Source organism: Hesperophylax consimilis, chromosome 17 (genome assembly GCF_061612785.1).
Source record: "Hesperophylax consimilis isolate HC1 chromosome 17, BYU_Hcon_1.0, whole genome shotgun sequence".
Taxonomy (NCBI): domain Eukaryota; kingdom Metazoa; phylum Arthropoda; class Insecta; order Trichoptera; family Limnephilidae; genus Hesperophylax; species Hesperophylax consimilis.
The window spans coordinates 29,633,777-29,705,865 of record NC_142852.1 but is presented as its reverse complement, the minus strand read 5'-3'; the positions used below and the strand labels follow the sequence as shown (position 1 = coordinate 29,705,865).

General features: G+C 35.9%; 1 protein-coding gene across 1 annotated transcript; it reads right to left on the bottom strand.

Moving 5' to 3' along the window:
* Positions 1-35,565: 35,565 nt before the first annotated feature.
* Positions 35,566-47,844, bottom strand: LOC149416393 (uncharacterized). Its single transcript, XM_089641985.1, is given in 6 exon segments — positions 35,566-35,656; positions 35,658-35,842; positions 36,466-36,593; positions 46,236-46,556; positions 46,718-46,867; positions 47,737-47,844. Coding segments are annotated over 6 exon segments (942 nt in total). The 5' UTR covers positions 47,804-47,844.
* Positions 47,845-72,089: the final 24,245 nt, after the last annotated feature.

The window sequence follows — 72,089 nt, the reverse complement described above, 5'->3', positions numbered from 1 at the left end:
AGCTTCTGAGAAGCCAACTTTACTCTGGCTTCGATGGAGCCCCCGTACCTGAGCTGGTCACTTATAGTTACACCAAGCATATCAATAGAAGGCCTTTTCGGAAGATTGCTTTCGTTGAAGGAGACTAGATTATCATTTGGATCCCTTTTAGACGTAATCAGACAGGATTCGGTCTTTGAAAGATTAAATTTGACGAGATTATTTTTACCCCAGGAGGAAAGACTCTCGAGATAACCGTCCATTCTCTGCTTCAAAGCCCTCCGAGCCGTTGGAGTTTGTGTGCCCTTTGGGGGCTGTCAAACAAAAAGCTATCATGAACTGTACTGTCATCCGCGTAGCAATGAATCAGTGCACATGTCAAAAGGTCATTGATGTGCAACAGAAACAAAGTCGGAGACGGAACCGATCCCTGTGGGACGCCAGCATTTATAGAGTGCGAGGAAGAGGTGAAACCGTCAGCAACCGCCTGAATCGACCTAACCCTTAAAAAGTCAGCAATCCACGTACACAGGGGTGCGGGAAGTCCGTAAGAAGGCAATTTGTTGACAAGTCCTCGGTGCCAGACCCGGTCAAAGGCCTTGGATATGTCTAGTGCGACCGTTTGGGTCTCACCGCCACGTTCCAGGCACCGCCCCCAAACACGCGTCACATACGCGAGAAGATCACTGCACGAGTGGTTCCGCTGGAATCCGTATTGACGGTCGTTGATAATTTTGTTCTTGTCGAGATATGTGAGCAGTTTGTCGTTGATCACACGTTCCATCACTTTGGACAGAACTGATGTGATCGCTATGGGGCGGCAGTTGGCCGGGTTGGAGCGGTCACCTTTCTTGGGAATAGGGTGAATGACCGTTTTTTTCCAACCAGATGGCACAGTGCCGCACTTCAGGGACATTTTGAAGAGCTTTGTCAAAACTGGAACTATTTCCGCAGCACACCTCTGCAATACCAGGGCAGGTATTCCATCAGGTCCACTAGCTTTGTTAACATCGAGCCCCCGTATTACGTGAGGTACATCCCGATGCCGGATCCTCAGCTTTTTCATAAAGAAGCCGCAGTGAGGAACCGACGGCGGAACAGCACCTCCGTCATCGAGGGTCGAGTTTTACGCAAACATTTTACCTAATAGGTTTGCCTTTTCGGTGGCGGTGTTTGCTAGTGAGCCGTCAGGTCTGGTAAGAGCTGGCAAACTTGGTTTGCAAAAATTCCGACCTATTGAGCCCGCAAGCGACCAGAATGCTCTGCTGCCATGCGGGCATGCAGCAAGCTTTTTGCTGATCTGCAGGTCGTGTTCGAATTTTGACTTTTTAATGATTCTCTTGCATTCCTTTGCCGATTTGTTGTATGCTGATCTGCTTTCGGGCGTTCGCGATGTGTTGCAGGCTCGGTAAGCCGCGTTATTTCGTTGAACTGCTTCGGAGCATTGTCGACTGAACCACGGCTTTGAGCTCACACCAGTTTCTTTAGTAGTCGATTGTATGAAGCCATCCATCGCCGATTTGATGACTTCACCAATCTCCTGGGCACATCTCGAAGGGTCCGATGTCCGAAAACAAACAGCTGACCTCGGAAAAGCGTTGAAATGTGCCCGCATACCGAACCAATCTGCTGACCTATAGTACCACACTTTTCTTCTCAGCCTCTCATTGGTTGGTCTGAGGTTAACGGGGATTGATGTCGTCACTAGGCAGTGGTCGGATGATCCCAGAGGCGCTGTGATGTCAATCTTATAACCGTGTGGCACAGTAGTTAAGAATAGGTCTAACAGATTGGAGCGGTGAGTCTGGACATCAGGAACCCTTGTAGGCTCCTGAACCAGTTGCTCTAATCCGTAGCAAATGGCAAAGGATTCCGCCTGTCGGCCAGCCGAGTCCGTTGGGCCTGAGAACTTCAACCATGGTTCGTTATGAACATTGAAGTCCCCCAGAACAATAAACTCGGCTGAAGGGTAGCGGGGCAAGAGATCATCAATAGTATCGCTCAAATGTTTGAAGAGTTCGGAAGTGTCTGATTCGCTATGGAAAGAAAATTATAAAGATTTCGAGTAGTTTATCACATTTTATTTTAAATTCTTCCCGATATCATCGATAATACCTTAATAATTTAAATACATTTATCTTAATTTATCGGTTCATGTATATTGGAAATTGGCCTCTGCTTTTTTATTATTTATTTATTTATTAACGCCCTTTTTCGGTGCTTTTACATGAGAATACTAAGAAATATACAATATTTACTTTACATAACTGAATTGCTTCATTAACAACATTTTATATTTGTTTAAAGATAAATTGAAGATGTCCACTGACTTGGTATAATTGTTTCCCTCCATTGGTATTCTGGACAAAGAGGAATACACATGGTAACTGAATTAAATCCTGACTTCTAGTATTACGTTGTGGAATCCGAAAGCTAATCAATTCTAGCAATACCGGACTATCAACTAAATCACTTAGAATTTTATATAGAAATACCAAGTCAGTAAAAATTGTTCTGTCTGACAATTTGAGCATATTCATATAATTTTACCGTGTGTGTTAGTTCAACATAATTGCTAGAATACCCATTTTAAAATTTATAAAACGTAAGAATTTGTTTTGTATTCTTTCAACAGCTTGTACATTTATATTATAATGTGGGTTCCAGAATTGTACTCAAGTTGACTTCTTACGTAGGCAAAATATAACAGTTTAATACACTTTACATTGTTTGAATTTTTGGTTAGCCTAGTCATAAATCCCAACATTTTAAGCCCTTATGGAGTAAATCTCTGTTTTTAAAATAAATCTCACAACACTGTATTTTAGTTCTTCAGAAATGTGGCTTGAATCAATGTTTAGTTTATGAAGTGTGCAAATACAGGGCTAAATAGTTTGGCATGATTTCAAAAATCAGTTACATGAATTCGATTCACGCCTGGTCACTTAGAATTTTTCATACCTCCGCTAAAATATTATTATTGATTATAATTTGCTCTTGGTTGTACATTTAATGTGGTAAACCTTCCTGCGAGTATTCAGATACTCGAACCTCACATTCGTCTAAGCATATCAACGTATATCATACTTGCATATTGTTTTTCTGTTTCTCCAGGTAACATTTATGTGGAAACTGTACCCATCAACGCAGAACCAGGATCCCTAGAAGAAGACGGAGGGATAATTTATTATACGGAAATTGACATTGACCTTCCGGATGTCAAAAAAGAATGCTTAGATCGCTTCCAAAGAAGTACCCAGACAACAGGTAAAATTAATGTTGTCCGTTGAAATAAGAAATTCATATTTCTTTATTTCATAATCAAATAGTTCTATGAATCAGTTGCACTTATTAAGTTTGATTCGTATTTTTTTTCAGACTTATCGACAGATCTCAAGACGCATCATGTGGAAAAACGATTATCTTGTACCTATTGTAACTACTCCTGCTTTTACACGTCAAAGTTAGAACATCACTTGCGTATCCATACTGGAGAAAAATCTTTTTCATGTTCCGACTGCAGTTATTCATGTTCTCGCAAGAGAGATTTGACGAAACACATTCTGACTCACAGTGAAGAAAAACCTTTTTCATGTTCTCATTGCAAATATTCAAGTTCTCTAAAACGATATTTAAAAAGACACATGGTGACTCACAGTGGACATAAACCCTTTTCATGTTCCGACTGCAGTTATTCATGTTCTCGAAAGGGAAGTTTGTCGAGACACATGCTGACTCACAGTGGAGAAAAACCTTTTTCATGTTCCAACTTAATTTCCTTTTTTGTGGATTGGAATTACTTTGCCCGTTTTCAAAATAGTTGGGAGAACTCCTTCTTTAATGGACCGATTTAGAAGTATGGTAAGTGGGATAAGAAGTGCTGACTTTATTATTTTTAGTGTCATCGGTGATATTTTGTCGCTACCCTGAGAGTTTGTATTTTTTAGTTCGTTTATAAGTTTTAGTGTTTGTATTTGGGTAATGTATGGAATTTTAAAGGAAGAAACACTAGTGTGTGTATAGTGGGTTGAGAATTCTGGGATATCGTCATTTGTAGTGATTCTGTTTGCTAATACCTTGCCGACGTTAGCGAAATAGTTATTCACAAAATTACATACTTTTAGTGGTTGTTCTGATGTCTAAATAATCTCGTTATCTATTTTGATCTCGGTTATGGAATCGCTTTTCTTTGAAGATGTGTGGGATATTTCTTTTAGAATTTGCCAAATTTTTTTGGGGTCCTTGTTGCATTTATCTAATTTATTTTTATAATATATTTCTTTCGATATACGTGCAAGTCGTGTGCATAAGTTTCGATATCGTTTATAGAAATTTATGAGATAGATGTCATATGTGTTAGATTTGCATTGTTTGTGGAGTTTGTCTCTTTTACTGAAACTTGTTATGAATCCTTTTGATATCCACGGTTTTAGAAGTTGATGTTTAGTTGGAGAACTTTTTTCGGACGGGACGTATTTTTTTAAAATTAGTCTTGAATACATTCTATAAAAAGTGACCATGCTTCATAAATTTTATTATTTTCTACGAGTTCTTCCCATTTTTTATTAAGTAGTATGTCATTTAGTTTTAAAATATCAGTTGTATTGTGGGTTTTTGTGGTTTTGGAGTGTATTTCTTGTGAATTGTTTGTAGTGTTTATTTTCAGGATAAGTGTATAGTGGTCTGTAATTGTCAAGTGATGGATTGTGGATTTGGATGATCTTTTTGTTTTTAACATAATGTGGTCAATACAAGTTTGGGTGGGTAATGGGTTATTTTGTTTAAAGTTGACTCTTGTGTGTTCATTTATGGTGCTAAAGAGTCCATGGAACAACAAAAGGTTTAAGTAATCTTCACTTTGTGGGTGTTTTTTATTTTCTAAAATGTTTATATTCATATCTCCTACTAAGCAGATATATTTTTGTTTTTTCATTTTGATAAGTTGACTGTCTAGGTACCACAGAAAGGGAAATATGTTTTTTATAGAAGGTGATCGATACATAGCTAAAATATATATGTCATTATTTATGATTATTTCAAAGCCGTTTGCGTCTGTGATATCAGATCTAGCTCCGTTATAGTTGAATGTAGATGTTTTTTGCAGTAAATTACAATACCGTCATTTTGATTTTTAATATTTTTTGAGTGAGTGACCGTGTAATTAGGTAATTGTATTGGTGTGAAGATTTTATCTAGCCAACATTCTGTGAGGATTATCACGTCAAATTCTGTCTCCAATTGTTGAAGTATGACAGTGAAATTGTCAAAATTTTTTGAGATACTGAGTATGTTTTGGTGTAATATTTTTAATTGTTTAGCCATGGTAAGATTAAAAATTATCGGATGGGTGTGTACGATTTTGGGATAGTAATACAGATCATCTTTATTATATCGTCGGAGTGTTTAATATAAATTATTTTATCTTTTTCGGCTTTCCGCGCCATAACCTTTCCATCTTTGGTCCATACAAATGCCTTTGTGATAGCTTGTTGTTTTGTTTTCCATAGTAGTTCCTTTAGATATGGTGACAGGATTTCACTGATGTAGATTTTTGAGTTAAGCCCTGGGGATGTTTTGTATTTGACTTCTCTTTTCTTAGAGAGCAGAAGCTCACGTAATTTAGGATTATTGAATCTAATTTTGATTTTCGGATGGTCCCTTTGTTTTGTTGACGTTGACGCTGCAGACGGTCCCCCTGGCTGAACCTTGGCAGTAGTTGGATGTTGTCTGACTGCCTGTAGAATGTCTTCCGGAAGGATCAGAATGTCCGCTGTTTCGGCTATTGACCTCACTATTTCAAATATAGATTCATCCGCTTTAAGAGGTACTCCGGATATTTCTAACGACTCTGCCAGCATTCTATGGTCGCTTTTTGCAGCCCGTAATTCCAGATTCTTTAGTAGAATACTTTTTCGTTTAATGTTTTTTTAATGTTTCGATATCTGTCATCATTGTTTTTTCCGAGAGAATGGATTGGTCTATTTTTCCTATTCATTCATCATATTTATTACAAAGAAAGTCTATGGCTTTTTGTCTTTCTGCTGCTTCAAGGTTCATTTTTTTGAAGAGTTCTTTTTTTAATTCATCTATTTTTGTGTCTATGTGCGACATTAGTCGATGTGTTAGGTCTTCGAGTAATTCGGCTGAATGAGCAGTAGGAGATGCACTGGTGTTTTTACATGATTTCGACATTTTTAAATTTGTGCTTATGATTTGGTCGATAGATGTCACTTTAATTAAATTAAATTTAGTTCTATTGCCTTCAGTTCCAATTATTTAAGTAGTCACTGTAATCTATTTACAAGTAGTTTTGGTTATTAAGCTCATTTATTATTTGTGTATAGAAAGTAACAGAAAAAAAAACTTTTGGAAACAGTAGGATTCGAACTCACTTAGTTCGAATATCTCTCCTGTCTAGACTGCCGCTTTCGTGACTGTTCACGCCACTGCGCTATTGGCCGCTTATGACGTGTTGTGAAATAGGTGCAATATGAAATTTCTTGGCAGAGAACTTTTATGAAATAAGCTGATGGATTTTTCGACAGTAAGTCCAAAAACTACAATTTGTAATAATGCACCTTCTCGAACAATAAAATTGTTTCAGCAGAATAGGCAGATTTTAACGAGCGAAAGAAATCGACTGGTCAATCGTGAGCAGCGGATGTTAATGCAGCGTTAAAATCGGTTTTTTTTTTATAATTGAACTTATCTAGGAGTAAAACTATTTAAATTAAAAATTTAAAAACAAAGTTATTTCTTCAAAACCATAAGAATGACCGCAGTAAAAAAAGACTTAAAAAAAATCTACATAGCCCTTTGCCAATCGCTCTTAAAATACGGAATTTTCAGATGGGGCAGTGCAAATGACAATATCTTAAAGACAACTTATTAAAACGAAAAAGCCACTATAAAAATTATTCTGGAAGTTCCCGTAAGAACTAGCATTAGATGGTATGTAGAAGATGGTAGATGGTATGTATTTAGTACTAAATTGTATAAAATAATAACACTCTCATTCAATAGAAAGAAATCATAATGTAAATAGACGAGATACAAGATTAACGGTTGCACTCAGAACACGAAAAAGGTTTTTTACCGCTTTGTTTTAGCATGTGTCTCATCAGGTGCCACATTCATTTTCGCATTTTTCTTTCGTTATTTTCAACATGAATAATTGCACTCTGAACATAAAAAAAGGTTTTTCTCCAGAGTGAGTCAGCATGTGTCTCATCAGGTGCCACATTCAATAACATGAATAGTTGTACTCGGAACAAGAAAAAGTTTTTTCTCTTGTGAGTCAGCATGTGGCTCGTGAGACGGTCCTTTGGAGAAAATAAATTTTTGAAAAAAGAACACGAAAAAGGTTTTTGTCCACTGTGAATCAGCTTGTGTTTCTTGAAATATAATTTTTGGGAAAATGAATAGTTCCACTCGGAAAATTAAAAAAGGTTTCTATCCTGTGTGAGTCAGCATGTGGCTCGTCAGACTGTCCTTCCGAGAAAATGATTTGTTGCACAAACAACATGTAAAAGGTTTTTCTCCACTACGATTAAGTATGTGTCTCTTCAGACTGTCTCTTCGAGAATATGAATAGTTGCACTCAGAACATGAAAAAGGTTTTTTTCCACTATGAGTGCGCATATGTTTAGTCAGGTTTCCTTTTAGAGAACATGAATAGTTGCACTCGGAACATGATAAAGGTTTTTCTCCAGTGTGAGTCAGCATATGACTCGTCAAATTGCTCTTTTGAGAAAATGAAATGTTGCACCAAGAACATGAAAAAGGTTTTTCTCCACTATGAGTGCGCATATGTTTAGTCAGGTTTACTTTTACAGAACATGAATAAATGCACTCGGAACATGAAAAAGGTTTTTTTCCAGTGTGAGTCAGCATATGGCTCGTCATACTGCTCTTTTGAGAAAATGATTCATTGCACCAAGAACATGAAAAAGGTTTTCCTCCACTATGAGTGCGCATATGTTTAGTCAGCTGGCCTTTTTGAGAACATAAATAGTTGCACTCAGAACACGAATAAGGTTTTTCTCCAGTGTGAGTCAGCATATGACTCGTCAAATTGCTCTTTCGAGAAAATGAATTGTTGCACCAAGAACATGAAAAAGGTTTTTCTCCAGTATGAGTCAGCATATGTCTCGTCAAATTGGACTTTTGAGAAAATGAATTGGTGCAGAAAGAACATGAAGAAGGTTTTTTTTTACTGTGAATCAGCGTGTGTTTCTTCAAATGTTCTTTTTGAGAACTTGAATAGTTGCACTCGGAACACGAATAAGGATTTTCTCCAGTGTGAGTCAGCATATGACTCGTCATACTGCTCTTTCGAGAACATGAATAGTTGCACTTGGAACATGAAAAAGGTTTTTCTCCACCATGAGTGCGCATATGTTTAGTCAGGTTTACTTTTACAGAACATGAATAGTTGCACTCGGAACATGAAAAAGGTTTTTCTCCACTATGAGTGTGCAAATGTGTAGTCAGGTTTCCTTTTTCAGAACATGAATAATTGCACTCGGAACATGAAAAAGGTTTTTCTCCACTATGATTGCGCATATGTTTAGTCAGGCTTCCTTTTTCAGAACATGAATAAATGCACTCGGAACATGAAAAAGGTTTTTTTCCAGTGTGAGCATATGGCTCGTCATACTGCTCTTTTGAGAAAATGATTTATTGCACCAAGACCATGAAAAAGGTGTTTCTCCACTATGAGTGCGCTTATGTTTAGTCAGCTGGCCTTTTTGAGAACATAAATAGTTGCACTCAGAACACGAATAAGGTTTTTCTCCAGAGTGAGTCAGCATATGACTCGTCAAATTGCTCTTTTGAGAAAATGAATTATTGCACCAAGAACATGAAAAAGGTTTTTCTTCACTATGAGTGCGCATATGTCTTGTTAGGTTTCCTTTTTGAGAAAATGAATTGGTGCAGAAAGAACATGTAAAAGGTTTTTCTTTACTGTGAATCAGAGTGTGTTTCTTCAAATGTCCTTTTTGCGAACTTGAATAGTTGCACTCGGAACACCTAAAAGGTTTTTCTGGAGTATGAGTAGGGATGTGGTTCGTCAGACTACTTTTTTGAGAAAATGAATAGTTGCACTTGGAACGTGAAAATGGATTTTCCCCAGTATGAGTGCATATGTGACGTTCCAAATTTGACATACCACGATAGGAGTGGTTACAATGGGTACAAGAAAATGGTTTTTTCACAGGATGCGTCATCAGATCTGTAGAAAAATAATACGGATAATGATGGTTTAGAAAGTTTTAAGTCTTAGTTTGGGTTAATTTTCATTATCTTCACAAAGAAGCCATTGGCTTTGAAACAATTATTAGATTATTATTAATTAAAAGTGGTGTATACAAAGTGTTTCATGTAAGGCCTTACAAGTTAAATTACCCGCGGTTAGTAAGATAAGCACATTAAATTTAAAAAACATATAACACGACTGATAGTTAAATCATACACGGAAAACCGGTTTTACCTGATGTCTGGTTAAATATTTCGATGCGTGGTAAGCATTCCTTTTGTATATTCGACTGATCAATGTTAATTACCATACAAGGAAATCCCCCTTCGTCTTCTTTTCGGGGTCCAAGTTCCGCCTTGATAGTAACTGTCTCCATATTCATGCTACCTTGAAAAATAAAACGACAATATGTACGTTGAACAGTGATATAAAACAAAACCCTACCCAATTCAAACACGAGAGATAATATCACAATTGAGTTGAAGTTTCGTTAAAAAAATATTATTTCTTCGCAAACAGTATCGAAATATTTTAATATGCGATTTATTGTTATGTGTTTTTTTATCGATTAATTTTTTTTTCAAATAAGTAAATTTTTTTATTAAATAACTGTAATCTAAAATATTTACGAAAGATATCATTGATTTAACATGTATAAGCGGAAATTTGGATAAGATTGGATCCAAGATGTCCGCTTCGGGGACCGATCCTTAAACGAAAAACCCATCTCCCGAGCACTTTTAGTATGGGGTTTGGTTATTTTTAGTCTATGGAATGATGTTTTCTTCAATCCGCATTATTCATGTTTTTTAAATCAATACGTGTGACTTATATCATATCCGTATAACATGACATGAAAACTTGAGAAATCAAGAACTTATAGTAAGCAATTAATATAAATAAAAAGTTCGGTAATATGGTAGTTTTAGGCAGACGCTACAACAGACAACAACCAAATATATTTATGTACGGCAAGAGAGGATGTAATGAATATGCATATGTCGTGTTTCCACGACATTTAAAAACGGACATGAATTCCGAACATCCGAATTCAACATCCAACCAGTTTTACAGATTTAATATTCCCTCCCTAAAGACGAGTTATTCTCATTTGGTTACATTACGGAACATTAATTCTCATTAATTTACATTACGGAATATCTATTTACCACTATGCGGATAGTTTCAAATAACAAATTGTTATACACCGTTATTGGAAAGTTGGTATTTTGGTATTATTTTGCTATGACCTTGTTATTACTTTGTAATTTCTTATTTTTACCTTCTGTCTAGTTAACACTGAGATTATCTAATAAACCAAAAAAGTATAAATACAACTAACTAGCTGTACGAGTACTATCCGCATATTCCAAACATTCTTTCTTCACATCTTGGAGGTCGAAATCTATATCCATATACGGCATTTCACCTCCACCTTCCTCCTGGGGCCCTGGTTTCGTCTTGATGGAAACAGTTTCTAGATTAAGTAGATCCATGGCACTGCTTTGTGGTAGCGATTGGTGATTTTTTCAAGCTCAAACAAATATACCTTAAACATCACAAAGTTGATACGGAACTCTTATTCGAATGAGCTTTGAATATTTGTTGTCGCTTGGAATAACATTGAATTCTTATACATAACTTATAATTATTGGGAATAAGTATATTATTGTGGCAGTATCTCGACATTTTCAAACGGTCGTGAAAATCGTCATAAATCGCAGATAACTCAATTCATACAATATCTATCTTCAAAGATAATATCCGGTAATACATTTTATTGGATCCGTCATTCCGCTTTTAACAGAAAATCGGAAATCCATATTTTTATAATGTTTGTACTGTAATGAATGCAATTTAAAAATCGTAACCCACCAATATTATTCTGCGACGTATTTACAAATACTGAATGCGGCAATGTTATTTGTCTTCCGTACACGAAAACTGATTTATTCAATACGCGATATGACAATGGTTTAAGTCAACTATAAATATACCACTCTCAAGATTGATATCTTCGGGCTTTTTGTATGTAACGGAATTATACAGTACTTAACCACAGATATACAAGCAGTAACTACCGTGCGGAGCAGAGCAGTAGACAAGGTAGAAGATACTCAAGGCCATTTAAAAAAGTTGCGACCATAGACAACATGATTGCTCTCAGCCTACTCTATTCATTCACTAGCCTAAAAAAACTATTATAAAAATAAAAATGTCCTTGAAGCAGAAAAATGTCGAAATTTTTTCCGAGGGCAAGGTTCATCTGACTAAGAAAATGAACTTAAACAGTTTATTATAGATTTTACAACAGTGCAAATTTAATACAAATATATAATTTAACAGTTATAAATTATGAATATCAAAATCAAACCATCTTTAAAAATAGTCCCTTAAAAGTAATATGGTTCATAAATTTGAAAGCTTCAATGAACAATTATTACAAAAAATGACTGATAGAATTGATCTCCAACTGCAATATTTAAAAAAAGGCATAAACTATTTTAAGATATTTAAAACGATATACAAGACCTATTAAAGAGCGTAGAATTCTGCTCGAACAAAATTGACGATTTAAAAATAAATTAAAAAAACAAACGACCACCCAAAAAAAACGAGGCGAAACATCAAAATTAACATAATCATATCCAACAAAGCGCACTTGAAAATTCTACCGAAAAACAAGAAATCCAAGTGAAGCAAAATGATAACGTACGAAAATTCATTTTAATACTGAAGTCGGCCCTAGACTGCAACGACCTACTAAATAATAATTCTTTCATAACTTTCTACAACAATCCGGCCGAGCAAATTATTTCAATCCAATTCAATTCAAAAGAAGCACAGGAAAAGAATAGTACACAAAAAAAATTAAGGAATTCTCACCCCTAAGGAAATAAAGATACTCGGAGTCAACTCAGAAAACCTTCATCAATGACAAACTAACCCCACAAAATAAGCAGCTCCTGTGGTTGGCAAAGACGACAAAAGCTTTGGGATACAAATATGTATGGACGAAGGACGGACAAATTTTACTAAGAAAGGGCGACGACTCCCCTATAATACGAATTAAGGATGCAAACGACATACCATTACAGTAAACAGTACTTGGACACGAGGAAGAAATCTTATTACCTTGGCTATAATTATTGGTTATATTAAAAAACCAAAAAAGGAAGACAAAGCAGACTTAATAGATAACAAAATACCAATCCCATGGACATCTACTAATGATTCCGTAATAGTACGTCAACTGTTACTTCCGAATTCTACCCTTAAGATATTCCCTATAAACATAAGAAGTTTTGATGAACTCTTAATTCTTCTCACTGACCGAGCCGCAGATTTCAATGTAATTGTTTTGAGCGAATGGTGTATTTAAAAAAATGTCATCCCTAAATATATAAGAAATTACAATCACTACAATACACTACATAACTAAACTAAAAGCGATGGCGTTAATGTCAACATTAAAATGTGTCACAGATCAATATGTTATCATAACTTCCCTCACCCAAACAATCTACAAATCGCCACAAAATACCCTCACCCAAAAAAAGATCTCCTACAACGCTCTCCTAAACAATGTCTCTAAAGAAAACTGGGAACTTACTTATTCTTATACCGATGCGACCTCTGCATGTGATGCTTTTATTAATATTTTACATGACCACTTGGCCGATGCCAAATCCTACATCAAAACTAATAAAAACGATCAAACGCTAAACTGAAAACAAGGGTCACTGCTGATATTCTTGAAGCGTGATTAGATTCAAAGCGTCTGTAGAAAAAATCCCAACGATTATGCATCTCTATTATTCTACAAACGCCATAGAAACAACTATAAAAAAAATAATTGACAGCGTTAAAATGGAATGCAACCAAAAACAAATCAGTGAAGCTTCCAATTACAAAAACATTGGAATATCATTAAAGATTTTGCCAATATTTATAAAAAACAACTCACCCATTGTTAAGATTAATATCAAAGGTCAAACAATACACGACAACTCTGACCCTGAAAAAATATCGGACCATTTCAATAAATTATTCTCCAATCTCTAACTTCTAACTATCGGAACTCACATAAAAAAAGAATATTGTCTATAGTTACATCCAGTATCAATCTGACGTTTCACTTGCTTACGGCCACATAAAAGTTTTTGTTTCGCTTCTTTTATATAGTAATGTCGTATAAAGGGTGGTTATTTCATTAAACCTAATGTCTTTATTGCGACGTTTTTATTAAGATGTTTAATTGGAGCTGGTTCTTCTACTTTTCTACATTCTACAGATGTTTTTTCAACGCGACGGACGATAGAACATTTTTGTTTCTTGATTGTAGACTTTCAGCCCATGTCACTTATTAATAAAGGGAGTAGAAAGTTCATTTGTAAATATACAGAACATAAGGACACGCATAATATATAATAAACTTGGTTTTAGTTAGATTATTTCTGTGGACCCTGCGGCACTTTTTGAACGCGAGAACGGTTTTCTTTCACGCTGTTTCAGATAAATTTTTACTACAAGTATGCACCTAGGTTACTAAAAAGCAGTTTAAACGTGAATAAAAAGGCGATACAATATCCCTCATCAATTAAATTTTAATTTTGTGAGTATCTTTCTACTAAGCAATTAAATGTATAATTATAAATTGTGAGTGTAATTATAATTAATCTTTTTAACCAATCACAAATAATACTAATTATTTACTTGCTACAGTATATTGAACTGGGTTATCCTAATAAAGTAACGAGGTAAAAAAAACGTCAAGACTTTAAATATTATGTTACAAATAAAAGGTTCCCTCAAAACGAAGTCAACTGATAAATTTTTCAAATGTTTCAGTACATATGTATATTGAACTAGGTTCAATATCTGTTATATAACAGAACGTTATTACAGAAGACCATGGATCTTCCCGACTTAGAGAGCGCTTCCATCAAAGTGGAACCAGGGACCCAGGAAGAGGATGGAAGTGAAATGCCGTATACGGTTATAGATTTCGACCACCAGGATGTAAAGAGGGAATGCTTGCAGTATACTTCGATAGCCAGTAAGTTGTAGAAGCAAGAAAATGTTGAATGTTAATTTCAAATATTTTAGCATGTTTCGCGGACAGGACGCTTACTTGTTCATGGCGTCACCCAATGACTAAATAAAATACGTAAACAAGGACTTTGCATACCAATAAAATATTCTGTAAAAACATTTGTTCAAAAATTGCTGCCGAGACGGCGACAGCGATTACGTGGTGAGGTGATAATGGGGTCTTGACCCGACAAAATATTAGTGTCTTACATTTATCGACGTTGAGGGATAAGTTGTTAGCGATACAATAATTTGGTAAATTGTCCATATTTTTACTGTAAAATTAACGACTAACTGTTAGGTAGTCGCTAATATTGGATGTTTATTAGTTTAATTTGATATCACCAGCAAATATCAGAACTTCTATATCGTCGAAACAACTTATAATATAATTTATGATTATTTACCTCCAAAATTTTATAATATTTTGTCTGTAAACTGGAGGTTTAAATGAATTATTTCAGTAAGCATTCAGAGATTAAAGATGACCTATTAAATCGCCTACGAAGCACGTAGGTTGTTTACATATATGGGAATTGGTAGTGAGACAGTAAAATATTATGTTGTTGTTGTCACAGCGTTTATTGTGCGTCAGTATAACAAATCAGTTGAGTTACGCAGTTGGGAGATGGCTCTGGATCGATGATAATCATGACACCAGGCAGAGACGGCGATGACTGTGGTAGAATGGTCGAGATGCGGGTCAGTGGGTCGACACCGCGTTGATAGAGATCGGACTCGTGGGCTTATTCAGCACTGGTGAAGGCGAGGGAGGGCACCACCGGGTGGTCGGCTAAGGGGTGTGGAAGTCCTGACCTGCACCAGTTACCCCAACCACCACCAATTTCTCAACAGGACTGCCAGTCGTGGTTCGGCGAAACTCCCCCGTCACTCTATTGTTTTACTTTACTTCTATGTGTTTACAGGTACTGGAGTGTTGGCCCCCTCCACCAACTATCTGCCTGACACTTGAACTTGATTGTTTTGTTGCTTATTTTTCTGTGTTGTCCTTGGTTTAGTACTTGTAAGCGCTTGCATACCGCTTCATAACACCGTATGCGGGGACATTGAAGGCCTAGCTTCATTTATATAAATTTTTTATTAAAACACAAATAACATTGTTTACATCACTTTATTTCGATACAAAATCTCAACATGTTTCATGAACCAAGTTCACTTCATCAGGAGCACAAATATACATTGTAGAGCCTATATATAAATTGTAGAGCCGTTTATACAAAAAAATTAGATTTTTTTATTTTTATTTTTATTTTTTTTTTTATTATTATTTATTAAATTTAATATAATTACATTTAATACAATATAAGATATGGGTAGTCCCACAAAGCTGTGACAATCAGCTTGTCTGTAGGTTCTATCATTTAATGTTATTACATAATACACATTAGCTTAAGTTTAAATATTAATACCAAATATAATGTTTAGGATAGATAAACGTTTTGTTCATTTATTAACCACTTTTTTGTCAGTTTAGGGCAGGGTTCCTCATTATTTTTCAAGTTAAAGTTTTCGTTAAATTTGTTATAAATCACAGGTATCAAATAGTCAAGTGTTCTGCTACCATACTTATTTGATATTAGTGGAATTTTTAGGCCTTTTTTTCAGTAAATCTTGTTTTGTGACTATGCACCAATGGCTTTTTGTACGCATTTTCTCCCGCATTATCCATAATTATAATAAACCAGAGAAGCCCTTTAATTGGGAGTAGGTCCTCAGAGCCATACAGTAATTTTAAGTTGTTTCTTTGTTTGTAAATGCTAGGTTTAACAATTTTTTTAATTATAGCAGTTTGTAGATTTTGAATGAATTTAATATTAATATTACTCGAGTGTCCCCAAGTTCGAATTCCATATCTAAGTATTGATTCGACCATAGAATGATATATAAGTTTGAGAGTACATCGAGGCAATACAAATTTTAATTTATAAAAATTACTCGCCAAACATCGGAGCTGGTTACAAATTTTGATCACACTTTTGTCCCATTTAAAGTTATTGTCTACGATTATGCCAAGGTAAGTATATTCGTTTGCAAAATCAATTTTTTCACAGCAGCAGATATTATCCATTTTTTTATGTATACAATCAAAATTATGTGCAGTTATTTTAGGTAAGTTCCACATTTTCAAGCTCGGTGATCTTATATACATGCATTTAGTTTTTTTGACATTAATAATTAATCCTACATCATGAGACCATTTAAGTAGTTCGTTAAAGTCAATTTGTAATTCTTGAATAGCTATTTCAGGGTTTTCATTAGAGACAACTAGTGCAGTATCATCAGCAAAAATAAATCTACGGGCTATTTTAAAAAGTTTAGACATGGCAATTACATATATAATGTATAATTTTGGTCCTAAAATTGACCCTTGTGGCACCCCTGATTTAATAAATCTAAAATTACTCATTACATTCAAAATCTTTACATACATTTTTCTATTTGTTAAATAGTTTTTGAAAAATGATAGGAGTTTACCACGGATTCCTATGATTTCGAGTACCTTGATTAATTGTGTATGGCTGAGTGTATCGAAAGCTTTTGAGAAATCAATAAATAATACTAGTACATGTGTTTTTGAGTTAAGCTCTGAATTTATATAATTGGAAAATTTTTCGAGCAGTTTATCACAGCTTTTTTGTTTTTGGAAGCCATACTGACATTCATCAATAATGCCCAAATTATTTAAATATTTATCCAAATTTATAGATATATATTTTTCTAATATTTTTTCTAATGCGGGTAATAAGGAAATAGGCCTATAATTATTTATTATGGTGTGATCTCCATTTTTAAAAATGGGCCTTATGATGCTGCATTTTAGTTCAGCTGGAATGTGAATTGTGTCAATAATTCTGTTAATTAGGTGAGTAATTATAGGACTAAATAATTTAACATGTTTTTTAAGATCATACATGCGAATTAGATCCACGCCCGGTGTCTTTGAATTTTTCATTCTTCCGATAATGCATTCAGTTTGTTCTGTATTAGCTCTTGGTAGGTACATTGAATGTTGCAAATGTTCTTGCTTTAACTCAGACGCTCGAACATTGCATTCGTGCAATAACTGATTTACACCGTCGTCAAAGAATTTTGCAAAGTTTTCTGCCACCACATCCGCAGTTTGGGAATTTAAGAAATATTTAGATATGACTTCATCACAATCTGATTTATTTTTCCTACCCAATACTTGATTTACTTCATTCCATGTTTTTTTAATGTCCTTGAAACAATGTTTAAATTTGTTATTATAGTATATTTTTTTTGTGTTTAATATTTTTTTATTTAGTTTATTTCTGTATTTCTTGAATTCGATTTCATATATTTTATTGTTAGGCGTGTTTTTCCATTTCCTCCATAATGTATCACGTAGTTGTATATTTTCAATGAGATTATAATTTATCCAGCCCTTTTGGTTATTACGCTGTTTATTTGTATTTGATTTTGTTTCAGTACTTTTTTCGTAAATATATTTGAATTTCGATTTAATTTCTTCATAAATTAAGTTAGGTTCCGTTATGTTTAGTATTTCATTCCAATCAGTGATTTCAATAAGTAGGTCGACTTTTTTTCCCGATATTACAGTATATTGTTAATATAGTCAATATAGTCTGTATATTGCCAATTTATGTAGACGTTTATGTTTTTTGACAGAAATAGTTCCGTAGACACATTCAAATTTAGTTGGCATTATGTTAATTTGTTCAAACGTTAGGTGATCTTTCACATATAAAATAATCCCGCCTCCCGATTTGTTTTTTCGACAAAAGTAATGAGAAGTAAAACCCAATATTTTGTATAGATGTATGTCATTTTCATTAATCGACGTTTCACAAAGCGTGATTATATCAATATTACTCAGAGAGCTAGAGATAACGACAAGAAACGTATCCCAATATTTTGATAAGGATCGAATATTTAAGTTGATTGCAGTTAAATTATTATTTCCCGAAACATGTTTTTTGATAATCCAGTTCTCAAAACTTTGTGTGCGTTCATAAGCGATTTCAGAGTTGTCAAAATCTATGTTCAAATCACCCATATTGAATAATATTTTAATAGGCGGCAATAGTATTTAAACAAGTGTGAGAATTTATCAAGGCAAATAAATTGTATAAATATTTTTACGGAAGTAAACATTACCAATATATTCCTAGTTAGATTTTTGCTTTGTTCAGTAAGTTTTTGGTTAAATAATTGACAACAATAAATATTTTTTCTACATGTATGGGTATACCTAGGATAAACTAACATCAATATACATTTCAATACTCCCGTGTTAACACTATAGATACCGGACAATAAATTAGAATATAATATATTTAAAGAAGAAAAAAATATCAAAGATATGAGATACTCATATTTCGGAAGTAAAAGATATACATTATTGTGCTTATCAGAAGAAGATGTTAAGTATTTAAATAAAGTTTTGGTTAGAAGCATTGATTTTTTAGAATAATAATACATATAAACATACCTAATCATAGTCTATGCGACTTTGCGCGATATGCATCATCTTTTTAAAGTAAGTGCAGTTTGTGTTGTTTGCTTTATGATTAGTGTTAAGGGTCATCTTAAAAGTATTGTTTTGGTAAATACAGTTGCTACATGTTTCTTCCGAGTTTTTGTTTGGGCATTCCTTCCATTCGTGATCCTTAGCACAATGTAAGCAGGTCGCGCTTTTGTCTTTGCTCAAACATTCATGCGAGAGCTCCGAAGGGGTGACCATAAGTCACCTATACCGGGGTGGGACAGGGTGGGTGTACCTTCAATGGTGAAGGCGAGGAGTCTTTGCTTACATTTGGATATTTATTTTTGTTTTTACCCACCATTTTCAATTATGGGCCTATAAATACTCATCATTAGTAATTATTAATACAAACGGAAAGCATTTTTCCATGAGAAATAAATCATTAACTCTGGTAAACACGGAATAAAAACATCGAATAACAAGTAGTATTACGAAATTTAAAAAATGAATCTCTAAAAAACCAAGTTTTTTTGCTATAAAAACATCTGTTTTTATTAATAAATATACATCTAGATTTTACTAAATAATAAATCTTCCTCTCCAGGGACTGGAGTCAACCATGCTAATAAATGAGCCAAATTCCAATTTGGTATGACCAACATTTATTGAGTATATTAACTGTTGTAATGTCATTCATTTTCAGATAAATGCGTATACGTCCACTTCAATGCATTATCATCGACAACGAGTGTATCTGCCGAGTTTCAGCTCGATTGGATGTCAGGTAGTTCATACATACTTTCAAGAAAACGAAAGTGAATTTCAAACAGATGTATTGAAAAGGTATAATATTTTGGTCACGAAAAATAATAAAATCAGAAAAAAACACAAAATCACGGTTTGAGAACTAAAAATTCCCCTAGCTAAAATTATGTCACCAGAAAAGAAACCGTTAAAAATAGTGGCACAGATCTGACGTCTGTTCGGTGCCGCTCTTCGCGGGCTTCTGAAGAAATCATAGAATTCAATACAATGTTTCACTAAAAAAAATATTACGTAAGCGCCAAAATGGATTTTAATTTTTTGTGAATAATTTAATGAAAACGGAAAAAAAGTAAATCATGTCAAGTGGTAGCAAATAAACCTAGCTATAAAAAATATTTTTTAAAAGTTGTTTCTTATACGAGTTCATAGAAAACTCTTGAAAAAGAAATCTATTTAGTAGTTTGCGCTTATATTTTTCATTACGTAATTAATAATTTTATTTTAATTCCGATCAAGCAAAGCGATAGAACACGCTTAAATGTATCCATGGTATATTTTTGGTATTGATAACCTATACCGATTCGTAGTAAAGATTAATCTTAATAGTGCTTTCACTTTTAGCTTCACCTTAAGCAGTTCGTTAGACTATCTTTGTATTCTTGAATACCTATTATAGAAAATTATATAAGTTTTCGAGTAGTTTATCACATTTTATTTTCAATTCTCACCGATGTCATCGAAAATACCTTAATTATTTATATTTATTTATCTTAATTTATTGGTTCATGTATATTGGAAATTGGCCTCTGCTTTTTTATTGTTTATTTATTTATTAACTCCCTTTTTCGGGGCTTTTACATGAGAATTTTAAGAATTGTACATTATTTATTGTACATAACTGAATTGCTTCATTAACAACATTTTATATTTGTTAAAAGATAAATTGAAGATGTCCACTGACTTGGTATAATTGTTTCCCTCCATTAGTATTCTGGACAAAGAGGAATACATATTATGGTAACTGAATTAAATCCTGACTTCTAGTATTACGTTGTGGAATCCGAAAGCTCATCAATTCTAGCAATACCGGACTATCAAATAAATCACTTCGAATTTTATATAGAAATACCAAGTAAGCTAAAATTGTTCTGTCTGACAATTTGAGCATATTCATATAATTTAACAGAGTGTTGTAGTTCAACATAATTGCTAGAATACCCATTTTAAAATTTAAAAAACGTAAGACTTTGTTTTGTATTCTTTCAACAGCTTGTACATTTATATTATAATGTGGGTTCCAGAATTGTACTCAAGTTGTCTTCTTACGTAGGCAAAATATAACAGTTTAATACACGATATATTGTTTGAATTTCTGGTGAGCCTAGTTATAAATCCTAACATTTTAAGCCCTTATGGAGTAATTCTCTGTTTTTAAAATAAATCTCACAACACTGTATTTTAGTTCTTCAGAAATGTGGCTTGAATCAAAGATTAGTTTATGAATTGTGCAAATACAGGGCTAAATAGTTTCGCATGTTTTCCAAAATCAGTCACACAAAATCGATTCACGCCTGGTCTCTTAGAATTTTTCATACCTCCGCAAAAACATTATTTTTGATTATAATATGCTCTTGGTTGTTCATTTAATGTGGTAAACCTTCCTGCGAGTATTCAGATACTCGAACCTCACGTTCGTCTAAGCATATCAACTTATATCATACTGTAAAAAAAATGTGCAGTTTTTCTTTTCTCCAGGTAACATTAATGTGGAAACTGTACCCATCAACGCAGAACCAGGATCCCTAGAAGAAGAAGAAGGGATAATTACTTATACGGAAATTGACATTGACCTTCCGGATGTCAAAAAGGAATGCTTAGATCGCTTTCAAAGAAGTTCCCAGACAACAGGTAAAATTAATGTTGTCCGTTAGAAATAAGTAATTCATACTCTTTTATTTAATATTCTTTTAATAGTTCTATGAATCTGTTGCACTTGTTAAGTTTGATTCGTACTTTTTTTCAGACTTATCGACAGATCTCAAGACGCATCATGTGGAAAAACGATTATCTTGTTCCTATTGTAACTACTCCTGCTTTTATAAGTCAAAGTTAGAACATCACTTGCGTATACATACTGGAGAAAAATCTTTTTCATGTTCCGACTGCAGTTATTCATGTTCTCGGAAGAGAGATTTGACGACACACATGCTGACTCACAGTGAAGAAAAACCTTTTTCATGTTCTCATTGCAATTATTCAAGTTCTCGAAAGGGAGATTTGAAAAGACACATGGTGACTCACAGTGGACATAAACCCTTTTCATGTTCCAACTGCAGTTATTCATTTTCACGAAAGGGAAGTTTGTCGAGACACATGCTGACTCACAGTGGAGAAAAACCTTTTTCATGTTCCAACTGCAGTTATTCATGTTCTCTAAAGGAATGTTTGAAAAGTCACATGGTGACTCACAGTGGAGAAAAATCTTTTTCATGTTCCGAATGCAGTTATTCATGTTTTCTAAAGGGTAGTTTGACGAGACATATGGTGACTCACAGTGGAGAAAAACCTTTTTCATGTTCCGACTGCAGTTATTCATGTTTTCTAAAGGGTAGTTTGACGAGACATATGGTGACTCACAGTGGAGAAAAACATTTTTCATGTTCCGACTGCAGTTATTCATGTTCTCGAAAGGGAAGTTTGAAGAGTCACATGGTGACTCACAGTGGAGAAAAACCTTTTTCATGTTCCAACTGCAGTTATTCATTTTCACGAAAGGGAAGTTTGTCGAGACACGTGCTCACTCACAGTGGAGAAAAACCTTTTTCATGTTCCAACTGCAGTTATTCATGTTCTCTAAAGGAATGTTTGAAAAGGCACATGGTGACTCACAGTGGAGAAAAATCTTTTTCATGTTCCGAATGCAGTTATTCATGTTTTCTAAAGTGTAGTTTGACGAGACATATGGTCACTCACAGTGGAGAAATACCTTTTTCATGTCCTGAGTGCAGTTATTCATGTTCTCGAAAGGGAAGTTTGAAGAGTCACATGGTGACTCACAGTGGAGAAAAACCTTTTTCATGTCCTGACTGCAGTTATTCATGTAATCATAAGGGAAGTTTAAAGCGTCACATGGTGACTCACAGTGGAGAAAAACCTTTTTCATGTCCTGAATGCAGTTATTCATGTTCTACAAAGGGAAATTTGACGAGACACAAGCTGACACACGGATAAACCCTTTTCATGTCGATGAACTAATTATTTGAAGAAACACACGCATGATCATACGGGCCGATAACCTTATGCAAGTTCCTACTTCAATTATTCATGTTCACGGAAAGGAGAATTATTTATTTAACGCCATAAATTAATTTTTTTTTTTTCAATAGAAAGATTCATCGGATTATAACCATAATGTAGTACACAGGAGAATATGAGTCATAAATTACAGAACATGTAATGTGTATACAAAATTAGTATTGCAAGTGATATAATTGTTAATAGAAGTGCAGTGAGAGAATACATAATTTAAAGACATATCTTCTAGTGTAATAATAGTTGAATGATTACTAGGTTTGTATATGACTTGACATTTTTTTTTTTTTTTTTTTTTTTTAATATTTACTCCACACAAGAGGCCCTGAAGAAAATAATTTCCCTCAGGGCCTATGTCATCTTTGGGGGTGCTGTGTGGAGGGTCTTTTTGTGGATAGGAAGGAGTGAACATGGGTCTTGAAGAGTCCCATGTTGTAGGAGGGAGGAAACACAGAGGCCGGCAGTTCGTTCCACAGCCGAGCTGTTGAACTTAAGAACGAATCGTAGAAGCGACCCGTTCTCATGTGACAAGTGTCAACTGTGTACAAATGTTGGGCGCGCGTTTGGCGTGTATCCTGACTACGCACCGGTGCCGAAGGGATCAATGACGTTAGTTCCTCAGAGCATCTTCCATTGTAATACCGATAGAACAAGGACAGCATACCTACCTGACGCCTGTGCTCTAAAGATTGCAGTCCTTTTGTTAAGATTGGGGAATCTATCAAACGGACCGCCCGTTTCTGCACAGAGTCAAGGGTTTTTTTCAGGTATTTTGGGGCTCCAGACCAGAGATGGCTGCCAAATTCGACAGTAGGGCGCACTTGCGATTTGTACAGGGTGAGCAGTTGTGTACTATTAAAGTATCTGCGGGCCCTGTACAGTACGCCCAGCTTCTGAGAGGCCAACTTTACTCTGGCTTCGATGGAGCCCCCGTACCTGAGCTGGTCACTTATAGTTACACCAAGCATATCAATGGAAGGCCTGTTCGGAAGATTGCTTCCGTTGAAGGAGACTAGATTATCATTTGGATCCCTTTTAGACGTAATCAGACAGGATTGGGTCTTTGAAACATTAAATTCGACGAGATTATTTTTACCCCAGGAGGAAATACTCTCGAGATAACCGTCCATTCTCTGCTTCAAAGCCCTCCGAGCCGTTGGAGTTTGTGTGCCCTTTGGGGGCCTGTCAAACAAAAAGCTATCATGAACTGTACTGTCATCCGCGTAACAATGAATCGGTGCACATGTCAAAAGGTCATTGATGTGCAACAAAAACAAAGTCGGATACAGAATCGATCCCTGTGGGACGCCAGCATTTATGGAGTGCGAGGAAGAGGTGAAACCGTCAGCAACCGCCTGAATCGACCTATCCCTTAAAAAGTCAGCAATCCACGTACACAGGGATGCGGGAAGTCCGTAAGAATGCAATTTGTTGACAAGTCCTCGGTGCCAGACCCGGTCAAAGGCCTTGGATATGTCTAGTGCGACCGTTTGGGTCTCACCGTGACGTTCCAGGCACCGCCCCCAAACATGCGTCACATACGCGAGAAGATCACCGCACGAGCGGTTCCGCCGGAATCCGTATTGACGGTCGTTGATAATTTTGTTCTTCTCGAGGTATGTGAGCAGTTTGTCGTTGATCACACGTTCCATCACTTTGGACAGAACTGATGTGATCGCTATGGGGCGGTAGTTGGCCGGGTTGGAGCGGTCACCTTTCTTGGGAATAGGGTGAATTACCGCTTTTTTCCAACCAGAGGGCACAGTGCCACACTTCAGGAACATTTTGAAGAGCTTTGTCAAAACTGGAACTATTTCCGCAGCACACCTCTGCAATACCAGGGCAGGTATTCCATCAGGTCCACTAGCTTTGTTAACATCGAGCCCCCGTATGACGTGGAGTACATCCCGATGCCGGATCCTCAGCTTTTTCATATAGAAGCCGCAGTGAGGAACCGACGGCGGAACAGCACCCCCGTCGTCGAGGGTCGAGTTTTCCGCAAACATTTTCCCTAAAAGGTTTGCCTTTTCGGTGGCGGTGTTTGCTAGTGAGCCGTCAGGTCTGGTAAGAGGTGGCAAACTGGGTTTGCAAAAATTTCGACCTATTGCGCCCGCAAATTTTGACCTATTGATGATTCTCTTGCATTCCTTTGCCGATTTGTTGTATGCTGATCTGCTTTCGGGCGTTCGAGATGTGTTGTAGGCTCGGTAAGCCGCGTTTTTTCGTCGAACTGCTTCGGAGCATTGTCGACTGAACCACGGCTTTGAGCCCACACCAGTTTCTTTAGTAGTCGATTGTATGAAGCCATCCATCGCCGATTTGATGACTTCACCAATCTCCTGGGCACATCTTGAAGGGTCCGAAGTCCGAAAACAAACAGCTGACCACGGAAAAGCATTGAAATGGGCCCGCATACCGAACCAATCTGCTGACCTATAGTGCCACACTTTTCTCCTCAGCCTCTCATTGGTTGGTCTGAGGCTAACGGGGATTGATGTCGTCACTAGGCAGTGGTCAGATGATCCCAGAGGCGCTGTGACGTCAATCTTATAACCGTGTGGCACAGTAGTTAAGAATAGGTCTAACAGATTGGAGCGGTGAGTCTGGACATCAGGAACCCTTGTAGGCTCCTGAACCAATTGCTCTAATCCGTAGCAAATGGCAAAGGATTCCGCCTGTCGGCCAGCCGAGTCCGTTGGGCCTGAGAACTTCAACCATGGTTCGTTATGAACGTTGAAGTCCCCCAGAACAACAAACTCGGCCGAAGGGTAGCGGGGCAAGAGATCATCAATAGTATCGCTCAAATGTTTGAAGAGCTCGGAAGTGTCTGATTCGCTATGGTTCGGTGAGCGGTATAGACATGCGTAGAATCTTGCCGTACTGGCAAGATTGACGCGCACCCACATTACGTCGAATCTGGAGTTTTCCAGACTCAATAGTCGCACACAGTTGACGTCAGCTCGACTATAGAGGTAGACTCCTCCTTTCAGTCGGAATTTGCTTGCGAGGGTAAAGCCCGGGCAGTCCAGATAGGAGCAGTCTGGCGGCAGGAAAAGAAGGTTGGGACGTTGGGACAAAAGATGGTGATGGACGGAATTTAAATTTGTGTGCAGGCCGCGAATGTTGGCAAAATTTACCAACAGTTTTGGCCCGCACCGGGGACGCCTGCTACTCGCCGCTGTAATGATGTTAAAATTGTTGTGTTGTATGTTCATGAATTTAAAGTTTTTTTTTTTTTTGTTGTAAGGGTAGGAGGTGAAAGGAAAGGTCTGGAAAGGAAAGGTATGAGGGGTGGGTAGGAATCTGGGGTTCAGGCTGTCCAGGAGTGATGAGCGTTTGGTTCCAGCCCACCCACTGCGGTGCTAGGCGATAGGCTGGGAGAGTCCGGCTGGAGAGGGCATCCAATGCGCCCCAAACGCTGCTGCTGGGTCCCCTCCGGTCACGAATCGGCACAACAGCAGTGGCGGGGTTTTTTCACACGCTGATGGGGCAGCCCACCCTTAGTCGTGAGCCTGAGGGTCGGGCCCCTGTACTATCGAGCGGCCCGGACAGCGGTAACCGGTTGTAAAGGGTCTCCCTCAACCAGCATCTCCCAACCGGCCCGCCACGCAGAAGGTGGGCCGACGCACCCGCCACCAAGACCCGGGCAAACCTTAACCCATGAACCCGGGCACCCCTGCTAAGTCACCAAACGTAGCGAACCACTTGGGGTGACCTGTGGCAGAGGTGTTGGTCATCCAATAAATGGTTCCCAGGGCGGCGGTACCCATTCCCGCCTACCAAATTGAAGATATGATATGAGGTGTTTATGATAATAGATATTAATTAATATAAAATTAATTCTATTTAGGTATAGAGTATTATAATAACTTGTTTATTTTATTTAAACAGAATATTAATATGCATAAAAAAGTGACTTGTAAGCAAAATATTATAATAGAGTAATTAGTAGTGAGTTTATTGTAACCTTCAAAATTAATTCTCGTTGGTATAGCTGGGCAGGTATCGCAATTCGGCTTAAGTAATTCAGGGCTGTCAGCGATTTAATGATACTTTTGGATAAGAAATAATAATCTTTAATAAAATAATACATATGATAGATAACCCAATACGGTATCTGGAGTAAATTCTCTAGACACAAGCGCCAGCTTCTATAGAAGAGGAACATTAAAAAAATCAAAAGCCGTGAAAACTAATTGTATGAATTATTTTATTTAACATTATAGATTATACACAAATGAAAGAATATCTTTGTTTTAAACCACATCATTAAATTTATATACGTCGACCGGTTTCGGTTGAACTCAACCTTCATCAGGACAGTACAAATATAAACTAAAATATAATACAGAGGAAGATTATTAATCAGAGCCTTTCCCGGTTTTATCAATGGCGCTGTGGAGAGTCCACGGGTCGGCGTTACCCACTTATTTAACCCAGTTATGCCAAGCAGCTCGTTTTGGTATTAAGATTGCCGATCTGAAGGCTCCACGAGCATGCCTAAGGTTTAACTCAGCAGTTTTCCGCTGATCGGGCAACCGCCCGTCCCTTCTGGCACGACCTACGGTTCTGGTAGCCTTCTTAAAGGCGATCTTACGCAAAGTCAGCTCACTCGACCACCACGGCGTCCTGATGGTCCTCTTCGGGTTTGATCATCCCAAAGAGGATTCGGCAGCTGATACCACGGCTGCGTTGAAAAAGTTCCCCAAATTGGATCTCTGCATGCTACATCTTAAAAGCCCCTTAAAGTATCGCGTAGTGCCTCCCCAAAGTTATCCCAATTCGCCTTAGTGGTTTTGAAGTTCCAGGAGGATTTCGGAGTCTCGGTCTTCTTAATACCCACTGTATAGGTTATGAGCCTACGATCAGAATTTATCGCGGATTCGTGAACTTGCCACTTTGATATTAAGCCTGCAACAGATCCAGAGCATAGAGTTAGATCGATGTTACTCTCGCCGTGTATATTTGAAAAGGTGAAGCTATGGTTGGGTTTATTGAGAATTACTAGACCTTGCGCCGCAATGAGGTCAACAACGGCGTCTGCACGTTCCGTTCTTATTTCGTAATAATCGAACCCCATTGGCGAGCGAGCATTAAAGTCTCCTCCAATAACTATCTTACGTCCTTTAAGCGCGTTTAGAGCGCGCGTCAAGCTCAATATGTGTGGCCCAACAAGATTCCCATATTTAAAGTAAATTGAGATATTAATAACCACGCAGGTTTGGTACTCGTTTGACAGCCCAACCAGAAGGAGGGGACTGACCATGGAAACGTTGACCAGGACACCCGCCATGGGTGCACTGCCGACTTCTCCCCTGGATAACTAATGGGCGTTCTTCCTAACCGTGTATACTGCTCCTGAATAAGCATAATGTCAATTTTAAGGTCAGATATGACCTGCAGCACCTCAGTTGTGGCAGCCCTGGATCTCTGCAGGTTGATCTGACCTATTGAAAGGAATTACTGACCATAGTCAGTCATACGTACTTAGCTATCAGTGAAGAATATCGTAAAAAATTAAGTAATTCTACCACATTGGATGAAGTTATGCAAACATTGAAAAAATATTATAATGAAGGTTGGCCAAATAGCAAAGATGAAGTACACGGTATGTTAAAATCATATTATAATTTTCAAGACGAAATTAATGTCATTAATGTTTTTATTTTTAAGGGTAAGTAATAAACTAATAGTATACCACAATCTGTGCGAAAAGAAATAAACAAATGTCTAAGATTGGCTAAGATATTTTATATTTGTCTAATATGGCTGAAGATATAAAAAAAAATCAAGTATGTAATAAATTTAAAGTTTAATCAGAAAGAGCCATTAATAAACTATGAAATAAATGGCAAAAAGTCGGTATTGATTTTATGTATTTTAATCATTTAACTTATCTCATTGTTACAGAATGTTATTCAAAGTGTATAGAAATTGCTTTATTGAATAAGGATTCCACACCCAAAAATGTAATAAAAAACTTAAAATCTATTTTTTCACGTCATGGTATACCTATGTCATTAGTATCAGATGGTGGACCGTCATTTCAATATATTGAATTTAAACCATTGTTAGAACACTAAGTAACAAGTCAAAATCCCTTCCTGTATCGATCACATAGGGTGCAACTCAAATAACACTGAAAAAAACATGTCGATATTATGGAAAACCAGCATAACTGACCACTAAACCTATATATTCGTTAACAACATAGACAAAAAAGTACCAACCCCAACAAAACTGACAAAAAAAAACAAGAAAAAAAAATTAAATATGAAAACTTTAGAAACAAATCTTAAGATGGAAACCTGGGCATCAATAATTGAATCGGAAAATCCAAATACTTGTGCGGAGAATTTCGAAACTGTTTTCCTAAATCACATAAACCTTTCTACACAATTACTAATTTCTAAAACAAAATCTAAACACAGATTAATAAAGCCATGGATAACCCATGGATTAGTGATCTCAATCAGAAATAAGGAAAAATACTATCGACAGTCTAAAAAATTCCCTAACGACGAAAAAATCGCTACTTTCTACAAGAAATACCGAAAAAAATTTACTCTTTTAATTAGACTGACTAAAGAAAAGTATTTTCGTGATAAATTAAAAAATGCTGGTCAAGACAGCATAGAGTTCTGAAAAATTATCAAAACAATAACCAACAAAACCACAAAACAAAAATTTCCAAAATAAGTTACTCATCAAGGAATCAAGTGGTGATATCTTTAACGATTATTTTGTTAATGTCGGCGCTAATCTTGCTAGTAATATTTATTTATTTATTTATTAACGCCGATCATAGCGGCTTTTACAAAAGAATAACAATTGTTTTACTTATTATAAATACAGAATATTCATAGATAAAAAAAATATAAATATAAAATACATAAAAGAGAACAATAGAAATGGTTATTATAAATACAATACAACAATATGTATATATAAATATATAAACAATTAATTTACAATAAAACCCGGATAAACTAATACTTTAAAACTGTATTTGGTTATATTCAATCAGAGAAGCGCTGACATACAGTTTTAATTATGTGGTGTTTGTATGAGGATAAACTAGCAATGTTTAATAAAATTGGTAATAAAACATATTTATTACCAAGTACATGTAGGCGATTCATTATGGAATTAAGTTCAGCGTTAGATCCTGTATTGTTGCAATGATAGGGTAATTTGAAACGAACTGATCGACTAGGTAGGTACACGGAAACATATTAACGAAAGAAGTTCAGGGAAGTTCAACAGGTTGGTAACGATTTTAAATAAATAAAACAGGTCAAAACAAATTCTTCTTTCTTTTAATGTATCGAGTCCCAATAATTGTAACAGAGAGGGAGAGTAATTAATGTTTTCGATGAATATTCCCAATTTAAAATTAATATAACGTAAAAATTTATGTTGGACTCGCTCACGGGAATTCACATGTACACTGTAGCAAGGACTCCAAATGGTGGTGTTAAATTCTAGTTGGCTTCTAACAAGTGAAGTGTAAAGTAATTTGACAGTTTTTAAATTTTTAAAATCCTTTGAAATCCGTAAGACAAATCCTAACATTTGCATTGCTTTACTGGTTATATTATTAATATGTTTAATGAATGTTAATTTAGTGTCAAAGGTTATTGTTATTATTAATATTATCCTAGACAAAAAACAAACTCAATAACCAGAGCTAAACCCAACTTTTGAAGAAGGTTTCCACACATTTGCTTCAGTAACTGATAAAGAAGTAGAAAACGCTATAATAAGTTTACGAGGATCAGCAAGCCCTGGCTACGACAACATAACTGTCAAAATATTAAAAACTGTACGTGAGATAATCAGCAAACCAATTGCTCATATAATAAAAAATGTAAGTCTGAAGAAGGGCATATTCCCGATCAACTATAAGAAGACTATTGTGACCCCTGTTTTTAAATCTGGTGACGAAAAAAACACTCCTAACTATCGTCCCATAGCACTCAATCAAATATAGCAAAAATCTATGAAAAATTGTTAAAAAACAACTCAACAACTACATAAAAGATAAGAAGATAATGAGCCCAAACCAGTTTGGATTTAGGGACAATCTCAGCACACAGGATGCTATTGCTAAATAGACATCAACAATAATGCAAAAATTAGATAATGGAGAAAAGTGTCTTGGAATCTTTATTGATCTCCGCAAAGCATTTGATAGCATATCACACTCAAAACTCACTGAGAAACTAAAACAAATTGGATTGGACGGAATTGTGCTTTCATGGTTCCAAAGTTACCTATAAGAGAGATTTAAATATGTCAAAATCAATAATACCCTTAGTGAACCAAAACCTCATCTTTTGGCATACCGCAAGGAACTGTCATCGGTCCAATCCTTTTTATTATATATGTAAATCAAATGTTCACTCTTCCCATTGTTGGAGATATTATATCTTACGCAGGCGACATTGTAGTTATCACAAAAGGAAAATCATGGGAGGAAACAATGAGGATAGCCAATATCAATATAAACATACTCAAAACCGACAAAGCAAATTTTAATTTATTTTACTTTAAGATTTTTGGCCCGAAGGAATAGTGTGTCGAATCTTTAAAGAAAGAAATCACAGCACAGACAAAAGTTCAAACAATACACATAATGGATCCTCTTAAAATTATTACTATCAATTGCAGATCAGTGAGAAGGACAGTGAAATTTATTCACGAAATATGTGAAGAATATGATGTCATTTTATTACAAGAAACATGGCTATTACCCACTGACATAAATTATCTTTCAGAAATACACCCAAAATTTTCAAGCTTGGGCACATCTGCCATAGATACATCTACCGGCATACTTAGAGGGCGTCCTTACGGTGGGACGGGCGTATTGTGGCGGAGCGCAATAAAGGCCAAGGCTATCGACTGCAATGACAATAGGTTATCAGGAATAGAAATAAAGCTGGATAAAGGATTGTTGTGTATTCTCACAGTTTATATGCCAACTTTCTGCAATGATAACATACCCGAATTTTCAAGATGTCTGGCAAACCTGCATTCACTTATTGAAGATAAACAATATACGAACTGCCTTATTATGGGTGATTTTAATGCCGATCCAAAAACATTATTTGGGAAAGATTTATTATCATTCTGCAAAGAAAACAAATATCACTGCATCGATATCGAAAAACTGCCAGAAAATTCCTACACATATGTTAGTGATGCACATACAACGAGCTGGTTAGATCACTGCATAGGGACGGCCGCAATTCAAAAGATGACAAAAAATATTTCGGTAAAGTACGATGTTGACTGGACAGATCACCGGCCCATGTCAATTTGTTTAGAAACAACAGGTATAACCGCAACGGAGGAAATATCCCCGATGGCTTTAGATCCAGTAAAATGGAGAGCACTAATTTACTTCGCAGATCATTTCCTATTTTGCAACTGCATCATTTTTAACAAACCGCATTAAATGCAGCAGCGGGGTCGAACTCTGTAAAATGTCAGGATGCAAAAATAACTTCCATAAAGATGCCATAGACGAACTATATGATAAGATTGTAGAGTCACTAAGTACTGCCGCTAAAAACGTCTTTGAAAGTGGGCGCAAACATAACAGAACCACATCCAAACATATTTCTGGATGGAACGATAATGTATCGATTCATTTTGAAGCATCACGAAATGCACTTATGAAATGGATTGGAAATGGAAAACCCCGGTCGGGTCCCTTGGCAGAAAATAGAAAAATACTGAGAAGAATATTTAAATATGAATTTAGAAAATGTCAAAAAACAGCGGAACAAATAATAATGGACAAAATATCAGGTGCAATTGAGAACAAACACTTTAAAGAATTTTGGCAAAAAACATGTTTTAAAAGCTAAAGCACAGATATCTACTCATATTGAAGGAGAATCGGACGCAGAAAAGATTGCTAATATTTTCATAACCAACTTTTCAAAAATATCGGAAAGAAACGAATCCACCATCTTAGAAAAACCATGCGAAGATGAGGACGAAAACATAATCGTTACGAAAGATATGGTCAAAACAGCTGTAAAACGAAAGAAAGGTGGAAAATCGCCCGGTTATGATAGCCTGAGTATTGAACACGTTAGAAATGCAGGTGAAAAAATATACACGCTTCTAGCAACGCTATTCACACAGATACTTCAACATATGCATATGCCAAGAAACTTCTCACGTACAATTATAGTACCGTTAGTTAAATCCAGACAAGAAGACATATCCAGAGCTTCCAACTATAGGCCGATATCTCTAGCCAAAATAATATCCAGAATATTTGAAAGGGTTTTACAAATCCACATAGAAGCCAAACTATTTACGTCCGACAACCTTTTTAGTTTTAAATCTAATTTGTCAACAGATATGGCAATATTCAGTTTGAAACAAAGCATCAAATATTATAAGGCAAGAAAAACAACAGTGTATGCTTGTTTTCTAGACCTAAGTAAAGCTTTTGACCGAGTATCTCATGCACTGCTTTGGAAAAAACTAAAAGAAAGGAATGTACCCAGTTCAATAATTAACATTCTGGTGATCTGGCATCATCAACAAGAGAACCAAGTTATCTGGAAAAATAAAATGTCAGTACCAGTGAATACGGAATGCGGCGTCAGACAAGGGAGAAGCTTATCACCAATTTTATTTAACGTCTATATGAATGATTTAAGCAATAAACTCACCTCGGCGAATGTAGGTTGTTACCTGGGAAACATTTGCGTAAATAACATTGCGTACGCAGATGACATGGTTATTTTGTCTCCAAGCATTAAAGCATTAAGAAAGCTATTAAAGATATGCGAAGAATATGCCGCTGAACATAACATGGTCTACAACCCAACTAAATCTGTGTTACTAGTATTTAAAATGGGCGCAGGCCATACAAAAGTACTACCCGTCAGCCTAAACGGCAAAAAAATAAGTGAAAAACCGGAGGTCAAATACTTAGGACACATTGTAACAGCGGAGCTCAATGATGATATGGATATTGAGCGACAGAGAAAATCACTGTGCATCAGAGCAAATATGATTTCTCGACGATTTAACAAGTGTAGCCCAAAAGCAAAAAGGCAACTTCTTAACACATACTGCACGAGCCTATAAACCTCGGAGCTGTGAACTTCAACAAAGCATCTCTAAAAAGAATGGAAGTACAGTACAACAATTCCTACCGAATACTTTTTGGGATGTCCTGGCACTGCAGTGCCACTGAGATGTTTGTAGAAGGGCGTGCTCCCGGATTCCGAGCACTAATGAAAAAACGGATCACCAGCTTTCTAACACGACTAGCCACGAGCGAAAACGGTCTTGTGATGGCAGCACTGTACTTCTGGCAGGGACCTATTTGCAAGCGATGGAGCCAAATCCTGATGTCATAGATAAAAAAATATATATATGTATATATTTATTTATATTCATATGCATATATATATTTTTAGTTTTAAATGTATTTTCTTTTTAAAAAACTTTAATCATTATGTTTTATGTATTATTATTATTGTCTTTTGTTTTCGTTTATTTTGTATGTATTATCTTACAATATTGTTTATATTTACTTTCTATATATTCTATGTATAATATGGAGCTCGTGGGATTGCACCACCCTCCCCGAGATCTGTAATAAAAAAAAAAAAAAAACAAAACATGGTTCGACCTAAATTGTCTCTCACTAAATACCGAGAAAACATATTTCATCCCCATTCTCTTTTCAGGAAAAAAATTTCGAAAACAATATTACCATTAAAATCCATTCATCACAGTGTGAAAATAAAAAAATAATGCGGTAATGAAAATTGTTTACCAATAACATGCAAAAATAGTATAAAGTATCTGGGTATCATAGTAGATAGACACTTAAAATGGAACTTAAAAGGGCTGCATAATAGTTTGCAACATGTATGTAGAGAATTTTCCTTTATGTTCTGTAATAATGTATTTTTTAAATAAAAACATGGGCTGCATAATAGTTTGCAACATGTATGTAGAGAATTTTCCTTTATGTTCTGTAATAATGTATTTTTTAAATAAAAACATGGGCTGCATAATAGTTTGCAACATGTATGTAGAGAATTTTCCTTTATGTTCTGTAATAATGTATTTTTTAAATAAAAACATGGGCTGCATAATAGTTTGCAACATGTATGTAGAGAATTTTCCTTTATGTTCTGTAATAATGTATTTTTTAAATAAAAACATGGGCTGCATAATAGTTTGCAGCATGTATTGTCAAAATGAGTGGTAATAGGTAAGTATAAAATAAGATCCCTGTTATTATTGGCAGTGTTACAGCAAGTGCGAGTACACCAGTTTCAGTGCTCCGGTGTTTGGAAACATTTGGTGTCATTCATACCAACGAGACCTCAGCAATATTGACAGGAACTTGTTGGTCTGGAGGTTGGGGTGCTTCCATGGGGTAATCATCTTCATTCTCCTTCCTTGCAATGTTATGTAGTACTGCAGTAGCCACGACAACCCCCTCAACGCGGCATAAGGAAAGCCTTATTGGCAAGAATAGCACAGGGAACCTACGTTTCCACACACCAAAGCAACGCTCAATGCAATTTCGGGTTCTAATTTGGGACTCATTATACAATCGTTCCACTTCTGTTACGGGATTGCTCAATGGTTTCCTTAAATATTTGATTCCTGGTTAGCCGCTGTCACCAAATTCTCCTCGTTCAAATCTGCTTTTAAGTGAAGAGTTATTGAATATAGTCGAATCATGAGCAGAACCTGGCCATCACATTTTTAAGTACGAGTTAAGCATCACACGCAGCTTGGACATTCAAAGAAAAATAACCTTTGCGGTTGCGGTAAGTTTCTGCTTGGTCTCCTCCGGGTGACTGAATCCTGACATGGGTGCAGTCAATGGCACCGATGACCTTTGGGAATCTAGCAATTCTGTAAAAGTACTTCTTCTTCTTCTTCTTTCGTATGGTGGGGGGTCAGAGGGGGACATCTAGATCTGCGAGCCATTTTAGGGCCTCAGGCGTCGCCATGTGAACCTCATCAATCCCGCCGGGGAATGAATGGAGCGGGCATTCGTTGACCACATGTTCGGTAGTCTGCACCGCACCACATTCACACATCGCCGACTCTTTAAGGCCCCATCTGTGCATCATGTGGGCACAGCGGCTATAGGAGCACCTTAACCTATTGATGGCGGACCAGGTTTTGCGAGGCAGTGAGAACCCAGGCTGTCTCTCGGTGGGGTCATGTATGAGATGGGCATTTCCCACGTTGGCCGTTTGCCACTCAAGTTTCCACCTATCTTCTGGGGTGAGAGGTAGTCGGAGGAGCCTCTCCCCTTCCGCCCAGAAGCGCTTTCGGGACTTCAAGCGGCATGCCGGGTGGGAGACGACATCTTCGTGTAGAGGTATTGCGCTTTTTTGCAGCGCCTTCTTGTATTCCCTCAGTGTTGCAATTTCTCGCCTGATGTTTGGCGGGGTTATGTTTGCAAGTACGGTTATGTTTGCAAGTAAAAGTACTGAACTCCGTCACTGTTCATGGTTATGTAATCGTTTCTCAAGGAAGCGATTATTTTGGTAACTCTCCATACAACGATGCATGCCGTCGACTTGGAGACTCCCGTGAAGTCGCCAGCAGTTTGCAGCATTGATCCCAAAGCGTAGAATCGCAGTGTCGGTAACAACTGCTGGTTTCGATGTGTCGCCGGCACTAATTGAGCTTCAATTCTATTTAAAATTTGAGCCACGGTTCTCTTTGACAACCGAAATCTCATTTTAAAATCGATGTCCGCATAATAATTAAAATAATCCGGTCTATGCATAAAAACACGTGGACGTCTGCGTATTCCCGCAGCTTCGTCTTCACTGCTGCTGCTATTAGATGACGACGATGGCGTGTCATCTTCAAGCATTGCCAAACGCCCATCCTCACTTTCACTGCTCGATGATGAATCCATATCACAAATGCAAATAATATAATACGGTATCTTAATTAAAATAGTGCACGGTTCCAAATAAGCGATCGTCGGGCAACAACCAAATGCAACTAACTTACTGACAGCTGTCAAAAAACATTTGAGCGCCAACAAATCGGATCGTTTACCATTTAACTGGCCAAAATCACTGCATTAACCGAAACTTGGCCTACGGATAACCTGACGAACGTTTATAAAACGGAAAAATCAGGGGGTTAACCAAATATTTGTTACGGTAAACCAAAAACGGTATCAAGCGTAACGAACGGACGTTTATAAAACTGGCCCTTAGAACATCATAAAAAGTTATCAAAATTTACCAGTCATACCAATACTATTTGGTTTAGCGAACCGTTTTCCAAATGACAAGTTTTTAATCATTTGTGACTATAACATGTCCAAAATTGAATGGAATAATCTACAAATGTTAACTAAGAGAGACCGACATTCACTCGCCTTACTTAACTTTAACCAGTTACCTAACAAATAAAGATGCATTTTGGACCTCGTTCTCTGTAACACCCTACCTTATATATCGCTAAGCGATTAAACATTTAGTTAAAGAAGATGCTCATTCCAAATCATTGATCGTAGAACTAGAATTTCTAATAATGGACCTTCTCGAACAATAACATTGTTATAGCAGAATACGCAGAGATTAACGAGCGACAACAATCGACGGGTCAATCGTGAGTAGCGGATGTTAATGCAGCGTTAAAATCGGTTTTTTTTTATAATTGAACTGATCTAGGAGTAAAACTATTTAAATTCAAATTTTAAAAACTAAGTTATTTCTTCAAAAGAATTCTCCATCAGAATGCCCTCAGTAAAAAAGACTTTTAAAAATCTACATGGCTCTTTGCCAATCGCTCTTAAGATACGGAATTATCAGATGGGGCAGTGCAAATGTCAATATCTTAAATCAACTTATTAAAACCCAAAAAGCCACAATAACTATAATTCTGAAAGATCACGTAAGAACTAGCATTACGTCGCATTAATTCGTAGAATGCGTAACCACCAAATGTAAAATTTTACAGGAGGCACAAAAAACCTCGTAGTGAAAAAAAATGAAAGACGGCTCATTTTTTTTATTTATGTTTCGAACATATAATATAATTTCGAAATTTATTTTCAATCGTTAAACTTTTGTAAGTTAAGGCTTTCTATTTCAAATCGGAGTTGGGAAGTTTACTTATAACCGAGAATGGAGATACGTATTTTACAAAAGAAACATACTTTTCTGCGAATAGTTTTATGAACAACCTAGCAGAAGATTTGGGAGATAGGAATTTTACATTCACAAAATAAAACACAGCGATGTATGTGTATGTCGAGGCAGTTTATTGAGATGCATTTTTAATGATTTTAATGATGCGGAAGGTTATCGTAAAAGGAGTGGTAATCCTTTTCTTATCCTTTCCGTATACAGGGCTTGCAAATCTTTAAATTGGAAGCCTTTCTTGCTTATTATCTGGTGACTAAACCTCCCGAGCTTCTCCCGTGCTCGGTTTGCGTATGTCGGGCGTCTCATGTTCAGAAGAGGCAATGATATTCCCATGCCGCAGGAAGGATCGAACCTGAGTAGAAGGGAACTATTTTCGATCTGTGGCAAGCTGACGGGGCACTACCCCGTATGTGGATGGCTAAGGATAGCCTGCAGCTTCATGAAGAGGGAGTGTCAAGGCCAGACGTGGGATGATTACGTAGGTGACAGGGCCCAAAAAATGGCTGAAGAGCTTCTGGTGAGATTGCGAATTGATGATCCTGTACAAGGAGAGTGGCTAGTCCCCGAATCATTAGGCGGTGCCAGAGTTTACTGTGATGCGAGTAATCTGGCCCTAGGAGTTACCTTGAAAATTGAGGGGAGAACTGTTGAAGATGCCGCATGGCTGGGGAAGACCACTGATGTAGTGCATATCAACATAGCGGAGCTAGATGCTGTCCTTAAGGGATTAAACCTGGCTCTCAAGTGGAATCTTCAAACTCTGGAGATCATTACAAATTCGGCGACGGTTTTGTGCTGGGTGCGATCTACACTGACCGGGAGTAGTCGTGTCAGAGATGCTCGTTAAGTGACGCTTGGGGTTGGTGAAGGATATTGTAGAAGAATTTGATCTGACATTGTCGATCACCCTTGTAGAGTCCTGTAGAAATAAAACTGATGTACTTACTAGGGTTTGCAAGACCCGGGAAAAGAGTAGCCATGACAAGAAACGTTGTGAAAGAGACTCCTCAGAGTGTGAAGATAGGTGGGAGAGACTTGAAAGTGGAACTGGTGAACTGGAGTAGAAACTCTTCATGCTCAGCATCACTTTGGAGTAAAGCGAACGCTTCATCTTGCCCGGCTGGTCGATCCCGAGGTGAGAAGAGAGGACGTCGATAGATGCGTGCGTTCCTGCGTACAATGCAGGACAATTGACCCACCGCATCCCATGAAGTGGGTAATCTGAACGTTGTGACAATCTGGAGTTGCTTGGCTGTTGATGTTACTCATTTTGGTAGGAAATGTTTACTCACATTTATTGATGGCGGTCCAAGTAGATTTTCCGTGTGGCGGGAAATCGAGTCAGAGAATGCCGCTTCGATTGTCAGACATTTGGAAGAAGTGTTTCGGGAAAGAGGCCCGCCGAAAGTAGTTATCATGGACAATGGTACTGCATTTCATTCATTACAGAGTTGCAGATATGTGTAAGAGATGGAATGTTCGTCAAAGATTTCGCGCGGCATACCGACCAGCTGGAAACGGTATAGTTGAACAACATTATCAAACAATAAAGAGAACTGCAGCCAGAAGTGGAAGCGATCCCCTGCAGGCAGTGTTTTGGTACAATCTGGCTGCGAAGAGTCAGGATGATCAAGGTGTTGCGCTTTCTAGAATAGTTCACACTTACTCGTGGAGACACTCTTCTGCGCAAGTGAATATAGAAGAGAAAGTAATGACTGAGTTCTATGTGGGCGATCTTCTTGCGGTTAAGTCAGTAGATGGGAGATGCACATCGTGCTGGAGGCTTGGAAGGGTGACAGGACTTACTTCAGTCAACAACATCGAAGTAGATGGCATACCAAGACATGTGCTTGACCCGCGGAAGATGCCTGACAGAGAACGGACTGTGTCTGAGGAGAGACGAGATGGAATTGCCGCACGTTCCACCGTCATTATTTGGGTTTGTTTGAAGAGGACAGTGAAGAACCGGATCCAGATATGCATCAGGAGGAGATCCACTTGCAAAGAGATGGTGACCTTAAATAAGAGATAATCACAGAACAACGACCTATTAGGTAGGACGCGAAGGGCTCCGGGTTAGTTAAATCAATTCGTGCAGCGATGATGACATCAGGAGGGCGTGTGGTGATAAGCAGGTACCACTGCAAAAGTGGTGAACGCAATCGCAGAGGCACATAAAACAAGAGAGCTACGGCAGAGCGTCACACGGTTCAGAAGACGTCAGTTTAGACTACAGATACAAACACTATTCGTGACTTCACAATTAAAATTAAGGTTATAAAATGTTCAAAATTGTTTAATCAACTTACCTCAGTTAATTTCACGGTAAAACTATTACACCGTAAATAAATTCCCTCAGTCAAAAACACAACCAGCGCGCACGGCTCACCGGCCAATACTGAATTAAGGAGTTTCGAAGTATTCGCGAGTAAAAATGGCACCATGGTGTTACGCAGTTTCCTAATTTGTGTTTATCTAAAGAATATTTTTTTTTAAATTTGCGAGTTTTACTAGTCGATGCGGGACTAATTTTAACACCAGATGGCATTAAAAACGTATTTTCGAAAAATTTGGAGTTACAGAGTCTACGAATTAATGCGACGAATATATATTGACCTCTTCCTATAGTATGTTGATCCAGTAAGAAGTTTTTAGACTAAGATGATCCACCTTTAACACCATATAACTTGGCTATTATGGAATACATAAGAAAGCTCGAACAATTGGGCATTATAAACATTATAGGGGCAGCAGATCTTCAACCTGTTGACTGTGGGAAATCCGGAACCTTACTAACAAATCACAGTAAAATATGTACACAAAATTTAAAAAAAAACATTGTTTCTAAAATAAAATTTAGTGCAAGCGATTTGGACACTTACCTTTATTTCAGTTTCTTTATACATAAGTGTTAAAATCGCTTTAAAAACTAAGGGCAAACACATTACTACCCTATTAGTCGTTAACCTTTAAGTAGGCAAAGATATCAAAATTTTAATTTTAATAGTTAAACCGCGTTATTAGGTTTCTGGGTCTAAAAGAGTTCTTGAAAAAAATAGCAAAATTTTATGTTTTTAAATTTTCAGTAATGTGAGAGTTCAAATGTTAACTACGGTAAACAACGTAATGTTAGATATAAATGAAAAATTGTAGCGAATAAGTAGTTATCTGTATTTACTTCAAATAATTACAAAAACAAGAATATTTCAACTTTGTTTTTAAATGAAAGAGTTTTCGTTTTTTCCAATAAAATCTTAGAATATATTGGCATTGCAGCCCTTACAAACCCCTCTTTACTGTTTTCTGTTCCCTGCTTTACTACATTACACAGGATCAATACTTAATTGATTCTCGTGCCGCAGTTTGTCCTAATTTTCTCTACAATTGGCAATATATTTTACCAGAATAATCTTAATAACTATTGTCAAAGTGCAAAAATTTACGAATTTGTTGATTACGCTTCAAGAGTGGGTTGTAGGGCAGAATGGTGATTTGCTGGAAAACGGCTCTCTAAAACGGCTTAATACTACCTTTCGTATGTCATTATCAGACTTCATATTCTTTGTTACCAATTAATGGACTATTATTTTTCAGTCTGCCTATTTTTTTTGTAGTTGTTGTAGGCATTCGACCATAAAAAATAAAAACATTGATACACCATACAACCCACTTTTAAAACTTGGATTTATGATTATCGCGTTAATAACGGCTTTACACGATATTTTTAATTTAAAATATGTATATAATACACACATCTGTAGAAGTACGGCCTCTTATTATTGTTATGCTATCTGTGGATATTAATAATTAAATAAATACTTCATCTTGCACCAAATTTTCAACACATTTCACAGTTTTTTTTACTTATTCCGGGATGGAAGCCCCGGTGATGGCGGTGAAACAATAGGCTCCCTGTTTTACGGCGTATATATTTCGAAAATGCCATCAAAATGTTTCATTAATGGGTCTAAAAGTAGAATACCGACTCACTTAAACAATTGCAATAATCTAAGGAAGCTACAAAAACAGTAAGTACTCACAAATTCTCTTTTTTCATGTAAATTTGACGTATTGTATTTTTTCAAGTGTCATATTTTTTAAAAGGCGTAAAATACAACATTTAATATGCGTTCCTTTTCCAAACGGTTAGCACTAACGTCATGTTGTTTACTGGCGGCATCTTTATGCAAGTTTGTGTGAGATAATTCATTGTCTTTACGCGCTCTGACTAAGTGGGAGAGTGAACGTTTTTTCATATTTTTTTTTTTTTTTTTTTTTTTTTTTTTATATTTACTCCACACAGGAGGCCCTGAAGAAAATAATTTCCCTCGGGGCCTATGTCATCATATCGCACGTTTGGTAATTAAACCAAAAATTACCATCTCACGCCAGATCATTTGTTGGTTTGGTAAAATCGGACGTTTTAAGTGAAAACAAGTCAAGTTTTTCACTGTTCCTACCTTAAGGGGTATTAACACGTTGAACGCCATTGTGGAAATGAAGAAACATTACCATTTTAAATTTGGAAAAAAAAATACTCAGATGGCATCGGCGACTATCAAAACGTATTCCTTTTTTTTTACCAAAATTTTCCATGAACATCAAGAAAGTTAACTGCGGTCACCGGTGACCGTCATGGCACTATGGGAGAAAAATGACGATTTTCGTTATGAGGAGTAAACAAGTTTAGTACCGTTTTTTTATTTTTATCTTTAGATTAAACAGATAAAAAAATCTTTTTAAGGAAATTAACAATACCATCGCTTTTCTGCGTATAAACACGTAACCATTCACACGTTGTCAAATCAAAGATATTCTATCTATGTGTTGTGTTGTAAAGTTCCAAACAATAATATTATTTTTCTCTTTGTAGATCAATATTATGATTTATCCATGGCAGCCGGAAAAAATACTCCAAACAAGGAATGCTTCAAGTAACGAATAAATGAAAAAAGATTATTGTTTAGTTGTACTAAATAACACAGAATAATTTAACAAATATATAAATAAATAAAAAAAAACTTTTATTTCTCGAGGTCATTTTATTAATGATGTTATTAATATGTATAGATATTCTATCAAATTTAAAATTTAGAAATTTACCAAATAAATCCACCTTCGATTTTCTCGAAAACCAAAGCTCAAATAAAAAAAGTCATAACCCAAAATTGACAATAAATGAAAGGTTATTCACAAGTTATCCCTTTATAGGACAACTTTTTTTAAACGATACGCCCTTAATGGTTTTATTTATGTATTCTATATTCATTTTGATGAACAGAAAAAAACTCTTTTTTTTTCTAAGCTTTTTTGAAATTTTCGATTTTCCAGCGGGTTTTTTTCTGACCGGTGTCCATTTAAAAAAAAAATGATATAAAATTATTGTTTTCATTACAAAACGGCAGGTTGGTAAGGAAAAATGTACTTTTATTTATTTGCGTTACAGGGGAATAACTGCTTTGATAATTTTATAGAGAAACTGACCAGGACGCGATTTTCGTAAATTTACTCAACATGTGCGAACTTCGGGCGGTTGGTTCGATTCAAGACCTCTGTGCGTTACCTCAGAATGATTACAACCCAAGGGCTTATAACTTGTAAACATAAAGAAATATAAACCTTAATTTTGCAGGTCTCAAAACTATCCGTTTTTAGCTTATGACCTATAAAGGGTTTTACCGTTTATACCACGAGTTTCCGAACACTGTGTAAAACAAACTATATGTATCGGAAATGTTCCTCAACACTAATGACAACAGCAAGTAAATGATGAAACATTTATAAAAAATGTCAAATTAAATGCTTTACCAAAATAGTAGGTTCTGCAAATAAGTCATACCTATTTACTACGTTGTTTGTTTTACTTAATATTTCACATTCATATTATACGTTCATTGCTTTGCGACAAACGCACATGTGACGTTATATTTTAACAAGTTCATTAATGTACAACTACCGCCCTCTAGTGACAAAAAAATGAAGACATTTTGACAGTTTGCGAAATTTCGCTATCATTTAACAAGCGCTTAACGGAATTATATCTGCTTTAAGCACGTAACGAAATGTATGATTGCATGAAGCCATTTCGACAACAATTTTCAATTAGTAAAGATTTAAAAAAAAATCTTAAGTTATGATTTGTCGGTTCAGTTATGTAAGGAGAAAAATACTAACATTTTAAAATATCAGAGGAAAATCGTCATCAGTCAAATCACTGGAATTTTTTCTGTCTACCCAGTTAGTACGTTCTCGAGCGGTTGAAGTACCTAGCGGTTGTGTTTACCAAATAATTCTAGTAGGTACAAGGTGCGATCTGCGCATAGTAAACAAAAAAGAAAATCTTCTAGAATGCACTAGTAGCTGCTTTTACAGTTCTACAGTTTAGACAGTGAATGTAGAAGTGTAAAAATATTATTTGAAAAAATAATTAAATATATTACTGTACACATATTCACATATATTTTGATATTCGTGTTAGAAGCATGACATAATTATCTTTTTTACACATACATTTACATTTAACTTGCAAGTACATTTAAGTTTAAAAAAAAATCAAATATTTTGCAATGCGATTCAGAACAAATTCAAGGAAATCAAAAGGTTATAAATATTTTGACCATTATAAAATTATACTAATTTTATATACTGGAAACTCTCTGGTGAAACATATCATATCTAATACTAGAATTTATTTTGTAAATAGTTTTCGTGAAGGTGAATGTTAACGCAAGGAACAAGAAAAGTGTCCAGTCAAAGATTCTTTTCGAGAAAACGCATAATTACATACGAAAAAAAACTGTGAGTGCGCACGCGTTTTTTCAAATCTCTCTTCAGCCAGAAAACGAAAAAGTTTTTTCTCAGCTGTCATTCAGTATTTTCTCTTCAAGGAACACTGTTGATTACTTGCATAGTTGCACTCGGAACAAGAAAAGGGGGGTTTTCTCCGCTCTGAGTCAGCATGTGTTCCAACAAATGTCCTATATGGGTGTCCTTTACTAGAATCTGAATATTTGCACTTGGAAAATGAAAAAGGTTTGTTGCCACTGTGAAACAGCATGTGGCTTTTTAGATGTGCTTTTTGAGAATATCCATAGATGAACAAGGAAAAATAAAAAGTTGTCTCCGTAGTGACTTAACGTGCGCTTCATATTGCCTTTATAATAACATTAATATGTGCACTTGGAACATAAAACAGGTTTTTCGCCACTGTGAGACAGAATGTGGGCCTTTAGATGGGCGTTTTGATAAAATGAAATGTTTCACACGGGACATGAAAAAGGTTTTTCTCCACCGTGAGTTAGCATGTTGCACTTCAGATAACATGTTTAGTTGCACACGGAATATTAAAGAGGTTTTCCTACGATGTGAGAGAGCATATGTCTCTTCAGATGGCCCTTTTGATTACATGCATAGTTGCATACGGAACATGAAAAAGGTTTTTCTCCACTGTGAATCAGCACGTGTCTCGTCAGCTGACCTTTTCTATAACATGCATAGTTGCACACGGAACAAGAAAATGGTTTTTCTCCACTATGAGTCAGAATATGGCTAATCAGTTGACCCCTTCGATTACATGCATAGTCGCACTCTGAACATGAAAAAGGTTTTTCTCCACTGTGAGTCAGCTTGTGCCTCTTCAGCTGACCCTTTTGACAACACGTATAGTTGCACTCGGAACATGAAAACGGTTTTTCTCTGCTGTGAATCCGCATGTGTACGTTTAGTTCGCTTTTTCGATAACATGCATAGTTGCACAAGGTACATGAAAATGGTTTTTCTCCACGGTGAATCCGCATGTGTCCGTTTAGTTCGCTTTTTTGATAACATGCATAGTTGCACTCCGAACATGAAAAAGGTTTTTCTCCACTGTGTGTCAGCTTGTGCCTCTTCAGCTGACCCTTTTGACAACACGTATAGTTGCACTCGGAACATGAAAACAGTCTTTCTCTACTGTGAATCCGCATGTGTACGTTTAGATCACTTTTTCGATAACATGCATAGTTGCACACGGAACAAGAAAATGGTTTTTCTCCACTATGAGTCAGCATATGGCTAATCAGTTGACCCCTTCGATTACATGCATAGTCGCACTCTGAACATGAAAAAGGTTTTTCTCCACTGTGAGTTAGCTTGTGTCTCTTCAGCTGACCCTTTTGACAACAAGTATAGTTGCACTCGGAACATGAAAAAGGTTTTTCTCTGCTGTGAATCCGGATGTGTACGTTTAGTTCGCTTTTTCGATAACATGCATAGTTGCACAAGGAACATGAAAAACGTTTTTTTCCACTGTGGGTCAGCATATGCCTCTTTAACTTTCTATTTTGAGCATTTGAATAGTTGCACTTGGAACAAGAAAAGGTTTTTTCTCTTGCATAGGTGCGTACGTTTATTGCAAAATTTGACTTAGGAGAGGAGGAGTAGTTGTGATGGGGAGGAGTGAATCCCTTTTCCACAAAATGCGTCTGAAGATCTGTCGACAAATTTGAAAAATAACATGGGTGAAAAAGACTCGGTTAAACTTATTTCCTAAACTTATAAAGCGAAGTAAATTAGCGAAGTAAGTTCGTAGAAACGATAAAAAAAATAGGAGAGTCCGAATCGTTCAAGTTTACAGTGAAAAATTGGTTTTACCTGCTTCCTTGGTAATTCTTCCAAAGCGTTCTAAGCATTCCTCTTTTACATCCAGCAGGTCTATGTCAATTTTCATGTAAGTAAGCGCCGCTTCATCTTGTCGGGGTCCAAGATCCGCGTTTATGGTGACTGTCTTCACATTAATGTTTCCTGGAATAAAAAAGGACAATAAATATAATGAATCTTTGCATTGCCAGCCCTGAATCAAACGGCGCCAGGCGCAAGATTAATTTTGGCTGCCCTCACAGTCTAAAATAGTACACGCCGAGGCAGGATACCAAAATTAAAATGATGATTTGGGTTTTTTTGTAGAGCGGTATTTATCAAAAATAATATCAAGGGCGATGTGATAGGTTAAGTATTCGACGCCCGGGACAAACTGCACTTATTGAGCCCGCATAGAGCCAGCCCTGTATCTTCGTCAAATTGATATTGACGAGAATTTTTTTAATTGAAAAACAATAAACTATTCTTTTACGAATAAATACCATTGATCAACAAGGTCAATGTCAGATAAGAAATGACCTTAGATATCCGCTTCAGGGACCGATTCTTCAAGAAGGAAAAACCTTTCTCTAGAGCACCTGTAGTAGAGAGTTTGGTTGTTTTTGGTCAAAGACATATTGTTTTTACAATCAATATTTATGTATTGATTGTAATACGTGTAATTCACATCATATCTCAAATAAAATAAGGTGAAAATCGAGGAACCGACAACTTACTCTGAATAATATAATAAAGTTTAATGAGTGCTGTATTTTCGTATTTTCCTGCAAGGACACATATTAAGGTAAATACCCAATACACCTCATGTTTTATAAGAAAGGATGGTGTGCACAAGTGTGTGTCCTGTTTGCACGACATTTCAAAAGAGAAATTGATTCCGGACATCCGAATTTTAAGTTCTATATTTAACACGTATGCAATGCAACAAACTGTCTGAGTACTCTCCGCATATTGCGAGCATTCCTTCGTTACAGCTGGGTGGTCGAAATCTAAATCTGAAAATGCAATTTAACCTCCATCTTCTTCCTGGAGCCCTGGTTCCGTCTTGATGGATATAGTATCTGGCTTCAGTAGATCCATGGTCTGCTTTGGTAGAGTTTGGTTATTGGTTTAACCCCAAACAATATATCTGAAACAGAACATTGTTAAAATAAAATAAAATGATAAAATTTAAAAGTTAAATTAAAACAGGATACATGATTTTTAGCTCAAATCGTTAAATCATTCCTCCTTACGTACCCTTAAAAATTGAATATAACAACCTGTAAATCCTGATACGGGAGAATTATTCAAGATATTAAAGATAAAATCAACCCTTTAATTAGCGTATTTAGCCGGATATCATATCTGTTACTAGATAAAATTTTAAAAAAAGGTCTATATTATAGCCTCGTACATTCACATTTAAACTACTTGTGAAATCTGGTTAAATGCATATGAAACATATATAAATGAACTACACGTAAAACAAAACAAAGTAATCAAAAAGCTATTTCACTTCAAACCTAGAACATCAACAGAAAAGTTATGTATGAAAACAAAACTATTAACAATAAGAAACTTTTTATGAATGTAATACATGTCTCATTATATGAAAAATAAATAATAAACTCATACATCCAAATACAGAAATCATTAAAACGTACCAAGTAAACACACACACACGGCAACAAGATAAAATACATTTAAACACCATACATACTCATTACGGCAAGCAATCCATTGGTTACGAGGGGAGCAACATACATAATTGCCTCCCAGACGAAATTAAAAATGAAAAAAAGTGTAGTTAAATTTTTTTTAAAGTTGTTCAGTTTTATGATCAATCAACAAAACAATGATCGTGAATAAAATCGTTGTGTAATATATTAATGTGTTATCTGACATTTTTTCCATCATCAAAGATAGATCCCGCAATGTTTGGGCAGAGTATTGGCACATTGCTAGCCAATCCAAGGGAGCCTGCTATGCCTCAATACAAAGGACTATTCCATCAAAACCGTGGTTTCAGCAATTCCCTTATTTTTCCAAAAAAGAAATTTCTTCACTCATTCGAATGAGGATCGGACATTGTTCCGTTCCTTCCCACCTTTTTAAAATTCACGTCCTTGACTCCCCAGATTGTACATTTTGTGGTCTAGAAGTGGGAACTTTAGATCACATATTTTTTGGTTGTCCCTCTCTAAACAAATATCCTCTCTTCTATCAAGCCTTATCTAAAATTGCCTCCCCTCCATTCAACATCTCATCTCTTCTAAGTCTGAACTCGACTCCAATTTACATTATAATTTTTAAATTTGCCTATTTAAATAAAATTAATATTTAAGTTCACCTTTTATTTCTCAATAATTTTAAATGATGGCCAAGAACACCCTTGAAGGGTGAAAGCCAGAAATAATGTAAAAAAAAAAATGTAATAGTTTTTTCTAGTTAAATGAGTGAAAATGTAATTTTCTTTTATCTAGAAAAAAAAAAAAAAAAAAATGTGGTTTCGCTTGGAATATCCTGTTAAAATAACGAAGACGTAGCCAAAACACATTTGTAAACCTTGAAGATATGACAACGGTTAAGAGAAACGTTTTTTATAGTGGGAAAACTATATATATGTTTACAATGTTTACCGCCATTCCGCTTTTAACAAAATATCTGTTAACAATATGTTTTTTTTTTGTGATCATTGTAATAAATGCCTTCGAAATGCTAATCTAATAATAGGTAGACGTCAAATTGACAGTTTAAACATTCTACTGTGACAAAACGCCCAATGATTCCCTAACTAAACTGGAATAACGGCAGCTACCAAATAAATAGCGATGAATATAAGAATAAGTACTTACTTTACCAATAACCATCACAGGCGTGGGATAATATGTTTAACAGGAAGAAACTGAGAAGAAAGAACTTGTTAGCACTTGTCAAAAATAATTATAGGTTATGCATAGACAAGAATGAAGTCATAGACAATTATTATAATTATCATGGCGACCAAATAACTCAAAAAAAAAACATTTTCATCATGTGACTTTTGAACACATACATATATTGTTAACATACAAAATCATCATATGATAATTAATCACGGTAATTAATAAGAACGGTTATTATTAAGAACGATCGTAACTAAGAATAATGATTTTTAAGAACATTTCATATTCAGCACAATTTGCGAGCCATTCCACGAGAGTGTAAGTTAGTTCTGCCTCAAAGTCTCAACAAAACAGTTCCATTATTTTACCTGGTTAATTATTGATTTGATAAGGGTTATTATAAATTTTAATTATATTTTCATTTGTGTTCCGAGTTTCAGCAGGAAAGCAACTAAATAATTTGGAGTTTTAATGTGAACATGTTCGTGATATTTGCAAGTGAATTTTTTATTTGTTTTTGACGTCGTTATGTAAATATTTTGTTTGTGTATTTATTTGCAGGTATCGACACTTGCAGAGAGCCATTTCTTTGTGATTCTCTTTCGACGAGACCAATCTTGTCCTTACTGTCCCATAACTTTTTCGTCCATTGACATTGTTTTTAAAACCTTTTGTTTAAATGTGAGTATATTCAATAACAAATCGACAGTTCCGAAAAACCATGTCAGACGTGCATGTATTGTATTTTTGCAATAAAACTGTTTAAAGTTTCATTTGTGTATTTTAACTGTTTTTGAAATCAAGAAATGTTGTGTTGTTAGATATGTGGCGTCAATAGAAGAATGCAGACTAACTCATTAATATTAAACAGCTCAACCTACTTAGGTACTTGCAAATTACTACAAAGAACAAATCGTAAACAACGCGACCTACCTACGACAATATTATTGCAAGTCGGTCTGGCACGCCAACTCGCTAGAAGGTTCTAGCCGGTCGCCAATGCGTAATTGCGACGCCGCCGAAAGTTCCCGAAAGGCCCATACTGAGCAATTGGCTCCGATTTATTTGCAATTCCACCTACCTGCTGTTACCGCCGGCTGTACCGTATAAATAAGCCCGACGCAGCGAGCAGTCAGTCAGTCATCAGTCCGCCGTCATTTAACAAGGATCAACGAGTGATAACCCGCGCTCCTCTTACTAGCACGAAGGACAATATTCCCGGCTTCGCCCGTACTCATCATGGACTCCATTGGGACATCATCCTAGCGCCTTGGCCACCGTCCCTGGCCAGCGCTACAACGGATTAAAGCGCCCTGTTTCCAGCGCCTCTGACCAGCGCTTCATCCACGCACCATGACCACCACGAAGACACGCAGCGTCCTCAATGGTCTACGCCGCTCCCGCTCAACCGCCTACTAGGTCCACCGCACCTTCGGCCTTCCCGTCAGCACTGGAGTACTGATTGCCAAGATCGCCAGTGCCTGACAGTCAACGAGTCCGGTCACCAGCGCCCGGCGTCGACTCACTGACCCGCGCTTGACCAGCCATCACAGCCTGCATCCGGAGAATACATCTGTCCATACATACATCTGTCCTACGTCAACTCTCATTACGGCTACCTGACTCATCAATAAACACTGTGACCTTCACGACACGTCTTTCATTTCGTGCCTCTCGCCAGATCCCTAAAGATATATTGGCTATTTATTTAAATGGAGAAATACATTATCGAAAACAATTAAAATGCAGAAACGAAACTTATAACACCTTTCCTGCCAAACTAAAAATTTGCACATCTGACATTTTTCTTCGGTACCATCGAAATGTTGGGAAATGAACAAAAGTTTTTTTTGTTCTTTGTTTTTGGGGTGTTATGCCGTGTTGCGCTAACTCCCTCTTTAGCCATCGTTCCGGACAGCATTGCAGTGCTGCACTGTAATGCTGTCCGAAACGTTGGCTAAATAAGGAGTCAGCGCAACATGGCAAAACACCCCAAAAACAAATAGCAAAAATACTTTTGGTGGTGAAAATCTTAAATCATATAAAACAAAAGATTATATAAAACGAAAAATGTACAAAACAATACATTTATAGCCATGGAGAGAGGTTGTAGATATAAATTAAATCGTAATGGAAATTAATGTAAACAATAGAGACATAAGTCACAAAAAATTAAATAGGAATTATAGATAATGCTAAAATGTGGATAGAAAGTTTCCTGAACTATAGAAATGAATATGTAAAATAAAGAACACTCTCAGTAAACCGAACACAAGTAACTTTGGATTACCACAAGACACCATTTTGGACCCTCTTCTATTCATATTATTTGTTAATAATATCTTTAAATTACCATTAGTAGGAAAACTCATTTCATATGCAGATGATACTGCAATTATATTTCTAACGAATTTATTGAATGAACTTGAAATAATTGCTAACAATGATATCAATACGTTAAAGAAATGGTTTGATAAAAACTTATTAACATTAAATATTGAAAAAACATATTATATAATTTTTAGTAAAAACAAAAAAAAACATTTATTACCTTAAATATTAAAAGACATTAAAAAAGTGAAATAAAATATTTAGTTGTAATAATAGATTTATTTTATAAATCCTACCCACAATAGCTCGTAGACGTTTACAAACATTAGCAATTTGTACATCCCATTTCATGTAGCAGTCAATAGTAACACCCAAATATACATAACTTTTGACAAAATCAATGGTTTCACATGAACAGGGCTGTGCAACATTTTTATGTATACAGTCAAATGTGTGTGTATATAATGAAGGAATTACATTACATCTGGCGTGTGCAGATCTGATGTGCATAATTTTAGTTTTTTTGGCGTTTATAAAGAGGCCTGCATCATGCGACCATTTCAGTAGGGCAATAAAATCATGTTGCATAAGGTTCATTGCAGTAACCAGATCTTCGTGCGATATTACGAGCGCCGTATCGTCTGCATATACAAAATGTTTAACAAATGAAAACAATTTTCTCATAATTGAGACATAAATAATATAAAGGGTTGGCCCTAGAATTGACCCCTGTGCAACACCTGTTGAGATATATTTTCTTTTGCTAAATTTTTTAAGAATTTTTACTATTATTTGTCGATCAGTTAGTAAATTTTTTAATAAAACTAGCAGCTTTCCTCTAATTCCTATTGCCTCCAGTGTTTCTAATAGTTTATTTGTATCAATGGTATCAAATGCCTTAGAGTTATCTATGAATAAAACCAAAACTTGTTTTTTTAGATTTAATTCATGATTTATGTGATTTGAAAATTCCTGAAGCAGCATTTCCGTACTTTTTTTCTTTTGAAATCCATATTGGTTGGGATCCAACAAAGAGAAAGATTCTAGATATTTATTAAGTTTTATGGAAATGTATTTTTCAAGTATTTTTTCTAGGGCTGGCAATATGCTTATTGGTCTATAATTTTGAATATCTGCATGTTTGCCCCCTTTGTAAATTGGCCTAATGATGCTACTTTTTAGTTCATCTGGTATTACTGCTTGCGATAAAATTAAATTGATAAAGTGTGTTATAACAGGCCCTAAAATATTAATATGTGTCTTAATGTCAAACATTCGAATGTTGTCAATACCTGGTGACTTTGAATTGTTTAATTTGCTAACAAAAATATTGATTTCTTGGCAGGTAGCTCTGGGTAGGTACATACTATGTTGCACTTCATTCGGCCTGACGGTCGATGCTAAATAATCACATTTATGTATCATAGAGCTAACACTATTTGTAAAATATTCAACAAACTTATCTGCTACGGTTTCTTCATTATTCGTATTTAACATATATTTCGAGATTATTTCGTCACAACTACTTTTGGACTTGCGTCCTAGTAATTTATTTATTTCATCCCAAGTTTTTTTTGTATTTCAAAAATAATTTTTGAATTTATTGTTAAAAAAGGTAGACTTACATTTAATAATTTCTTTTGTCACCTTATTTCTGAAAGTTTTATATTCCAATTCAAAGAATTGATTGCTAGGAAAATTCTTCCACCTTCTGTACAATGAATCTTTTTTTTAATGTTTTCTAAGATATTAGAAGTTATCCAAGGTTTTATTGACAGAGGTCTTTTTTTGGGTTTATAATTCATAACGATTTTACTCTGTTCATACAAATTCTTAAAGTTGTTTTTAATTTTACTATATAGTATATTGCAATCTTGTTCCTCAAGCAAGGAGTGCCACTTAAAATTATGAATGTTTTTGTCGATTTTGTTTTGCGATAAAAACGAAATTCTTTCCCCGTGTTCTGGGGCTTCTTTCCTTGCACTATATTTAATATTAACTGCAGTTAAAAAGTGATCCGCTATACTAATATTATTACATACACATGAGGAAAGAGAATCGCTTTGTTTACATCCACTGTTAAATCGGACAAATATGTGGTCTAAACAAGTACGAGTAACTTTTCCTGCTAAAACTGCTTCTCTAGTTACGTCACAAATACATTTGATTAAATAATTATCCGACATTATATTTTCATATGCCATAATAATAGGGTTTTGACAATTTAACAAGTCTAGATTAATATCTCCTATAAGTAAAACATTTTCTTTGGGGCTTATAGTATGCAGAATGGCAGATATTTCATTAAGAAATTGTGGTTGGCTAGAGTTGGGGGGGCGGTATATTGCTATGATGTTTAAAATACTCTTGTTTGGAAGTGTCATAGAGCCAAGCACACATTCAAAATGATTTGTTTCTATTGTTTTCTGTTGAAATGTGAATTCATTTCGAACATATAGCAATATACCTCCTCCAGATTTTTTAGTTCGGCAATAGTTGTAACAATTAAATCCAGGAATATTATACAGACAGACAAGATTCGGTGTTATAGCCGTTTCACATAACATTAACACATGAATATGCTTCCAACAAGTATTTAAGTAGACATTCAAAGTATCCCAGTATTTATAAATCGATCTAACATTCTACTGAACAATATTAATATTTTCCATATTGTAGTTGCTATGAAACTTTAGCCAATCACAGAAATAATGAGTATTTTCGTAATCTACCTCGTCATCTTCTTCAATGTAATTAGACGCCATAATCAATAGTTGCAAAGTCCTTGGCAAGGGCAGCCTTGTAGGCCGGGCAGGAGTCCTTGTCTCCAGTCGGATGTGCAGCGGGCTTCCCAAATCTTGTACAGGTGGCGCAGACAGGCTCGGCGGCGGCTTTTGGGCAGTTTATCCGGGCGTGACCTTCGCCTGCGCAGTGTCCACATCTTTGCTGGTCCTTGCAAAACTTGAAGGAATGCCCGATCATTTGGCACTTGGAGCACACTGTAAGTCCAATGAAGTCACGAACACGGCACACATTCCAGTCCACAAAGACTTTCCCCTGCTCCACCAGCACGTGACGAATGTGGGCAGGAACCTCGAAGACCCGGTGGCAAGTTGATCCAGTTCGAGCGCCAGCAAGGTGACTTAGCTTGCAACTTTTTACTGCGAAATCTAGGCCTGCTTTGTCCTGGGCTCCTGCTAAGGCATTTTTTAGGAAGCACTCGTCCGTTAGGTCACGAGGAACGTTGAAGAAAATCACCCTTGGAAGCCGTTTTGTTGGTAATCGAGCGCTTAGAGTGTCCGAGTTTGCTAGACATGGGGTTTTCAGTATTTTATCCTGATCTTCTTGTGTTGCAGTATGGATTACAACGCCTTTGTTTCGGATACTCCTAATGCCCGTCACACGGATTCCAAGTTCTGATGGTCGTAATGTATCTTTTAGTAGCTGTTTCGTATCGTCGCTATCTTTTGTAGAATCCAGCTTTGGGAAGATGCATACAGCAGGTTTGGGGGTCCCAACGTTAAGTCCTGAGCGGTTGATTGATGGTATCATCTTCTGTGGGCCATTTTTCACAATATCGGCAAACGATAGGCTTGCTTCCGTGGCATCGGCTACTCTACGCATCACTGGTCCTAGATCTGACTCCAACTGCAATATTTTTTCTAACCTGTGTTGTTTTTCTGCTTTTTCAATCGCGATCTCTCCCTTTGCCACTATTAATTTGGCATTGACTGTTGCCAGATCAGCTTTGAAGCCCTCTCGTTCCAATAACAGCTGTGAAACTGATCTGAATACAGCGGATACATATGCGCTTATCCGCAGTTGTTGATACTTTGAGACTCTTGACTGCTTTTCAGCAAGGACATCTTGGAGTGCTCTTAGACTTGCTTCAGTGTCGTTCAGTATCTGGACTGAGGACACTGGGATTTCACTCTCATTTTCAGACACGTCGGAATAGTCCGATGCTCCGTCAGATTCCTCATCTTCAACCACTGGAGAAATCATTCCCGAGGCCTTTTTTGTGATGGGGACGTCATCTTATCCAGCATTCTTTTTTTACGCCGATGGCAGCATTCATCAGGCATCGGTGGGATGGACATTTCAATGAGAACAAACACACAATCTTAGGTTGTTTTAAAACTTTCGATAAAAATGTTTAGAATCCGCTAGAATAGTATTATTTTATTACTGTTTTATCAAATAAACTTTTTTGGCACCTAAATTTTCCATATAAATACTGTTTGCACACGAATTCGGAGGTTTTTTTTAGTTTTTTTGCAAGAGCAAAGTGTAAACACGAACTGCTGTCACTGCGATTATTGTTAATGATTTGTATAGGTACCAATTCCTTAGTGAAATTGCATATATGATCTTTGTATCTTGATCAGTATGATATTCGATATTATTTATTCGATAGGTATATGATATTATTTTATTATTTTTTATTTTTATTATTATTATTATTTGTGGTAGAACTACCATAACACAGCAGCTAAAATACCGAAGCAGCGTTTCTCAGAACCCTCTCTCCATAAATAAACCAATCGACCTGTTTCTATTTTATTAATTAAAAAGGATGTTACAATATCAAGTTAACAAAAATAGATATTTTTTCATAGTGAGGGAATTTAAATATCATGTAAGCACACATAGGGCTGCCTGCAAAGATTTCTTTTGGATGTCGCACGACTGTCCGAAAAGGGCGTATTGGTGTAATCAGCGGCGGGCCGTGCCATTGTAGAAAATATTCCTTCAATTGAGATTTCACTCTACTATATACGTTAAATACACACGAGACGTACGCGTTCTTCTGTTCTCTTCGTTATAAGTGATAGATTTATTTATACGCCCATTGGGCTTTTACATACATAGTTCATAAAAAAATAATATTCTGAAGATTGTAAGTACACAATATTGGATTATAAAAGGTCCACAGCTTAAAAATTTGGTCAATTCGAGCCACATACATTATTATGTAAAGATATGAACCAGCGCATCGCGTAATTTTATCATTTATCCACGATATTGTGTTTCATTGTTAAATACGTGTCGATTTATTTATGTGGGTAGGGTAGATAGTTTTGTACAGTAAGATCTCGCATTATTTAATTTAATTAAACGATTTATTGTTATTATATTATTTATCGTAAAAATGACTAACGAAACGTCAAATGTAGAAATTAAGTTATTGGAAGCTCTTCAAAATTCATTCTTTTCAAGAGCTCAGAGAATATTTGATAGCATGATAAATTTCAAGACGACATCTTCAAAAAACACTTTTTGCGCAAATGCCACATTGTTACCAGAGATTGGGAAGGATTTTTCGGAAATGGTTAATGAAATAAACATGCTCAACCTTACAATAAATCCGGAATATATTCCCAATTATCAAATTGAAAAATCATTTGACGAACTTTACGCCATTATTCAACTAGCAGCCAGGCAAATGAATAATGAAAATATGAATCAGTCGTCATCTACTACTCAACCAAAACATAATATTAATTTACCAAAATTAACGCTACCCGGCTTTAATGGGAATTTACTGAACTGAAAAATTTATTATGAAACGTTTCTAAATGTAATTCACGAAAACGCAGATCTCTCTAATGCAGAAAAAGTTCAATATTTGGTCGGTTCATTGTCTGAAAAAGCATTACATATTTGTGTTGGGATTCCAACAACAGCGGATAATTATGAAATTATTTGGAATGCTTTAATATAGAAATATGAAGATAATCGAGCACACGCAGCGTATTATTTCGATCAAATTTTAAACATTAAAAAAATAACTATTCCAACAGCATCTAATTTAGAAGCGTTTATAGATCAGTTTCATTCGTCAATTTCGGCGTTACAATAATTGAAAATTTAGAATTTATTACAATATTTCTCCCTTTGTATAGGAACTCAAAAATTAGAGAAGGAAACAGCTATGGCATTCGAATCGTCAGTAAGGAGATCTGAGACACCCTCATGTGAAGAGTTCGTGATTTTTTTTGCGTGAACACCTAAAAATATTGCAACGGAGATTTGCATTACCGGAAACAGCGTATGGAGAAAAACTTACAAGAAGCAATATAGCCAAGCGTTTGTTAGTGTAACAGACAGAAAAATAAAACAATACGAGTGCACTGTAAGAAACCTATTAGATCATACATCAATTAATAAATGCCCAACATTTTTAAAAACATCTCCTAAGAATAGATTTGAAATTGCTCAAAAACAAAATCTATGCAGAAATCGTCTTAGTAAAATGCACTTTGCTAATAAATGTAAATCGGAAAACCGATGCAAATATTGTAATCAAAATCATCACTCTTTATTAAATTTTAATACAACAGCATCCGACTCTTCTCACTCTAATGAGCAAGATTTAGCGGAAAATTCCGAGCGTGAATCTGAAAAACCATCCAATAATTTCACATTGTGCACTCTGAATAATGAATATGCAAACGTTTTTTCTTCGAATCAAACCATACCATATATGTGAATAGTAATATATTTAATTAGTTTTTCAAATAATATTTTTACACTTCTACATTCACTGTCTAAACTGTAGAACTGTAGAAGCAGCTACTAGTGCATTCTAGAACATTTTCTTTTTTGTTAACTATGCGGAGATCTTACCTTGTACCTACTAGAATTATTTGGTAAACACAACCGCTAGGTACTTCAACCGCTCGAGAACGTACTACAGGGGCCTTAGCATGAGAATCGATCGAACTTAACGATATCGGATTGCTAGGCGATTTTATAACGACTTCCCTAGCATGAGAACGCTATTGATATCTCTAACGACATCGATAAGGCAATAAATACAAATCGATATACGCTGGCAATACTGGGACCGAATTGTCTATGAATTGGATAGACGTCAAACGTCAGATTTCAAGCGTGATCGTTGTAACCGCCGTGTTTTTTTTAAATATTTTACGATGTCGCAAGCAATGGTAGCTGGGTAAGTTATTTATTTATATTTTTATGTGAAAGAATTTCCATTATTATCAAAAAAATATACTTACATTCTATTGTGTCAAAATTTTTAAATTATTTTTACTAATATTTCAATCATACGCAGTATTTTAAGATATTCAAAATGCTGATATTATGATTTCAGGAAGAGAGTAAGGTCGACGACCAGTCAAATGGATCTGCTAACCAGCTATATGGCTGACCATTCGGAGTTCGCCGCTGGAAGGTTTGTGGGACCTCAGGGTTCCCAAAAAAATAAGGAAATGTAGCGGAATTTAGCGGAACAACTGGCAGAATTGGGTCCTGCTAAGTCAGCCGAGCAGTGGAAAACAGTGAGTATTTGTACCTACCTATACAAACTGGTTCAAGCAAACTTTGCTGTCCTTCTAATATAATCTTTCATCGAGACACTTGATATAAGACCGTAAATCACTTTTAACCTGACATTATTTTTACATTTTACAGACATGGCGTGACTTAAAATGTAAGTCGTGCGCCCAAAACGCCGATGCCAAGCGAGCTGCCCTCACGACTGGAAACACTGCCGAGATACCGGTGTTAACTGACCTGACACAGAAGGTCATCAACATCATCGGCAGAGCCAGTTCTGAGGGCAGCGGACTTCCAGAAAGCTGTATAGGAGAGGGACCTGAACTCATAATGCAGGATGTTGAGGTCACTAATGTCTTAAAATGTTAATATAATATATTCTGTCAAAATTTAGTTGATCTTTCATTATCAATGAAAATTATTTGTGTGTTTTACAGTATTCCGATGAAGTTGGAGAAGGGCCCACAGATTTACAGACGGCGCAGTTAGCTTCCCCTTCTCGCCCAAGCAAGAAGAGGAAGCTAACTGACAAGCCAGATGTGGGGGTTCGGATGGTGATGGCGCAGGAGGCTAATAACAAATCATCCAAGGAGCTTGTGGGAGCTATTAATAAATTCTCCAATATTTTTAAGGTATTTCCTATTTCTCTTCGAATCACTCCCAAATTCAGCTCTACACGTGTAAGTTGCCAGATTAAAATATAAAGAAATAGCGTCAATTCATGTTTAGGCCACCGCCAACTTATAAATGTGGCACTGTACTTTTAAATTAGAATTAAATCTTAGTAGAACAAAATAAAATGCCCGTAAAAAAAGATCGTAAAAAAAGATCGTAGGATTGAAAGGCGTCGTTTACGCGATCAATTGAATCCGTTTGAACTTGCAGAGACGGAATTCAGACAATTGTTTCGAATATCTCGCATTATGGCTAGAGATCTCATTGATGAATTAACTCCTTTTCTAGTGTCAAAAAATACATTAGGACTTCCAGTATACATTAAAGTGAGAGTATTAAATATTATTGATATCTTAGTAAAACAAAAACACAATATAAATCTATCCACCACTGGAACGACCACGTGAAATAAATAAATTTGTTTCGATTGGTGATGATAATTTTTCACAATAAAGTGATTAAAATGATCAAAAGTGAAGTTTATTAATTAGTTGTATTATTTATGATGTTGACAGGTACTCGCACCCATCAGCTTCTTTGCTACAGGGAGCTACCAACGTGGAGTAGGCCAAGATCACTTCTTGGCGATAGGGCAAACTACCGTTAGCAAGTGCATAAAACTGTTTATGAAAGCAGTTTTAGAACATCTGTACAGAAGATGGATACATTTTCCGGCTACAAATGAAGCCCGCAAGCAAGTAGAGAGTAGTTTTAGGGAAAAATTAAACTTTCCACATGTTCTGGGATGCATCGATTGCACCCACATCGCCATCGTCACCCCTTCCAGACACGAGGAGCAGTACAAAAACCACAAAGGATTTTATTCGCTGAATGTTCAAGTGGTAAATATTTTTTCAGAAATAAAACAGCCGGATTGTTGTTTTCCAATTTTATTGAAGGTTTTTTATGTTTGATAAACAGGTCTGCGATGCCACGTTGAAAATATTGAGCATCAACACACGCTTCCCAGGTACTGTCCATGACCAATTCATTTGGAATAATAGTTTAGTCAAAACTGAAATGAACAGACTATACAATCATAGAATTGGGACATATTTCTTGCTAGGTATGTATTTCAACAACTCATTTAAAAAAAAGGCAAAAAAATCATAATTTAGTAGTTATATGTACCTATTATAATGGGTGTTTTGTTTCAATCAGGCGATTCTGGATATACACTCGAGCCTTATCTGATGACACCAATATTGAATGCAGTCGAGGGGAGTGCCCAATACAGATACACAAAGGCGCACTGTGAGGCGAGATGTTCCGTAGAACGCCTATTTGGGGCATGGAAGGCTATATTCCGTTGCCTCAGGAAAGACAGAGTTCTCCATTATGAGCCCGATGCTGCTGGTCAAATAATTATTACTTGTGCTATACTATACAACATGATGAAGCACTATAAGTCAGTTTCCTTGTTGAACTATATGCATTTAAAAAAGTAAGGCAACAGTACAAAATATTAATAAATTTTTCTCTATTTTCAGATTAACAGACGATTATAATGATAATGTAGAGTTAAGAGAGGTTGAGCTGCTGCACCAGCCTGAAGATGTCAGCAGGGTTGTTGCAGCCCGCAGAGTGAGAGACGAACTAGTGCGAAAGTACTTCTCCCACGAATGATAATATATTAAACAAGGAAACTGACTTATAGTGCTTCATCGTGTTCAAACATTGTATCGTATGTACCTACATTGTAAAAACAATTCACGCCTCACAGAGACATTGCAAGAGTTTGAAGAACTGCTACTAATCAAGTATACATATATGCAAAGCGCTCTATGCAATATTTCTCAAAAAGAACTTCAATAGTACTTTAAAACACTGTATTGTATGTACCTACATTGTAAAAACAATTCACGCCTCACAGAGACGTTGCGAGAGTTTGAAGAACTGCTACTAATCAAGTATACATATATGCAAAGCGCTCCATGCAATATTTCTCAAAAAGAACTTCAATAGTACTTTAAAACACTGTATTGTATGTACCTACATTGTAAAAACAATTCACGCCTCACAGAGACGTTGCGAGAGTTTGAAGAACTGCTACTAATCAAGTATACATATATGCAAAGCGCTCCATGCAATATTTCTCAAAAAGAACTTCAATAGTACTTTAAAACACTGTATTGTATGTACCTACATTGTAAAAACAATTCACGCCTCACAGAGACGTTGCGAGAGTTTGAAGAACTGCTACTAATCAAGTACATATTCATATATGCAAAGCGCTGCATGCAATATTTCACAAAAAGAACTTCAATAGTAGTTTAAAACATTGTATTGTATGTACCTACATTGTAAAAACAATTCACGCCTCACAGAGACATTGCAAGAGTTTGAAGAACTGCTACTAATCAAGTACATATTCATATATGCAAAGCGCTGCATGCAATATTTCACAACAAGTACTTCAATAGTAGTTTAAAACATTGTATTGTATGTACCTACATTGTAAAAACAATTCACGCCTCACAGAGACATTGCAAGAGTTTGAAGAACTGCTACTAATCAAGTACATATTCATATATGCAAAGCGCTGCATGCAATATTTCACAACAAGTACTTCAATAGTAGTTTAAAACATTGTATTGTATGTACCTACATTGTAAAAACAATTCACGCCTCACAGAGACATTGCAAGAGTTTGAAGAACTGCTACTAATCAAGTACATATTCATATATGCAAAGCGCTGCATGCTATATTTCACAACAAGTACTTCAATAGTAGTTTAAAACATTGTATTGTATTGTACCTACATTGTAAAAACAATTCACGCCTCACAGAGACATTGCAAGAGTTTGAAGAACTGCTACTAATCAAGTACATATTCATATATGCAAAGCGCTGCATGCAATATTTCACAACAAGTACTTCAATAGTAGTTTAAAACATTGTATTGTATGTACCTACATTGTAAAAACAATTCACGCCTCACAGAGACATTGCAAGAGTTTGAAGAACTGCTACTAATCAAGTACATATTCATATATGCAAAGCGCTGCATGCAATATTTCACAACAAGTACTTCAATAGTAGTTTAAAACATTGTATTGTATGTACCTACATTGTAAAAACAATTCACGCCTCACAGAGACATTGCAAGAGTTTGAAGAACTGCTACTAATCAAGTATATGTATATGCAAAGTGCTGCATGCAATATTACACAACACGTACTTTAAAATATTGTATTGTATGTATCTAAATTGTAAAAAAATGACATTTGTTGTTGAGTTTCACTTTTTCACAAGAAACATAAAAATTATGAACATACAAAACGTTAATAAAAATAAAAATTTAACACACAAAGTATACAAAAAACTTATTATCTTGAAAATTATAAAAAAAAACCTAAAAACTAATCGCAGTCATCCTCCGACTCCAACTGCAACGTATAGTTGGGCGAGTTAGCAAATTATGTTGACGGTTGTTTCGATGGTTGAGTTTGTCTAGAATTAGAAATGTTTTATTAGAGATCTCATTCATTCTACTTTCATCGTACCTCCTAGCTGGACTGCTTGCCTCTCCAAGGACAATTGTTAATAATCGTGTTCCATCCCTTGTGAACATACTTCGCAATCTCTCAAGTGACATATTAAATAATGCAATATTTAATTTAATTTGTTCAGTTTTGTACATTAAATGTTTTTAAAAGCCTGTATAGATGTATAGCAAATAAATACCTCGCCAACTGTCGTTGGAGTAAACAAACCCTTTCACGTTCCACTGCCGTGTATCTCTGAAACAAGAGATGATAATTCATTAATTTACTAACTTAATTTACCTTCTATAGTAAATTAGTTATTAGTGCCAGTGAGACGAGACCAGAAAAGCACCATGTCTATGTAGACACTGTATCTTGCCCGGTCTCGGGGTGCCCTGACAAATAATTACAAAAAGGAACAGGAAATACCTCAAAAATGTCAGCAAATCGATCCATTGAACTCTGAAATGATAAATAACAACTCATTAATTTAATTTAAATAACAATAGGTAGTCGACATACTAAAAGGAAGATTATAAATGAATTTATTCATTTTGAATTTCTCGCCAAGCTGGATTTTACATGTTTATTAATTTTTTTTAACACAAAGAATATCTAAACAAACAGAACGATAAAAACTCCACCGCGCAAAATGGAAAAATAGTACATTGGGAATAGTACAATAAATAAATGAAATAAGTCAAAGCTAATAATAATAGAAGAGTATGTATGAGACGATGTATGAATGTAAATGAGGCAAGGAGTGTGTGCCAAGACCGAGTTGTTTGGCGGTCCGTCCTCTCTGCCTACCCCTGCGGGGAAACGGCGTGATGGTTAGTTAGTTAGTTAAGTCAAAGCTGGGCATTTTATTTTGTTCTACTAAGATTTAATTCTAATTTAAAAGTACAGTGCCACACTTATAAGTTGGCAGTGGCCTAAACATGGATTGACGCTATTTCTTTATATTTTAATCTGGCAACTTACACGTGTAGCGCTGTATTTGGGAGTGATTCGAAGAGAAATAGGAAATACCTTAAAAATATTGGAGAATTTATTAATAGCTCCCACAAGCTCCTTGGATGATTCGTTACTAGCCTCCTGCGCCATCACCATCCGAACCCCCACATCTGGCTTGTCAGTTAGCTTCCTCTTCTTGCTCGGGCGAGAAGGGGAAGCTATGTCACGCCATGTCTGTAAAATGTAAAAATAATGTCAGGTTAAAAGTGATTTACCGTCTTATATCAAGTGTCTCGATGATAGATTATATTAGAAGGTCAGCAAAGTTTGCTGCAACCAGTTTGTATAGGTAGGTACAAATACTCACTGTTTTCCACTGCTCGTCTGACTTAGCAGGACATAATTCTGCCAGTTGTTCCGCCAAATTCCGAACCCCGAGGTCCCACAAACCTTCCAGCGGCGAACTCCGAATGGTCAGCCATATAGCTGGTTAGCAGTCCATTTGACTGGTCGTCGACCTTACTCTCTTCCTGAAATCATAATATCAGCATTTTGAATATCTTAAAATACTGCGTATGATTGAAATATTAGTAAAAATAACTTCAAAATTTTGACACAATAGAATGTAAGTATATCTCTTTGATAATAATGGAAATTCTTTCACATAAAAAGATAAATAAATAACTTACCCAGCTACCATTGCTTGCGACATCGTAAAATATTAAAAAAACAAGGCGGTTACAATGATCAAGCTTGAAATCTGACGTTTGACGTCTGACGTCTATCCAATTCATAGACAATTCCGTCCCAGTATTGCCAGCGTATATCGATTTGTATTTATTGCCTTATCGATGTCGTTAGAGATATCAATAGTGTTCTCATGCTAGGGAAGTCGTTATAAAATGGTCGGTAGATACGCTTAGCAATACGATATCGTTAAGTTCGATCGATTCTCATGCTAAGGCCCCTGATAGGCGAATTATCTCCGACCTTGTTCTACTAAATAAAATTATTAATTATAGAATCGACAGCCCTGAAATTCTTGCCACAATAAAATTTTTTGTACCTTCCAAAAATACGAGACAAAATTTCACCTTTTTCTGTAACAATTTCAAATCTAATTATCATGCGCACATATCGTTAAATCGAATACAAAATTTTGGTAATAAATTTGGTAATGTTGTTGATATATTTAGAGATTCCGTAGCAGTGCTCAAACGAAATCTACATAAACACTTTGCTGAAATGTATGACTTCTCCACTCCATAGTAAAAAACCCATTTTTTAGCTTCTGTTTTTTCACTCTTTTCTTTTATGACTTCTTTTATGACTTTTTAACTTTAATATATATGTTTTAACTTTACAAATTAATATTGTAATTTAAATAACAATTCGAATATGATTTTAAGTCCCTATAAATGCTGATTAATTTCAATCCATTTATTTTTCTAAGTAAAAAAAGAAAAAAAAAACTGTTCTCCATAATGGTATTCTGTATTATTTGTAAAACATTTATGTACTACAGATATAATAACTATTTTATTTATATATGTACGTAAACTTTTCAATGTCACATAGTTAATGTAATAACACTAATAACAATGTATGTAAAAGCCCAATGGGCGTTTAAATAAATAAATAAATAAATAAATATGTCTTCCTCCTCAACGTATAAATGTTATTTATTATATCGATAAACTTATTCATGATATTGATTAGTGTTATCCTGTATTATCTTATTGTTTTGTTGAAATTAAAGATTTTTAAACATATGTAACCATGAGTTCGCGAGGCTGAAAAATGTCAAAATTTTTCGTCGTACTGTCGGACAATCATGTTTTGGAAATTTTCTTCAGTGTTCTTGCAAATTTCTTGTCATTTTGGGTTTCTTCTTCTCAGATTAACAAGTTTCATCTTAAGGAAATGCACTGTAAAAGTTTATTTTCTTAGTCAGATGAACCTTGCCCTTGGAAAACATTTCGACATTTTTCTGTTTCAAGGACATTTTTATTTTTATAATAGTTTTTTTGGGCTAGTGAATGAATAGAGTAGGCTGAGAGCAATTATGTTGTCTATGGTCGCATCTTTTTTTTAAATGGCCTTGAGTTTCCTCTACCTTGTCTACTGCTCTGCTCCGCACGGTAGGTACTGCTTGTATATCTGTGGTTAAGTACTGTATAATTCTGTTGGATACAAAAAGCCCGAAGATATCGATCTAGATAGTGGTATATTTATGCAGACGAGAAATCACCCCACTAGCGAGCACACGTTACCAACCTCTACTGTACAGCTCGGTTGTTGTTATAAGCATTTATCGTAATAAATCTGTAAACGAACTTTGAGAGTTTCAATCATCTAAAAGTGTAGTAAATATAAGAGATACTACAGTGACAGAACTATGATATTAATTTACTGTTACCAATGAACTAACTTTTGACACATTATTATTTCATACTTTAGTAACTTGGAACAATGGAAGACATTACAAATGTGTTAGACAACATCACACAGATTCCATGTACCGAAACAAATAATGCTATAGAAGTTCGACAAATCTTCGCCCCAGTGCTTAATTGTCCAAACGACCATTTTAGCGAAGATGAGTTTTTAACGCAATATTGTTAAGGATCAAATTACGCGTCGTTCGATGAAGAAAAAATAGTTTTATCAGCCTGCTACAATTAATTATAAGCATTTTAAAATGTCAATGTCCACAACAATATTCTAAAAGTGAGTTCTTGTTTGGCCAATCTCCTTACTAGGCCAACCTCCTAGAGTCGAGAATTAAAATTGCGTGCTAGTTTGTTCAAACTCCACCAACCGACCAATTACAGCACGATGCGAGGATCACGTGATGTCGCCATCTTATGTTTTTACATTCCAACGGTGTTTGTTTAATGGTATTACGCGGAAGTAAAAAAGCATTTAAATATATACCAAGGAGTTTTTGATTGACAAAACAACAGAAAAATGTCAATTACTAGTCTAATTACAAAAGTGCATACATACGCAGCAGTGCGGAAATAGAGCGGTAAGTGTTAGTTTTAAAGATCTCTATCAATACCAAATTTGTTTTGTTTTTTACATTGCAATAAACTTTGTTATACAGCGTGTTCACTTTTCTGTTATCGCTCAGACTCTACTTTTTGCAAGTTTTTGCTGTCAAAATTGGTTTTTTGACTGACGATTCATATTAAACTAGTTAGATTAGTATTTCAATTCGAAATTTTCAGTATATCCGTATTTGTATGTAGCCGTTTGAGATTTACAAATTGATCTATAGTGATTATGCAGTTTGTTGAAATAAATTATGGTTATATAATAAATTATAATTCTGATTTTTTCCTATTAGAGTATTACCAACAAAAACGGTAGGATTTTAATTTTTAGCCTAAAAAAAAAAAAAACATGTATAGGTATATTATTCACTGAAATAATTTGCATAAATTTCATTTAATTTAAGTGATTTAGTTTTTTGGCCACGCGTACTGTTTAGGCGCAATTCTATGGGAGCACTCTCCCCAATAAAGACTCCATTGAAATGCTTGGAGTAAGTATATCAGACCGGCTCAAGTATCGGGGATCCATAGAAGCCCGAGTAAATCAGGCTTCCAAGAAGCTGGACGTCTTGTACACGGCTAGGTTGTTATCCTTCAACAGTGACCAGCTGCTGACCCTGTACAAGTCTCAAGTCCGCCCAACAGTTGAATTTGGGAGCCACCTCTGGGCTGGTGCCCCAAAATACTTAATTAACCTACTTGAATCTGTGCAAAGGAGGGCAATCCGTCTGATTGACAATCCGTTGTTAACAGACCGATTGCCTTCTCTAATGCATAGACGCAATGTGGGCATGCTGTATCTGTTCTACAGGTATTTCAATGGGCCTGCTCCAAGGAGCTAGCAGCATTGATCCCTGATGCACCGGTGCACGTGCGCGAAACTCGACGGACACGAGCGGAACACCCGTTTACGGTTGACGTTAGCTTCATGAGAACGGGTCGTTTTTACGACTTGTTTTTTGTAAGTCGGCTCGTATGTGGAACGAGCTACCGGCATCTCTCTCCTATAATCCGAGCCTCTTCAAGGCCCGCATAAATAAATCCCTTCATACAGCCCCTACCTTAACCCGCTTCACAACGCCGCCCAACCGAGTGGTTACATGTTAGTTAGTTACATACATTAGTTCCCCTGTCTGTACACTGGCAGGGACGCTCTTGAGAGGTGTCACATTAAAAAAAAAAACTGATCGTAAGAGATTCAGCCTACTGCGGTCAGAATAAAAAAAAATATTTGGACATGGTTTAATATATTATTATCCTGGAAGTACATTATTATAATGGAACTGTCGAGTACCTGGCACGCGTTTCAATGCCACTCAAACACAGACAAAGGAATAAATAGACGAGAAGATAATGGCGAGGGGTAAAATCAACTGTTGAAGAACGAAGGGGGTAAAGCTGACTGTGATTCGTCAATAAATCAATCTGACAGTAAATAGGCATCTCGCATTATAATATCACCATTTAGTTCTTAAAAGTAAAATCTGCTTTTGAATGAATAGACATTTTTACATGGGAGCGCAAATTACTCGCCACGTTATGAACAAATTTGCGAAGTCCAAATTCGGCAAAAAAATTGTTCTATTTTCAGAGTCGAATATTTCGCTTAAGTACCTATTTGGTTAAGACACTTTTATAAATGTTCATAATTTACTTCCCAGCAACCAACCAGCTTTGTTTTTCGCGTCCAGACGTTTCTCGATGTGATAGTATATGTTTCTACAACTGATCCATATTATACGATGTGAATATGCTTAAAATAATGTAAAATAATGCTTATATATGGAATGTATTACGACAATTGGGTTTATTCTCTTTTTCACATCTATTTTTACAAGTTTTCATAGCACAAGTCAATATTTTGCCGTGTTATTTCGTAAAATGAACCGATGATGCCTCGACCATAGTTCGCACAAGAATGATCACGTCACGTTTTCAAATTTCACTTGAGGCCATACGCGAGCACAGCCGGCTCCAATGGAACCGGTATGGGGAGTGGGGAATAATACGCTTTTAATCACTTAGGGCAGGTCTACTAATATTCATATGTCTATGCACTCAAAGAAAGATTTGTCCCGCAACCCACGAACCCTCCCCCCTCACGGATTACCCTCACCCTTCCCTCTTTCAGTCCCTACTGCTAAGCTACAAGAAATAATGCACACATTTTTATAACAACTCGATCGCCACCTATTATACAATCTGTATGCAAATTTCATAACGCCAGAGTTCACCTTTATGTATGGAAACCTTCGCCGGCGTGCGCAAAGCAACTCACCAAAGTTTCATCGCAATCGGATTAATGATATAGGAAATAATAAGAGAATCTTTATACAAATTTCACAACGCCATAGTTCAATATAATTTAGGGAAACCTTCGCGGGCATGCGCACAACTCAAAGTTACAAAGTTTTATCGCAGTCGGTAGAGTGGTATGGGAAATAAGATGTGAATTTGTATATAAATTTCATAACGCCAGAGCTCACTTTTATGCATGGAAAAGCTATAGGAAATAAGAAGGAACAAACAAAGAAAAAAATCACTATTATAAATATATATCGGTATATATATATAGATTCCACCACGAATTGTCAGTATCCATAATAGAAATATTGAATATAAACTCATCCTGTATATAACTAAAGGTGGTCGTTTGAACAAACAAGCACGGAAAGTTCTACGCAAAAGTTGCCCTATCTCCAATTCCAGTTTGTTCAATCTCCTTTTACAAAATTCTGGTGGTGCGTTTTTGTTCAATCTCCATTTTAAAATGTAAAAAAAAGTATCAAAAACTATCCTTAGTCAATTTACAAAGAATTACTTAAACTGATCAGACCTTTAGCTTGACGGAAATATCTTCATCTTAAACACCTGTCATAATGTTTCATTGAAATAATCAAAGAAAACCTCCTCCTGTAAAATTTGTAAATGGTCGTTTGGACAATTAAGCACTGAGGTGACGAAATCTTAAATCAATCAAACTTTAAAATATTCTCCATGAATATCAGATCAATTAATAAAAATTTCAATGAACTCCTTACTACTACAGACCTTGATTCAGATTTTGACTAACTTATTCTGACCGAATGCTGGATCAAAGATAACTTTATTCCAAAAACTATAAAAGACTATAATCAATACAGCACACAGAATAATAAATCTCAAAATGATGGCGCAATCATGTACATCAAAAATCACATACAACACTCTGTTGAAGAAATCTCAATCACAAATTCAAATTGTCTTAAACTCGAAATAGAAAATAGTGTAACGATATTATCTATATACCGATCACCGAGTGCGTTTAATATAACTCCATTCTTAAACTCACTTAATCAATCCTTATTGTACATGAGTGATCGTGAAAATGTTCCAATTATTGGTGACCTTAATATTAATATCATAATACGGCCCCACTTGGGTATCAGAATTTTGCGTCAGTTGCATTGTTTGACCATGTTTTTGCTAAATGTAAATTGAATACCGAATCTATCGTATACCAATGCACGGTTACAAACCACTACGCTACTATCACCTCTCTTTCACATGTTATTAAAAAATTACTTGCATCTAAACTACCCACGAAGAAAATCTGCTATGACACTCTATTCAAACTGGTTTCCAAGGAAAACTGGTCAAATTTCCATAAACTCACCGACCCAAACATAGCGTGCAAATTTCTTATCGACACCATATATATAACCATTTGAAAAGTTCCACATCTAACACTAACGACAAACAGAGTAGTCGCAAAACTAAACTTAAGCCTTGGATAACAAATGGCATCCTACACTGTATTCACAAGCGTAATAAACATCACAAATTTTGTATTCACAAACGATACAGAAATGCTTGTAAAAAAATAATCTACAGAGCTAGAGGCGAATATTATAGGAAACAGATCATGGAAACTGCCAATGACAATAAACAAATCTTGAATATTGTCAAAGAGATTTTCTTTACTAACAAAACTACCGCACCTATAAATAAAATATCCATTGCAGACCAAACACTAGATAAAACAAATCATTAAAAAAAATCGCAAATCATTTCAATAACTTCTCCACAGTCGGATCAGACTTAGCAAATAATATTTTAGATAAAAAAGGAAAGACAGAATATAATATATCGATTGATAATCTTAGTTATGATGCAGTTAATCTCACTCCCACCACAGAACGAGAAATCACTGAAATTATTTCATCACTCAAAAACACACATTCAACTGGAATCGACAATATGTCCATTAAATTGATCAAACACCTCAAACCAATCATCACTAAGCCCCTTGAACATATAATAAATATAAACTTTGAAACTGGCCTCTTCCAAATTCTTTAAAACACTCAAAAATTATTCCTATCTATATACAGACTTAAATATTTAGTTGTATAGATTGGCTGAAAACCGCAATAAAAAAAATAGAAAGCTAACCTAGAAATACACCTATTAGTCCACAGATTTAGCTCTAGACCCCCATAAAGTCATAAATCTGAAATTTGAAAATGTTAAGCCAGCGACCCAAGGGCAATAAATACCTTCGCCCAAGGCTAGGCTATATTGCAATTATTTGAAGGTCGTATTGTAAAAAATGTATTTTTCAAATATTTAAAAATAATTATAAATCTACATATAAGAGTAATTGTAAACTTAGGTTAAGAATTTAATTTGCAACCGTATGTG